This window comes from Mauremys mutica, unplaced genomic scaffold (assembly GCF_020497125.1).
Source record: "Mauremys mutica isolate MM-2020 ecotype Southern unplaced genomic scaffold, ASM2049712v1 Super-Scaffold_100100, whole genome shotgun sequence".
Taxonomy (NCBI): Eukaryota; Metazoa; Chordata; order Testudines; family Geoemydidae; genus Mauremys; species Mauremys mutica.
In genome coordinates this window covers 609,509-680,160 of record NW_025423267.1, presented here as the reverse complement: position 1 = coordinate 680,160, position 70,652 = coordinate 609,509, and the positions used below count along the sequence as shown (strand labels likewise).

Below are 70,652 nucleotides of genomic sequence, written 5' to 3'. Positions count from 1 at the left end.
CGGCTCAGTAACAGAGGAACAGAGAACATAAGAACAGCCAGACTGGGTCAGACCAAAGGCCCATCTAGCCCGGTATCCTGTCTTCTGACAGTGGCCAATGACAGGTGCCCCAGAGGGAATGTACAGAGCAGGGAATCATCAAGTGACCCATCCCCTGTCGCCCATTCCCAGCTTCTGGCAAACAGAGGCTAGAGACACCATCCCTGCCCATCCTGGCTAATAGCCCCTAAGGGACCTGTCCTCCATGCACTTCTCTAGTTCTTTTTAGAGCCCTGTTAGTGTCTTGGCCTTCACAACATCCCCTGGCAAGGGGTTCCACAGGTTGACTGTGTGTTGTGTGAAGAAATACTTCCTTTTGTTTGTTTTAAACCTGCTGCCTATTCATTTCACTGGATGACCCCTAGTTCTTGTGTTATGAGGAGGAAATAACACTTCCTTATTTACTTTCGCCACACAAGTCATCATTTTATAAACCTCTACCATATCCCCCCTTAGTCGTCTCTTCTCCAAGATGAACAGTCTCAGGTTTTGTCTACACTGGCACTTCTCTCCTGCCAACAAAGAGCAGCTACACTGCGCGCCTGGCAGCAGAACGGCTGTAGCAGCACAGTCGTGTCGCTAAAAGCTGAAGAGTGTAGCCATAGCTTCAGTCTTATTAATCTCGCCTCATACGGAAGCTGTTCCATATCCTTTCTCATTTTTGCTCACCTTCTCTGAACCTTTTCCAATTCTAATATATCTTTTTTGAGATTGGGCGACCAGATCTGCACACAGTATTCAAGCTGTGGACATACGATGGATTTATATAGAGGCAATAGCATAATTTCTGTTTTACTGTCTATCCCTTTCCTAATGATTCCCCACATTCTGTTTGCTTTTTTGACTGCTGCTGCAGATTCAGTGGATGTTTCCACAGAACTATCCACAGTGACTCCAAAATCTCTTTCTTGAGCGGTAACAGCTAATTTAGACCCCATCACTTTATGTGCATTTGATATTATCTTTTCCAATGTGCATTACTTTGCATTTATCAACATCGAAATTCATCTGCTCCATAACAGGGGAAAATCATAAATGCACCTGGGGATGGGTGGCAGAGTTATTTACCAGAACACAAGATCTCTTGTGGTGGGGGATGGGAAGTTCATTTATCACAGGAAGGGAGGAGGGATCAGGACCGGGGTGAGCTGTACATCACCTACAGGAGGGACACTTCTCCCCGAAACCTCATCAACTTGCACTGAGCCAAATCCTCCATCTCTGCAGCCCACGTTTCATCTCCTTCCTCCCCGTCCCCCCCAGGAGCTAGAAAGGATCCCTGGTCACTGTGACATCCAGACAGCCCGTGGGCAGGGGCTCTGGGCTAACACAGACTGACCCTCTCCTGCCCAGCAGCCTCCTGCGTCCTAAGGGCATCACGTTACCCCCGTGTCTGACCCTGCAGGCTCCCTGGGCTCCAGCGCGGATGGGTCCCTGGCTGAGGCGGGCAGGGTGGGCCCTGCACTCACCAGGTCATTCTTATGCCAGGCAAACCTAAGTGGCGGGGGGCTCTGGGCACCTACCAGCAGCTCCTCGCTCTGCTGCTCCTCCTCGGCTTTGGCTGCTTCTCTCTCTTTTCCCAGAGGGGCCAGATGCTTTTGTGGTGCCTCCTGGAAGAAGCAGGGGAGGGAGGGTTAGAAACTGCTGCAAACCTACTAGCTGCCAGATTTCAGGGCCCGTCCTGCCCGGCAGACGCCTGTGCAGGGTCCCTGGGACTCAGACTGAGAGGAGCTGGTGAAACAGGGAGCAGCTTTTCCAGAGGAAACGCAGGGCCCCAGGCTGCAGTGACAACTCCCAACTCCCAGCTCCCCGGGGCCTCACCCACATCCCAAGCAGCCAACTTCAGACAGTCCCCCACTTTCCCCAGCGCCAGCCCCCAAAGCTCCCGCAGGGCCAGATCTGAACATGGGATTTCTAGCTTGTGTATGGAAACTTGGTGGACTGCTTCCATCATCAGTCAGGGTGAGAAACTGCTAATTCAAATTCTATCCAGATAGTATGTTAGGCCTAGTTTGAGTTTTTGGTTATTTGCTAAGTCATCTGCTTTGATCTGTTTGCTATCACTTATCGCTGAGAAATTGGCTGTTGTCGTCTATCTGTCCTTGAGTGGCTTAGGTAAAGCACTCAGGTAGCTTAGTTGGCTGTATGGCGCCACCTGCTGTCGTGTTGGGTGATAACAGGGCCTGGAGAGGCTGGCTGTATCTCCAGCAAAGCAATGAGAGAAGGGCCAGCCCAGCTTGAGGGTTAGAGGGCACAGCGGTTCCCAGAAGCCCCCCAGACTGCACCCCGGGGTGACAACCCATCACACTCTAGAGTACACAAGTCTCAGCAGGTTTGTCACATCCTGTCCCCTCCCATTCCGCACCCTAGATAGTTCCTGCCTCCCACTACCTCTAGCAGATCCCACCTTCCTATACATTTACTGCTCCTCTCCCTCCAAGCAGAACCCATCCCTGAGAATCCCTTACCTGAGCCAGCTCCACTGCAGCCATTTCCTTCCTGCTGGGAGGAGGGGATGATTTGGGGCGAAACGTGGACGTTATTCTGTAGCCTGCCAGGGCGAGAAGGGAAATGTGAGAGAATTCAGACAGGGTTTCTGTCCTTTCCACATGTCGATTCCCCCCAGCATTTTCCCCTGCTAATGGACATTCTAGGTTCTGCCACACTGTGAAGCACAGAGTGACCTTATTCCAGTACAGGCCTAGCCCCCTCCCACCAGGCTGTAACCCTTTGACACATGGTGAAACCCTCCCAGTAGCTCTGTTACACTTATCAAGTTTGTGGACGATAACAAGCTGGGAGGGGTTGCAAGTGCTTTGGAGGATAGAATTAAAATTCAAAATTATCTGGACAAACTGGAGAAATGGTCTGAAGTAAACAGGATGAAATTCAATAAGGACAAATCCAAAGTACTCCACTTAGGAAGGAACAATCAGCTCCACACATACAAGACAGGAAATGACTGCCTAGGAAGGAGCACTGCAGAAACGGATCTGGGAGTCACAGTAGATCACAAGCTAAATATGAGTCAACAGTGTTACACTGTTGCAAAAAAAGCAAGTATAATTCTGAGCTGTATTAGCAGCAGTATTGTAAGCAAGACACGAGAAGTAATTCTTCTGCTCTACTCCGCACTGATTAGGTCTCAACTGGAGTATTGTGTCCAGTTCTGGGTGCCACATTTCAGGAAGGATGTGGACAAATTGGAGAAAGTCCAGAGAAGAGCAACAAAAATGATTAAAGGTCTAGAGAATATGACCTATGAGGGAAGACTGAAAAAACTGTGTTTGTTTAGTCTGGAGAAGATATGATCAGCTTTCAAGTACATAAAAGGTCATTTCAAGGAGGAGGGAGAAACATTGTTCTTCTTAACCTCTGGACAGGACAAAAAGCAATGGGCTTAAATTGCAGCAAGGCAGGTTTAGGTTGGACATTAGGAAAAACTCCCTAACTGTCGGGGTGGTTAAGCACTGGAATAAATTGCCTAGGGAAGTTGTGGAATCTCCATCGTTGGGGATTTTTAAGAGCAGGCTGGACAAACACCTCTCAGGGATGGTCTAGATCAGGGGTGGCCAACATGTGGCTCTTTAGAATTTAATATGCGGCTCCTTGTATAGGCACCAACTCCGGGGTTGGAGCTACAGGCACCAACCTTCCAACGTGCTGGGTGTGCTCACTACTCAGCTACAGGCCCTGCCTCCACTCCACCCCCTCCCACCCCCTTTCCTGAGCCCGCAGTGCCCTCGCTCCATTACCCCTCCCCCAGTGTCTTGCATAGTGTGAACAGCTGATCTGGAGGTGCGGGGAGGGAGCGGGAGGTTCTGATTATTGTGGCTTCCCATGGGTGGGAGCTGATGGGGGGCTGCTGACGTATTGCTGGGATTCTTTGGCAATGTACATTGGTAAACTCTGGCTCCTTCTCAGGCTCAGGTTGGCCACTCCTGGTCTAGATAATACTTCATCCTGCCTTGAGGGCAGGGGACTGGACTACCTACCTCTCGAGGTCCCTTCCAGTTCTGTGATTCCATGAACCAAAGGCCAGAGACGAGCAGAATCAAAGGAGTCACTCTGGGGATTCTCCCTGTCATTGTCCCCAAGGCAGCTCTCTCAGGTTAACTAAGTTGTTGGATGCTCCAGCCTTTATCCAGTCTCTCCTGGCAGTGCCCCTTTCCTGGGCTGGGCCTAGTTTTAGCCTTTGGGAAGCATGATCCCGGGGGCGCTGAGACTGGGCCTTCTTGCCTCAGCACATCTTGTTCCTTTCTGTAGCTCCCCAGTGAGTCCCAATGAATAGATACTCCTCAGACAGACTGTGAACATAAGAATGTGTTTAGTGTTCAGACTTCATTGAATGCTTGTGAGTTGCTGCCTGGGTTAACATCTGACTAGCTGCATTGTGAGCCTCTGTGACTATGTAAATCACCACACAGGAGAGAGACTTTACCTAGGTGAAGTGCTGATTGGCAACCGAATGCATTACACCCTGCCTGGCAGGAAAGGTCCATCCACACCAGAAAGACTATTATGGGATGTTAATGAAGACACAAAACTGTTGTTGTGCTCTTGACTTCCCATTAGCTGAGTTTCCAGCTTAGAGCACATGGTAGGAAGGGGATGAAAACCCCCATGCAGAAGGAACTGATTATCTGTACGCTGCTTGGACTCTGGGGGGCAAAGTTCCTAGGCATAAGCAAGAGATCCCCAGCTGCCTAGCCAGGGTTAGTCCTAAAGAATATGCAAAGCTTGCTTATTATAGAAGCTTCTATTACCTTTGAAATCTAAGACTGCAACTCGTCTGCATCTATAGGATTACCTGCTTTAACTTTGTAAACAACTCTCCTGTCCTTTTAAATAAATCTTAATACAGGTTATGACAGGACTGGCTACAAGTGTTGTCTTTGTTGGAAATCTAAGATTCAATTGACCTATGGAAGTGACTGGTCCTTTGGGACTGGCAGTAACCTGAACATTGCTGTGATTCGTGGGGTAAGACAGTGGATCTCAACCAGGGGTCTGGAGCCCCCTGGGGGGCCGTGAGCAGCTTTCATGGGGCTGCCAAGCAAGGCCGGCATTAGACTCGCTGAGGCCCAGGGCAGAAAGGTGAAGTCCCAGCGCATGGGGCTGAAGTCTGGGCCCCTGAGCCCCACCACCCAGGGCTGAAGCCAAAGCGTAAGCAATGTAGCTTTGTGGGGGCCCCTGTGGCATGGGGCCGCAGGCAGTTGCCCTGCTTGCTGCCCCTAATGCCAGCCCTGGATTTTATATGCAGAAAACCAGTTATTGTGGCCCACATGGGCAGTGGAGTTTTTATAGCATGTGTGTGTGTGGGGGGGGGAGCTCAGAAAGATATATGGGATCACCCAAGGGGACTGTCTGTGATTCTATGTTGATGCTGTTACAGAGCCTGAAGCGTTTACACTGGATTCTAGGTTGGTGAAATCTCCATACAGACCTCACACCCAATTTGTGGTTTGTTCCCTGCTTCTTACCCGTCTGCCCAAGGCTGGTGCTCGTGCTCTCAAGTCACTGGAGACAGCGTTACAGAGAGAGTGGCTGTGACTTCCCCATGGTCACTAAACAGGTCCGTGACAGAGCCAGGAACAGACCCTGTTAGCTCCAGAGCCCCGTCACCCGCAGCTTGGGAAGGTCCCCCGAGCACACTGGATTAGGCTGCAGGAAGAGGTGTGCAGGGACTGCAGCTGAGCTGCCCTGCCAAGACAGCCTGTGCATCCATGGACAAACCACCTCACTGGGGGGGTGTCCCTGGGTCAGGAGAAGTCAGTGTCCAGCCCTGTGGGGCTGTGCTCCTGGCTCATACCTCCAGCGCTCACTGCTGCCCCTCCCTTAGCAGCTGCACTGTTCAGCCAGCCCCAGGCCTCTGTGAGGTCACTTCCCCCCACCTCAAACCTTCAAACTGGGACATGGCGCACCAGTACCAATCAGAGTGCACTAGTGTAAATTCTGTCTGTACTAAGGGTTTGCACCAGTGCCTAAAACACCAGGGTGGCAGAGACCTTCAGAAACAGCAGTACGGTGGCACTAGAACCTATTTCTAGCTCGGTCACAGACAGCCTGGGTGACCTTGGACACGTCAATGTTTCTTCTCCCAACTTCAGTCTCTTTACCCAGCTGCCCACTCACTGGGGTCTCCTCTCTCTCCAGAGCTGCTCACCACTACAGTCTGTGTGGGTGTCCCCAGAGCTAAGGCAGGTCAGCTCGGGAATAGTCTTACAAGGGGGGCTGGGGAGTCTCTTTCCCTGGAAGTTTTTAAGGACAGGTAGGACAAAGCTCTGTCAGAGATAATCTACATATACTTGGTCCTGCCTCAGCAGAGAGAGCTGGACTTGATGACATCTTGAGGTCCTGTCCCGCACTACATTTCTAGGATGCCATGTGATATATACGTACAAAACACAACATCCAGAGTAAAACCCACCATAACATAATGTCAGGAAACTCAGGAAAAAAGAAAAGAAAAAAGAAACAAAAGCCACAGCATAAAATGACAATACAGAGGAAAAGAAAAACACGATGCAAACTAACACACCCTAGGACAATATTACACAACGAAAAAAATAAAGAGCTCATCTCAAACGAGCACAACACAGGCACCAAACATGCTGAGGCAAAACAATGCACCATAAAACTGCTACACAACATGGTGCGATCACAGTTCCAAATGGCACCATGCAAAACAGTTCAGTGTAGAACAGGACACAGCACAAAAGAGAATTATTTCATTGTAGGCCTGGAAGGGATCTTGAGAGGGCGTCTACTCCAGTCCCCTGTGATGAGGCAGGACCAAGTATCCCTAGACATTCCCAGACTGGTGTATCTCTAACCAGGTCTTAAAAACCTCCAGGGAAGGAAATTCCACAGTCTCCCTTGGAAGCCAATGCAAGGCAAACACAGACCAAAACAACGCTGTACGCACACACGCTGGGCTTAGGGTTAAGGGGAGAGGCAAGAATTCTAACAATCTGGGTTCAGTTCCCAGTTTTGCCCCAAATTCTCCATGCAAACTTGTTCGACACCGGCGGCTGGCCCATGCCCGCTGACTTGGGCGCACACGGCTCAGGCTGTGGGGCTGTTTAATTGTGGTGTCAATGTTCTGGCTGGGGCTGCAGCCCAAGGTCTGGCACCCTCCCACCTCGCAGGGTCCTACAGCCTGGCTCCAGCTCGAGCCCGGACAACTACACTGCAATTAAACAGCCCCTTCGCCTGAGCCCTGTGAGCCTGAGTCACCTGACATGGGCCAGCTGGGGGGTTTTATGGCAGGGTGGAGATACCCTTGGTGTCTGTTCAGCACCTGTCACAATGGGGACCCTGATCTTGGTCAATGTCTGTGCAGAGCCCTGTGCAACAGGGGGCCTGACCTCAGTCAGGGGCTCTGCAACTCCCAGCATTACAGGATCCCGGATTTTGTTTAGGGCCCCTGCAGTATCTGGCAAAATGTGGGGGCAGGATCTCTGTCAGGTTCTGTGCAGTGCCCAGTACAGTGGTGGGGTGTGATCTTCGTTAGGATCAGTGCAATGCCAGACTCAGCGGGATCTCTGAAGTGCCCAGCACAATGGAGGCAGCAGTTTGGGTCGCAGTCGTGCACTGCCTGGCATGGGGGGGGCAGTTCGTGATCTCAGTCCAGGTCCCAGTTTTACCTGGCACAACAGTGGGGTCTGATCTCATGTGGGGTCTCTTCAGCACCTGGCAGAACAGGGCCACGCTCAGTACGATACGAGCCCTGATCTCAGTCACAGACCTGGAGAGAAAAGTGGGAAGATTTTTGAGAATTTGATATCAGTATTTCAGAACTGAGGAGAAAATGGGGCACAAACTAAATATTTGCCAATATAAGGGACAAGCATTAACATGTGGGGAGATTTTATGTCACCATTCAAGAGAAAAGATGGGAAATTGGAGGGGCTTATACAGGGATATTGAATCAACCACAGAATGGGACGGATTCTTCTTGCCTCACACTCACAGGGGACAGGAGTGGGGCTGGAGTGAAGTCACTATCAGTGGGGAGGGGCTGGAAGTGGGGTTTGGGAATGTGACTAACAGGCAGGGGGGGGGGGGCTGCTGGTTTGGGCAGGGGAGGGGAGGGGGAAGTAGCTGGGAGGGGAAACCTGGGGCTGGGCCGTCTCCATGGGGGACACTTGCTCCTCCCCCCCCCCTTCCTGGCCCTTCCCAGGCCCCGTTGCCAGCAGAGAGAGGCCCCCCCAGCCCAGCCCAGAGGTGTCCCTGTCTCAGGGCCCCCCCAGCCTCTGCCCAGTCACCCTCTGCCCAGCTCAGGAATCACTCGGGGGAACCATTTCCCACCCGCACAAGGACAAATCCCTGCAGGGGAAATGGGGGGAAACCCCCAAACCCGGCTCTGAACTGGCCACTGGCGAAGGGGAGAGAAAATGGGGCACAATCGGGGGGGGGGACAGGGAACTTCTCAGGGGTTGGGGGAGGGGGGGTCACCCTGGGGGCTGCTCGTGGCTCTCTAGGGAGAAAGGGGGCAGGGCGGGGGGGGGGGCGGGGGATCCCCACGGGGGGGGCAGCGGTAAATCCGAGGGGATCTCAGCCCCCCCTTTCTCTCCCCGCTCCTCGGGGGTCACCGGCTCCTCCCCCCCCTCCGCCATGTCCGGGCTGCACCGACACTTCCCCCCGCCCCTTTCCCAGCCCCCTCCCGGCACCTGGAGGCTACAGCTCCGCAGCGGGGGCGGGGCCCAGGCCGGGCACGAGGGGGTTAATGAAGGTCTCTCCCGCCGCGATCTGCGCATGCCCAGAGCCCCAGCGGCACAAACCCTTCTCCGGCCGGGAGAGGCTCCAACGGCCCCGCACGAGCCAGGCAGAACCGCAGCAGCCCGCACCCGTTCGCGCTCCGGCTCCGCCTCCCTCGCTGACGTCACTTCCGCTCCAGGGAGAGTCCGGAACTACATCTCCCAGCCTGCCCCAGGGGCGCGTCCGCCCTCTCCAGCCCGGGTGGGGGGGGTCAGCAGCTGGAACTGCGCATGCTCCGTGCGAGCCCCGCTGGGGCCGGGAGAACAAAGCTGCTGCTGCCGCCTCCGTGTGACCTGGTGAGTGAGAGACCCCGGGGGGGGGGGCACGTGACTCTGCCCCGGGGAACCTGGGAGAAGCCTCGGAGCCGCCTCGGCCCCGGGAGCTGCAGCAGGATCCGCCCCGGTGGGACGCGGGGGGGTCAGAGGGGGGGAGTTAATTGGCTCCTGTCCCTGTTTGCGCCTCTCGCCCCCGGTACAGAGTCTCTCCGGTTCTGCCCCGTTTCTCTCTCGGGGTCTCGCTCGGGCTGTAACATCCGGGGAGATTCGCCCCCCCCCCCCCCGTGATCCGCTCTCTCGGCTCCCCTGTTCCCCCCCCCCGGTCTCTCCACGAGTCTCCAATGTCCATTTAAAATCTCTCCCATGGGGGGTCCCCCCCCCCCGTTTTACCTGCAGCGATTTGTCCTTGTCCGGGGGGGAAATTGTTGCCCTGGGTCAGTCCCCAGCACGTAGCTGCCCCTGGCGGGGGGGGGGGGGTGAGATGCCGGTTCTCTGCCAGGGCAGGGACGGGAGGGGCACGTGTCCCCCGTGGGGGCTGCCCGGACCCCGGTTTCCCAATCCCAGTTACTGCCCCTAACTACCAACACAGCCACCTGCCCATCCCCCGCTGCTGCCCCCTTCCCTCATCCAGGGACCTGCCTGCTCCCCACCCCCCTTTGCCCTCTTAAAGCAGCTCCTCAAAGGGCTCCCTGCTGCCCATGGGAATGGTGGGGGGAGGAACCATCACTTTCTGTTTATGTTTTGGATACTAATATAAAATCCAGTCCAACAGTCCCCCTTTTCCCTCTAGTTATTTAACAGTAATATAAAATCCCCTCAGATCTCGACGGTGTTCATAGACTATCAGGGTTGGAAGGGACCTCAGGCAGTATCTAGTCCAACCCTCTGCTCAAAGCAGGACCAATCCCCAACTAAATCCTCCAACAACTTTTTACCACAGATGCCTAAATGGCCCCCTCAAGGGCTGAACTCACAACCCTGGGTTTAGCAGGCCAATGCTCAAACCACCGAGCTATCCCTCTTCCCTTTCTCATGTTATCAACTGTGTAGTTTCTGACACGTATTCTCTGCAAATCTCAAAGATTGATAAAAATTATCCTAAGCCCCACTTTTTCTCCAATTGTCTATTTCTAAATGACTATGGCCTGAGATTTTTCCCTGTCTCTCTAATTATAAAAAAGTAAGAAAATCTCAAATTTACACCTTTTCTCAGATTCCTGAACATGGATATAAAATGTTGGCAAATGTTGCCCATTTTCTCTCTATTCAGTTATCAGATATTGATGTGAAACACTCAGATTTTACCTCGTATCAACAACTGAGATAAAATCCCTCTGATTTTCCACTTTCCTCTCTAAACGGATTTAATACCCATCAAATCCAGAGGCGTCCCCCTGTTTGGGGGATCAGTGGTTCCCAGCTGGTAACAGGAGAGTCGGTTGGACCCTTTTCTTTTCTCCAGCTGGCACTGGGTGAGGAGGTCACTCTGAGTGCAGCCTGGGTCCAGAAGTATCCCAAAGCCCATGACAAATGGTCTCTGGGAGGGGTTGCTTCCCGCAGTGCTACGATGTAGCTAGTGACAGGGCATGGACCTTTCTTGCCCTTCCATTCTCCTGTTAAAGCAGCACCGCCCAGGGATCCCTCTGCCCGGGTGACTGGCCAGCAGGGGGCAGTGATAACTTTCTATCCACTTAGCAGACACAGTGAGGTAACACTGTTGCTGGGGTAGGGGGTGGGGTGTCTGTGTGGGGAGATTGCAGCTGGAGCTGAAGGGGCATTGTGGGAGGGGGAGGCCTCTGGGTGGCTGGGCAGGGGGTTCTGGAGGTTTGGGGGGGGGGTCCTGAGGCTGTGGGTCCTGGAGGTGGGTATCCCTGGGGACTTGTTGGTGCAGAACAGTGAGGGTGGGCATCTCTTGGGGAGGCGGGGCAGGGGGTTAGAGGGAGCCTGGTGCTGTGCCAGGGGCTCAGTCATGCCCAATGCACAGACCTGGGTCGGGGAGTCCCAGGAGCTAGGTCGGGATGCCAGGCAAGCAGAGGGAGGGGTCCTGTTGTAAAGCATCAGGGGTCCCAGGCAAACGGCCTGGCAGGTCCTGCTGGAGGGCAGGTGGGGTCCTAGGCAGGCAGTGAGGGACTGAATTCCCAGTGAGGGGTCCCCTGGGGGGGTGGTCCCTGGCTGTTGGGGGCTCTTGGTGGGGGGAACCTTTAGGATTCCCAGCCTGCCAGTGATGGTCTGGTGGGAGTTCTCTGGCCAGTGGGGTGCTGAGGGGTATCTGGAGTCTCTGTTCAGGGATTTTGGGGGTTGGGTCCCAGGGAATATCTGGAGGGACTCTGGCTGCGGGGTCTGGGCTCTGGGTACTGGGGGTGTCTGAGGGCCCCTGGATGGAGGCTCTGGGGGCTGCTACTAACCATGCTCCTTCTCTCTGATCAGCTTGTGCCAGAATCCTGACTCCAAGCACATCCCAGCATTCCCCAGCCAGGCCCAGTCACCATGATAACTTTCTAGCCACTTATCAAACATCTTGAAAACTCCAGGACCTTCCAGTTCCATTGGGAAAATTTGTGCCCCGAGTCCTTATACTAGATCTTGGGGGTGCGGCAGGTGGGAAGAGATCAGCAGTTCTCCCTGTGAGGAGGGGCTCTCATTAGCGGCTCTCCCCAGAGAGCTAAAGGAGGGAAGCTGCTCAAAGGCTCTGTCCCTCTCTGCTCAGGATATTGGGGTTCAGCTTCCTGGGTCAGATGCTGCAGCCTCCATTGTGATCTGGGAGACCAGGCTTAGCAGCTGCTGTTCCCCCAGTGGGGCCTCTCTGCTGGGAAGTGACCTTAATTAAAGCTTCTTTTCTGCCCTGCCAAAGTGATGACTTTCTCCGCTGGTCCTAGCCCCCTAGGGCAGCCCTGGGCCCTATTAATACAAATTCTACCACAGACTCCAGGTAACAGACCTCAGGGAAAGTGCTGGGGACTGGCAAGAAAGTGACTCTGCACAAACAGCCCCCTCCCCCCCATTTCTTCTCCCATTAGCAATTGCCAGGAGCAAATCCAGCCATGGGAGAGCAAAGCCCCCAGGAATGGGACTGTCCCAGCCAGAGGGGCAGAGAGAGAGGACAGGGGAAGGAGAGACTGAAAGGGGCAGTGGGAGAAATGAGTGGGGGGGGAGAGATTTCCAGCTCTCTAGTCCACCCAGACACATGTATTGCAGCATCCCTGGGCAGAACCACTTTCCAGTGAACAAGAAAAGGCTCAGACAGAGGAAAAAACAGTTCTTGACTCCATATTCCCCCTGCTGGGGTGTGGCTGCCCTGAGGTCAGTGTCTGAGGGAATCCCCCACAGTGACCCCTTGGGTTCTGCTCTTTTCCAGCCTTGTGTTCAGAGACTTTGTTACGGGGTGAGGGGAGGGAGAAGGGAGGTTAAAAATGTCTCTGTGGGCTTAGCCTGGCAGGAGGGGCCAGGTCTACACTGTAATAAAGAGATCAAGCATGTTCCCAGCATGGCAGAGTCTACGATGTCTGTGTGCAGGGAAAGGACCTTGGGGACTCGTGATGTGAAATTAACTAAAGCCTGTTCTGAAACCTCCACAACTGCCCTTCTCGTCCTGCCAGGCTGCAGAATGACGTCCATGTTTTTCTCCAGCTCATCCCATCCTCCCATGACACAGGGAAGAGAAATGGCTGCAGTGGAGCCAGCGCAGGTAGGGATTATTTTTTTGAGGGGGGGGGGGTGGGTTCCTACAGAAGGGAGAGGGACAGCAAATACACCGGAGATGGGAAGGTTTGCACAGTCTGGTTTGGAGGTTGGAGCAGGACAGGAAATGCACAGGGTGGAGAATGGGAGGACAGGGTGTGACAAACCTGCTGGGAGTTGTTTAATAAGTGGCCTAGATTCTAGGAACAGACCCATGAGGTTTGGAGGTGGAAATGCTCTAGTTTGTGGAGCAGAAAATAACCCACGTGAATGGGGCTGGGAAAACTGACCAGACTCATAGTGCTGGAGCCTGACCCGACTAACCAGTGGCTGCTGTGAGATATGAAGGGGGCACCCACTAGTGAGGGTTAGGGAAGATTCCCCTCCCTTCATATCCAGCTCCTCACAATGAGGAGGGTGTTGGGCTTCCTACCAGGGAGCTCTCCCTGGTCCCTGCTAGGGGCTCCCTCTCCTCTATCAGTCTGTGGCTAGTAGGTATGTGATGGATCTGCTGGGAGAGATAAGGGGCTCTATTTGTCCCCTCACTCTGATGTTTCCTGGATGCTCTGACCAGGGTGGGGGTGGGACTTTGTTGACTGCAAGCCACCCAGGGCTTCCCTTTGATGGGCTCCTCTCCTCACAAGTAGTGGGGCTGTGAATGGGGCAGCAGGTATTGAGTGTTGGACTCTTGCTCTTTCAGGGGCTGGTGACCTTCGAGGAGGTGGCTTTGTATTTCACCAGTGAAGAGTGGGCTCTGCTGGACCCCACTCAGAGAGCCCTCTACTGGGATGTCATGCAGAAGAACTATTCTAGCACTAGAAAAGGTTCAGAAAAGGGCAACTAAAATGATTAGGAGTTTGGAGAGGGTCCCATACGAGGAAAGATTAAAGAGGCTAGGACTCTTTAGCTTGGAAAAGAGAAGACTAAGGGGGGATATGATAGAGGTATATAAAATCATGAGTGATGTTGAGAAAGTGGATAAGGAGAAGTTATTTACTTATTCCCATAATACAAGAACTAGGGGTCACCAAATGAAATTAATAGGTAGCAGGTTTAAAACAAATAAAAGGAAGTTCTTCACGCAGCGCACAGTCAACTTGTGGAACTCCTTGCCTGAGGAGGTTGTGAAGGCTAGGACTATAACAGCGTTTAAAAGAGAACTGGATAAATTCATGGTGGTTAAGTCCATCAATGGCTATTAGCCAGGATGGGTATGGAATGGTGTCCCTAGCCTCTGTTTGTCAGACGATGGAGATGGATGGCAGGAGAGAGATCACTTGATCATTGCCTGTTAGGTTCACTCCCTCTGGGGCACCTGGCATTGGCCACTGTCGGTAGACAGGATACTGGGCTAGATGGACCTTTGGATCTGACCCGGTACGGCCGTTCTTATGTCATGTATGTATGTGTGCATTTGGTGCAAGGCGCTCCTGGCCCTCAGAGACCGTGTGGAGGCTTTGGAGGCCAGGGTGTTGGAACTGGAGGAGCTAAGGGAGGCAGAGAAGTATGTTGATGAGGCTTTCTGGGACACTATAGAATTGTCCCAACTCCGGTCAGACAGCCCCCCCGCACCGTTGAGGAGGATGAAAGGCCCAGGGAATGAGAGCAGTCAACGGGAGCAGAGGGAAAGCTTCTCATAGTTGGGACCCTCACCCCAACACTATCTGGAAGAGCCTCTTGCACTGAGGTTACCTCACCGGGGGAGGGAACTCCAGTCATTAAGAAAAGGCAGCTGTTAGTAATCGGAGATCTGATCATTAGAAACAAGGATATCTGGGTTTGTGATGACCGGGAGAACCGTATGGTGACTTGCCTGCCTGGTGCGTAGGTTGCGGATTTCTCAAGGCATCTAGGTAGATTTATGTGTAGTGCTGGGGAGGAGCCAGTGGTCATGGTACATGTAGATACCAATGACATAGGGAAGGGTAGGTGAGACGTCCTGGAGGCCAAATTTAATCTGCTAGGAAAGAGACTGAAATCCAGGACCTCTATGGTCGCATTCTCAGATATGCTCCCAGTTCCATGTGCAGGGCCAGGTAAGCAGGCAGAGCTTCGGAGTCTCAATGCGTGGATGAGATGATGGTGTAGAGAGATGGGGTTTAGATTTATTAGGTACTGGAGAAACTTTGGGGATGGGGCAGCCTATACAGGAAGGATGGGCTCCACCTAAACCAAAGTGGATCCAGAGTGCTGGCACTTAACATTAAAAAGGTTGCAGAGCAGTTTTTAAGCTAAGAGATGGGGGGGAAGCCAATGGCTGCAGAGGAGCACGTGGATCGGACAGAGACTTCTCTTAGAGGAGAGTGTAGTGATAGAGATTTTTCTAGTTTTAGTCAGGAAGAGAGGCTGGAAGAGGATAAAGTAGGGGCCAGATCAGACGAGAAGCATTCACACAAAAAAGAATCTGACACATCAGAAAAGGGCAGACAAATAAACAGTGACAAGTTTTTAAAGTGCGTGTACACAAATGCTAGAAGTGTAAATAATAAGATGGGTGAATTAGAGTGCCTTGTGTTAAAAGAGGATATTGACATAATAGGTATCACAGAGACCTGGTGGAGTGAGGATAATCAATGGGACACAATCATTCCCGGGTACAAAATATATCTGAAGGTCAGAGCAGGTCATATTCAGGGGGTGGGGAGGGGAGTGGCACTGTATGTTAAAGAAAATGTAGACTCAAATGAAGTAAATATCTTAAATGAAACCGCATGTTCCATAGAATCTCTATGGATAGTAATTCCATTCTCTAATAAGAATATAACAATAGAGATCTATTATCGACCACCTGTCAAAGACAGTGATAGTGAGGATGAAATGCGAAGGGAGATTAGAGAGGCTATCAAAATAAAGAACTCCATAATAGTGGGAGATTTCAATTATCCCCATATTGACTGGGTACATGTCACTTCAGGACAAAATGCAGAGACAAAATTTCTCGATACTTTAAATGACTGTTTCTTAGAGCAGCTGGTACAAGAACCCGCAAGGGGAGAAGCAACTCTCCATTTAGTCCTGAGTGGAGCGTAGGATCTTGTCCAAGAGGTAACTATAACAGGACCGCTTGGAAATAGTGATCATAATATAGCAACATTTAACAATGGGCCATCAACATTTAACAATGGGCCATCAAACAGGCTAGACAGAACTGACACCAACTTGTCTGGGGTGTTTCCCGGAAGCAGAGCACAAGTTTGAAATACGGGCAGCATAGAGCCAATATTCATAACGTCAACTACAGAAATGATACACAACTAGAGATAGCATCATTCTAATCAGCCAATCAGAACCTCTCCATAGACCTTTCTGCAATATTGGCTGCAAATATAGAACAGTGGTCCCAACGGTGATCTATACAGTTTCAGATTATGTTAATAACGTCACAGGAGGTGACATGGCATCAGTGAGACTGATACTGGAATATTGCCTTCAGTTCTGGTGTCCTCATTTGAAAAAGATGTTGTGAAATTGGAGCTGGGGCAGCAAAGAGCCACCAAATGTTGTGAGGGCTGGAGAAAAATGCCTTCTAGTGAGCTATTGAACGAGCTCAACCTGTTTAGCTGATCAAAAGAAGATTGAAAGGTGACTTCATTGAAGTGTTGAAGGGCCTTAATGGAGAGAAAATATTGGGTATTAATGGGCTCTTTAATCTAGCAGAGAAAGGCATAACAAGAGCCAATGGCTGGAAGCTGAAAAGAGACAAATTCATATTACAACTAAGGCACAAATATTAACCAGCGAGGATGATTCACTACAGGAACAAACTACCAAGGAAAGTGGTGGATTCTCCATCTCCTGATGTCATTTAATGAAGGCTAGCTGCCTTTCTGGAATGTGTTTGCCCCAAAAGTAGCTCTTGTGTCATACAGGAGGCCTGTGATATGCAGGGGGTCAGATTAGATGCTCTAATGGTCCCTTCTGGCCATAAAGTCGACTAATTTCTGAAAAAACTGAGTGTAGCATTGGGAGCAGCATCTGATGTTTTCCTGTCTAGCCGGCTTGCTGCCTAGAACGAACACTCCTTGAGTGGGGTGATCCACAGGGAGTAGCTCAAACCTCCAAAGTGCCTGGCCAGGGGCAGGACATTAGCACAGCAAGGGAGGGGTGTGGCAGTGACATCACAAAGGCCTTTTGCAAGACCTCAGTTTATTGGTCAAAGGTGGTGGGGAGGTGGTGACCTCACAGAGAGATGCTGACATCAGCCAGGCAGGACAGGGGCGAGGGACCAGAGAAACCTCAGAGACCCCTGTGGCTTTGCTTCAGCAAGTCTCCTTCTCCAGGTCTCTCTTTGAGGACAGAGAGAGTATTCGGGTTCACGGACGTGAGCGCCAGGAGGAACCTCTTTCGAGTTTTCTCCTTCCCTTTTCCTGATTTTACTAGAAAACAGCCATCCCTGTTTAGAAGGTAAGAGCCTCCTCTAGGTTTGAAACCTGTTCAGTCTGATCCATCAGATGACAGTTGAATTCTAGGCATGGAAAACATGAGCTTAAGGAGGCAGAATTTTATTCTGCACCTGGGATTTTGTCCCTTAGAATCACTGGGGACATTAGGGTTTGTCCTTTTGGTTTCACCTTTTCCTCCATCCCTCCTTTCTCTTTGTCTCTTGCTTCTTTTGTCCTTTCTCCTGTTCCCCTCCCAAGACCAGGAGTTGTGTGTGTGTGTGTGTGTTGCGGGGGAGCAGTGTGGTTTTTCCCCGTGTAGCCAGCACCAGACCTGGCACCACCCCCAGCTCTGCCCCTTTCCTGCCACTGCAACCCCATCTCACCTCCTGACCCTGGCTGGGCACCCCCAGCCCCTCATAGCAGGGAGCTGTGCAGGGGGGTCTCCTTGCAACCATGAGTGGGTGTCTGGTGGGTGCCGTCACCTCTGCCAGAGACCCCCAAGAAACTCACTAGCTTCCTCCACATGAGGGGAGGGGCTCCTACTTTCTGTCTTGGGGGGGAGATTCCGTGATGTCAGAGCCTATGGTGAGAGGGGTTCGAATCACGAGTCTGGAGTGGCAGGGCAACCCCCTCCCCCAGTCAGATTCTGCTAGGGGGCTGGGCTGGGATCTGTAGGGAGGGAGACACAGGAAAAAGCAGCCACCACTATTGAACCCAGGAGTCCTGGCTCCTAGTCCCCCTGCTATGACCTCTAGACCCACCTCTGCTCCCAGAGCCAGGGATAGAACCCAGAGGTCCCTGGCGCCCAGCCCCCTCCCTGCTCTGACCACTAGACCCCACTCCCCTTTTAGGCTCGCTGCCTCTTCTATCCACCCAGCCCACCTGTACATCCCTTTGCTGCAGGTTTCTGGGGTGTCACCCCTGCTCTGCGCTCCCCCAGTGCAGCCCAAGGCCTTTCCTCCCCCCAACCACACATCCTCTCCCCCCTCGTGCTGGATCATCTGCTTGGCCCCCAACCGCCTCTCGAGGTGCGCTGTGTGGCGTGGCTGGGGATTGTGCAATGGCCCAGCACCAGGCAACGCAGAACGTAAACCACAGGCCCTGCCCTGCCCTGCCCCACTGCACTGGAGCTGCCTTCCGAGTACATTGGAGCCCAGCGCCCTGCACCTGTTCCCTCCTGCCCCACAAGGGGTGAGCTGCAGTCCCCACCATGCTCTGCAGAGGGGAGAAGGGTCAAGCCCACCAGCCCATTTAGGATGGGGGAATCAACACCCTTTTTTCTGCACAGCCACTGACCATCAGCAGGATTCCTCCTCCCTCCTGTGCCTCAGTGCAGCTAAATCTCTGTACCTAGACAGCCGGTCCGTCTGCTGCACCCTAATCCCCCTTACCTAAGCCTCCCTGCCAAAGCCCTGCACCTGGCTCCAGACAATTAAGTCTCGCGTGTTGCTGGGATCTCGACTTCTTGTGCCCAGAGAGTCTCAACCCCCCTCAGTAGATGACCTGAGTCTGAGAAACACAGTGTCCGTCTTCTTTAAAGAAGTACTTGGAGAGATTTTTCTTGTGTGACCACGTGGCCTAATGGATAAGGCGTCTGACTTCGGATCAGGCGATTGAGGGTGCGAGTCCCTTCATGGTTGTGCTTGTGCAGTTTTACCTTTGGGCTGAACGTCCTGCTCCCTTCAGGGCTGGAACCTCTTCTTGGCCGCTCAGGCCAATGCTCTGGCTTCAGCTAGAGCCCCGGGAAGGAGTTGGGGGTTGGGTGTCACAAAGGCTGGGGCATGAGCCCCAGGTGCTTCCAGTCTCGCCTTTGCCCTTCCTGACTTGCCAAAGAAAATGGGCGGCGGCCCGGGCTAGTGTGTGGAGCAGTTTCCCTCTTCCAAGTGTGCGCCTGTCCCTGTGCTGGAGGGTACTTGCTAAATAGCACCTTGGGAGCCTGGGTGTTTCTCTGCTTCTCGCCAGCTGGGGAAAAGCCTCTTGGGGAAAAATCTCCTGCCCCACTGCCAAAGTGAGCACCTGGAGTGGGAACGGTAAGAGGCCCCACCAAGGGGGCTGGCCCTGCTTTCCTACCGTCTTCTGATGTTGGCCACAGAGCATCAGCAGCCGCCCCCGCATGCTGGTCTGCGGGTGGCCTTCAGTGGGTGTTTGGCATGGCAGGGAGCAGGCTGGCTAGGGGTCTTTGTCCCTGTCTGCTGGCCACGCATAGGCATGGTTCTCCCCTCCTCTGAACAGCCAGAGTTAGTCTGTGCTTAGAAAGCAGAGACACAGGAGACTCAAGACAAGAGGGTGAGAAAGATTGAGAAAGGACCTATGCAGACAGCCCACACTACAGGGACACTGCCTGGTTAAGGGATGTGGAGGCACCAAATTGCCCCAAATTTCCTGGTGCCCCACGCAGCTGGGTACTGCTCCAGCGGCGACCTCGATCCCCCGACTGGCTGAGCCGGCCAGGAAAGCTGCCCCTGCCCCTGCTCCACCTCTTCCCACAGCCCCCCACGCCTGGTCTGCCCCCCCCCCCGCTCCACTCCATCCACCCCCCACTCCGCTCCTTCCCCTGAGTTACACCCCGGTGGACGGCAGGAGGGATCAGGCGCACCCGGCACTCACCGAGCGGTGGGAAATGGAACGACCTGGCCCCAGCCTGCTCTGCTCCACCAGCTCCCAGCCGCGCCACTGGTGAGTGCTGGGGGGTGTTTTCCCCCCACCCCCCATGTTCCAAGGCTGGGAGCAGAGTGCAGCAGGCTGGGGCCGGATCCCTCCACTTCCCACCGCCCCATGAGTGTGGGGTCGGGCCTGCCCTGCAATTACCGGGCGGCGGGAAGTGGAGTGACCTGGCCCCAGCCCGCTCCGCTCTGCCAGCTCGGGCTGGGGGACGGGGGTGCCGTGTAGGGCACCAAAATGTCTAGGGACAACCCTGAATAGATCATTTTCCCACAGGGACCGATGGCTGTTAGAATAGAGATATTCAGGCTGCCTGTACAGTCCTAGACTTTCAGAACTGCGGTGTCAGAGCTGGGAAGGGGGACACTGGGGAACAGACTCTGTCGGTGTATAGAGATAAGCCCGACTGGTGTGAAGGGTTTCGGAATCTGCTTGCTGGGAAACTAACCCCAGTAACCATCCCTTTGTCTGCGCTTCCGACTTCTGGTCTTTTGCTGCTTGCTGTCTGCGTGACAAGAGCCAGGGAAGTGGGCAGGGGAAGGGAAAGCCCTCCTACAATGGCTCCTTGCTCCTCTCCCTCCAGGCTCAGGGGTCAAGGATGGGCAGGACTCCAGGCTCTGCTTGAGGGATCCTGGCACAGGGGCTGGGGCCAGGGCAGGAGAAAGGATTGCAGGTTCTGACCTGTGCTCTGGAGAGGAGGTAATAGGTGAAGGGGGTGTTTTTGACTCTTCCCTTCCTCAGTGTCCCCTGGGCTGGAATTCTACCTTCCACAGGGCCAAATAAGGGTGTGAAGCCATTTGGCTAATGAAAACCAGTGCTCCAGGTGAGGCTTGAATTCACAACCTCAGCATAGCTCCTCTCAGCACTGCCCTATAAGTACTGTGCGCTAAGCAATTGCGCCACTGGAGCACTTGCTAGTTATCATTCTCTGAGACCCCTAGGTTGATACAGGCGAGGAGTGACCCCAAAACATTCTCAGTGGAGCTGAGAGCAGGTAGCGACAAGTGTTGGTACTCAATGGGGTGGATTCTTCTTAAGGGTTCCAGGCCCCATTTCACCCTTTTGTTCTTCCCTGTGTAATAACAGAGCTGGTTAAGACTCAATGGAGAGTCTTGCTGCAGACCAACAGATCTGAAATCACTGAGAACCAGCTCTAAGCATTAGTCCTGCTTTGGGACAGCGTCTCTCATGCAAGAAACTGCCCAGTCTGCGCTAGCAGTGAGGCTCCCTCCCTAACAGCTGAAATCAGGGAGAGCTGTGTGAAGTGCAGGGCCCCAGGGGTGCCTGAACAGGGGGGAACAACACCCCAGGACTTTTAAACATGGGAGGGCTCTGCCTTGCCACTTTGTAATGACCGTAAGGGCGAGTGAGGGTGGGGAGGGGACGGAGAGCAGTGAGCGGGAAGTGGGGTCTTGGGGGAAGAGGCAGCGTAGGAGCGGGGCCTTGGGGAGAAGGGGGGGCAGGGGCGTGGCCTCGAGTGGAAGGGGTGGGGCTACCTTTTGGGCTCTGGTGGCTGCTACTTTTAGGCAGGGCAAGTGCGGGGGGCAAGTGGGGCAATTTGCCCCACAAGCCCTGGCCAAGAATCCCTTCCCTGGCTAGAGGCGCCTTTTTAATTTTTACTCACCCGGCAGCGGTCCGGGTCTTCGGCAACACTTCAGCGGCGGGTCCTTCAGTTCTGCCGAAGACGCGGAGCGAGTGAAGGACCCGCTGCCACTGAAGACTCGGATGCCATCCAGTGAGTACAAGCGCCACAGCGGGTGGCACCTTTTTTATGTCTGCTCCCCCGCTTTGCTGCAGGCCCTCGAATCCTCTGGGCGGCCCTGCTTTTAGGGAGCCTGCCCCGCTCCTGGTGGGACCACAAGGTGTCAAATGGTGCCTGGAACCATTAAGAAGGATCCACCCCACCGAGTACAACACTTGTCGCTACCTGCTCTCAGCTCCACTGAGAATGTTTTGGGGTCACTCCTTGCCTGTATCAGCCTAGGGGGGTCTCAGAATTGTAATTAACAGGTGCTCTAGTGGTGCAATTGGTTAGTGTGCAGTACTTACAGGGCAGTACTGAGAAGAGCTATGCTGGGGTTGTGAGTTCAAACCTCACCTGGGGCACTGGTTTTCATTGACCACATGGCATCACCCCCTTATTTGGCCCTGTGGAATGTAGAATTCTAGCCCTGGGGACCCTGATGCAGGGGAATAGTCAAAAACACCCCCTTCAATTATTACCTCCTCTCCAGAGCACAGGTCAGAACCTGCAATCCTTTCTGCCCCCCTCCCTCCTGCAGCCCCTGTGCCAGGATCCCTCAAGCAGAGCCTGGAGTCCTGCCCCTGGCGTCTGTACTATTGACAAACTCTAAGTGACAGGGACAAAACACTCAAATCCCGCCTGGTGCGGGGAGCCAGGTTTCCTCTTCAAATTCTGTCGTAGGTACATTTCCAGGTCTGGGAATGTCCCACAACAGTATTTAATGGGAAGCTGCCTGAAGAACAGTTACACTGCACAGAGCTCCTGTGGAGGAGGGGTGGGAATTAGTAACATTTTGAGGATCGTTTGGGAAATGAGCCTTTGCTGACAAGGTTTGTCTCTGTCCATATTTCACCTTCAGGTTTTATGTTGAGGGATCTTTAGTGTATTTTTGGGAGGTTAATAACTATCTCCTCAACTTTATTTACTCAACTTAAAAATTGGTGTCACTTGATTTTTGCATCTCCCTGTGAAAATACAACTGACACGTGTGGCTTTCTACAGGGGGCCATGATGTTAAAGTTGGGGAATTCAGTCTCTGTACTTCTGGGGGGGGGTTTGCTTTTTTACAGCTGCCTCAGGGCCAGGCACACCGGGCTGTTAGCTGCACCCACTGTCCTTGCCAGGGCCCCTGCTGAACCCTGGGCGGCTGCACTGCCGTGCTGGGGTGACTCTGCAGGTGGAGAAGCTGCTGTGGAGCCATGTAGAGCAGGTGCAGGAAGGAGACGAGGTCACTATTCACATTCTGAACTGCATAGTTTTCACTCCCAGCCCTACCGGTGCCCCTCAGTCCCAACCCGCAGCCCCCTGGGCTCCCCGCTGAGCTCTCCAGTCACTGAGTGGCTGGTGCTCCTCACTCCCGACCTGCGGCCCCTGCTATCCCAGCCCTGACTTCCAGACTCACAGGTCTGCTGGTGCCCCTCACTCCCGACCCGCAGCCCCCTGGGTTCCCCCCAGCTATAGCGGTGCCCCTCACTCCTGACCCGCAGCCCCCTTGGCTCCCCACTTTGCTCCCCAGTCACTGCGTGGCTGGTGCCTCTCACTCCCAACCTGCAGCCCCCTGGGCTTCCCTCAGATCTACCGGTGCCCCTCACTCCCGACCCGCAGCCCCTGCTATCCAAGTCCTGACCTCCAGACTCACAGCTCTGCTGGTGCCCCTCACTCCCTACTTGCAGCCCCCTGGGCTCCCGCTGAGCTCCCCAGTCACTGCACTGCTGGTGACCCTCACGCCCGACCCGCTACACCTGCTATCCCAGTCCTGACCTCCAGATTCACAGCTCTGCTGGTGCCCCTCACTCCCGACCTGCAGCCCCTGCTATCACAGTCCTGACCTCCAGACTCATAGCTCTGCTGGTGCCCCTCACTCCCGACCCGCAGCCCCTCGGCTTCCCCCAGCCCTACCGGTGCCCCTCACTCCCGACTCGCAGGCCCCTGGGCTCCCTCCAGCTCTGACGGTGCCCCTCACTCCTGACCCGCAGCCCTTGCTATCCCAGTCCTGACCTCCAGACTCACAGCTGATTGCTTTGAGAGACTGGTAGTGAGTTGGGTGTGGTGGCTAGAGAACAGACAAAGTGGTTACTGGTTTATGATTTTCTGTTTGCTCCTTTCGGGTAAGGGAAATAGGGAAAGAAAAATAAGCAAACTAATGAAGAGTGAAGAGCAGAAGAAGCTGGAACTGCACAGGTTGCAAGTTGCTGCCCAGAAAGGCTGAACACTGGGCGCTGGGAAAGTCTCTGTTAACTAAGAAGCCCCCTGAGCTGAGTGCATCCCAGTTTCAGTGAACTGCAGAGGGGGTGTCTCAGCACAAGAAAGGAGGAAAATGACTACCAGAGAGGCAGCTACTTAACTAGAGCTGGCCAGACTGGAAGCAGAAGAGAAGGCAAAGGACCGGGAGTTTCAATTGAAGCTCAAAGAAGCAGAGGCACCTGTGCACAGAAGGGCTATGGAAGCAGAGGCAGCCAGGGAGGGAGCTGCTCACACAAGAGCCCTGGAGTTAAGAGACAGAGAAATAGAGGCCCAAACTGAGGCCCAGAAGCATGGACTGGCTGTTATGGAGTGGAAGAGACAAAACCTTCCAGCAGCTGGCTCCACTTCCCCAAAAATCCACAAATGGGAGTGACTATGTCCACAGTATGATGAATCCAGTGATATTGCTGAATATTTCATCACCTTTGAGAGACTCTGCACCTCTGTGAAATCTCTGGTGATCAAAAAATGGTCATATTGGTAGCCAAATTGACTGGAAGAGCTATGGACATATTGAATGAGATGCCTATTGATGATGCTACAAACTATGGTAAATGTAAGGAACTAGTTTTAAAACAGTTTCAGATTACACCTGAAACCTACAGGGTTAAATTCAGGAGTCTTAAGAGGGGATCTGGATTCAGTAATGTGGCTTATGTAAATGAAATGAGAGATTTGTTAGATACGTGGGTGAGGGGAAAAGACATGACAAGCTTTGAAGGAATGTGTGATTTGGGCCAAGGGCAGGCATGGTTGCAGTGCACCCTTCCTTGCCAACACCTCAAACACATGCCTGAATTTAAAACCTTCTCCAAAGAGGCAGAACAATCTGCATCAGAGCACTTACGAGGGTACACAAAGGAATTGGGAAATGTAATAGACACTAAACAAGCTAAATTGTGTGAACAAAACCTGTCCGCCGTAGATTTGCTGTTAATCTGGGGGTCTTTTGCTACGTCATCAAGCCCAAGGAGTTAATACTAGTGGTAAACGCTTTAAAGATGTGGGACATACCTGTTTTGTGGGGAAAAAAAAACTTTTATACATGCTAGGGATGGTGACAAGACAGTCCCACAAGAATTGTTTCTTTTCATCTCATACCTGTAAACAGGCTGGAAGCTTGGCACAGCAGCAAAAGCATAACAGGCCTACGATGCTGTGTGGGAGGGGAAACTGAGGCACACTGCCTTATGCCATTGGTGGCTAAATGCCAAGACACCTACACGTTAACAGATATTGCTGTCTGCACTCTGTTAGCAATACCACACCCCAACATGTTTTCAGGCAGCCGGGGACCAGGAACCCTATACCTTGCTAGACCACCCATGTAGGACATCATACATTTAAAGGTACTGAAAGGGGGTTTGACCAGAGACAAGCAGGGATTTTAGGTGTACCGCCTCTACCATGGACAGTGTCCAAGCCTCTGGCAGTAAGTTCAGGAGGAGGGTGTGACATTGCGCACACACCCCCACCCAGGCCCGCCCTTCAGCATTCCTGGGGAAAGACCAACATGGCCAACATGACTTTGGGCCAGTAGGTCAACCAAGGGGGCTGTCTTCTGGGTTTACTCGGCGTTCTGCAGCTGGGCTGCAGCCAGGCACAGGAGGCCGCCCTCTTGGTTGACCTACTGGCCCAAAGTCACTTTGGCGGGGTTGGTCTTTCCTTAGGAATGCTGAGGCACAGGCCTGAGGGAGGGAGACTCAATCCTCCTCCCTATTGGTCAGGGTGGAAGAGGCGGCTGTAAGAGCGGCCAGGTTCCTGAGCTGGGCCTGCCAGCGTTTGGGGAGGGAGGAGCTGACTGGGGCATGGTGCTGGCAAAATGCCTCAGGGCGCTGGCGGGAGGAGCAGGCCAGGGCCAGGGCTGGGAAGAGAGAGAGAGAGACCAGCAGGTTTCCTCTATTGTTTCCTGCTCTTTTTCTTCCATAGTTTCTCCTCTGCATGAACTGACTTACTCTCTCTGTGAGCCTGGCTAGCTCAGTTGGCAGCCCATCAGACTTTTAATCTGAGGGTCCAGGGTTCAAGTCCCTGGTCAGACACTCAACTATTCCCCAAGGTCTTAAAATGCTCTGTCTCTGGAGTCCTTCTTGATGTCACTTTTTCTCTTCAGGATTTTGCCTTTCCTCAGAAGGGGTTTTGTGAGTGGGATTGAAGGGGCAACTTCCTGACACCCCCTCTGTCCTTGCAGGCTGGAGGAATAAAGGCCTCTGGGCAGGAGCAGCCCTAGACTAGCTGCCAGCACCTGGCGCCCTAGGCGAACCCTGCTATCAGTGCCCCCACCCCCAAACCCCAAGGGCAGAGCTAGGCTGAGGTATTTTGGTAAACGGGGAAACATTTTGCCCCTTTTTTCCTTTTAATGTTTTTAAGCGTTTTTGTGGATTTTTTTAAACAGAGGCTTAATTATTCGGTTTGTCCATCCGTCCGTCTGTCCAACCAATGTTTCTTTCTTCATCCTTCTGGTTCTGGCTGCCCCTTACTACAGCCATAACTTTGGTCTTGAACTTTATAGAGTAGTGAGGTACCTTAAGGGTTAAATGCTAAATACCAAACCCAAACAACACTAGTTACCTGTGTCTGGCAAAAGGTGTCTGGCAGTTTTGCCACTTGGAATGATTCAAATGGATTTTCAGAGGCATTATATAAAAATCCCAAAAAAGCAGAACCAAACCAATTCATCTTAAACCTTCAAAACAAGAGTTTTACAAACCATGAGTGTCAGTTTAGGCCCTTAAAACCTTACATCATCACACACAAAGTTCTCTTTTGTCTAACATCCCTTGCACTGTGATTACTCTTTTTTACACAACTGAAGCCCGATTACACGTCCATCTTGTACAACCAGAGCCAGCCAGGGGCAGCCGAGTTAAGTGCCAATAGAAACCCTGGACATTCCTTTAGTGATTTTGCTTACATTACCCAGGAGTCAAATCATTTTGATGAGATTATCTCTCCACCTGCTGCCTGGAGCAGTCCCCTATAGACCATTTCTGTGGGCAAAGGGCCCATTTCCCCTCAGAATGGCTGTAAAGGCTTCACAGGACAAAACATAGTGGTGGTTGTAGCCACTTTACCTGACCCTCTTGTATAATTTAATTACCAAACTTCTATCAAATGTGACTGCACAGAGCTGCACATACAGTTACATTCAGTGAAAGTGAGCAACTGTCCCCAGAACTCACTGCCGGGAGCCTTAAAGTATCTGCCAGTGGCACAGGTACCTTTTAAGTACCGAGACGTGAAGTGACATCTTTCATGGGAACTGGCCGGCGTGTGCACGGCCGGCGTGTGCAGAGCAAAGGTTGCCCATGGGTGCTGTGTCAGGCTCTGGCACCGCGTGAGACAATGGACCACTTTCTGGTGGCTGGTTTGTTTCCCCGGCAGGTGTGCGGACTTCTGGCTACATGATGGTGGCTGCCAGACGTGGTTGGACAGGATTCTTTGCAGCTCACCTGAGGCTTGTTCCTGGCTGAACGAGGGCAACCACAAGGCTCCAGCAGAACCAGCTGCAGCAATGGCGCCCTCTGCAGGGGCCGGCGTATAGCGGGCGGGTGTCACGGGACACACTGCACCTGTTCAATGTCAGAAAATCCCCTTCAGACTAAACCAGTATGTTTCTCGAAATCAAAACAAGTGGGATGAAAGTTCTTTGCACAAATATTTTGTTGCAAAACAAAAGCATCTCCTGTTTGTCACAGTGTGTTAAATTGTCTCGTCACACACAGAGGGGAGACACTTAGACCACAAACATTAGATAAGATGCTTCAGTCAGAGCTAAGTAGTTGCTGCTCTTAACAATTTCAAAACAAAAATCAAATAGACTATTTCAGCTATTCTAATATGTCATAATCTGCTCTGAGTAAATGTGATAGGACACCTCATATTATGCACTATTCCTAGTGACACTCTCCAATGGATCCTCATCCTCCACCCACTGTGAGGTAGCTAGGAGCAGATCATTATTATCCCTACTTGAAAGAGGGAGAAGCTAAGGCTGAGAAAGGAGAATTGACTTGTCTTAGGTCACACAGCCAGCCAGGGGCAGAGTTGGAAATAGGACCCAAGAGCCTTGATTTTCAAACTAACCATCAGATCTTGAATTTCAAACATTGAATGACTTGAGTAAAGTGCTCTCGGATGAGCTCCAGACCAACAACAGTGCCCAGTAATTATTCAGCATGTATTTTAGGAGAACTGCAATGTTAGAGAGAATCATGAACTGCTCAGAGACCATTAATACAGCGAAGCAGCAAAATTTGTCAAACATATGACTGGTTCTGACTTATTTACTTGGTCTTAAAAGAGAACAACAAGGACCTGAGTCTCCTCCCTGTCAATAACCCCCTGCTCAGCCAATCAGGGTAGAGACTGAGGATGGGAGGCTGAGGGTTCTCACCAGAGAGCCCAAAGGATGGCCCAGGTCACCGGTGGGATCACTGCCCGAGCACTATTTCAGCCCCACATTTTTGGGTGGACCTCCCACAGTGGGAGCTGCCACTCCACACACACCAAACAACACACACACACACACACACACACACACACACACCCCTCCTGGTGTTGGGAGGGGAACAGGAGAAAGGACAAAAGAAGCAAGAGAAGAAGAGAAAGGAGGGGGGGAGGGATGCAGGAAAAGGTGAAACAAAAAGGACAAACAATAATCCCCAGTGGTTCTAAGGGACAAAATCCCAGGTGCGGAATAAAATTCTGCCTCCTTAAGCTCGTGTTTTCCATGCCTAGAATTCAACTGTCACCGGATGGATCAGACCGAACAGGTTTCAAACCTCGAGGAGGCTCTTACCTTCTAAACAGGGACGGCTGTTTTCTAGTAAAATCACTAAAAGGGAAGGAGAAAACTCGAAAGAGGTTCCTCCTGGCGCTCATGTCCGTGAACCCGAATACTCTCTCAGTCCTCAAAGAGAGACCTGGAGAAGGAGACTTGCTGAAGCAAAGCCACAGGGGTCTCTGAGGTTTCCCTGGCCCCTCGCCCCTGTCCTGCCTGGCTGATGTCAGCATCTTTCTGTGAGGTCACCACCTCCCCACCACCTTTGACCAATAGTCTGAGGTCCTGCAAAAGGCCTTTGTGATGTCACTGCCACACCCCTCCCTTGCTGGGCTAATGTCCTGCCCCTGGCCAGGCACTTTGGAGGTTTGAGCTACTCCCTGTGGATCACCCCACTCAAGAAGCGTTCATTCTAGGAAGCAAGCCGGCTTGACAGTAAAACATCAGACGCTGCTCCCAATGCTACACTCAGTTTTTCAGAAATTAGTCGACTTTATGGCCAGAAGAGACCATTAGAGCATCTAATCTGACCCCCTGCATATCACAGGCCCTCTGGATGACACAAGAGCTGTCGTGAAAGGGGTCTATGGAGAGGTTTTGATTGGCTGATTAGAATTATGCTATCTCTAGATGTGTATCAATTTTTGTAGTTGACGTTATAAATATTGGCTCAATGCTGCCCATATTTCAAACTTGTGCTATGCTTCCGGGGAACACCCCAGCCAGACAAGTTGGTGTCAGTTCTGCCTAGCCTGCTTGATGGCCCATTAAGGACCATGAGCTATACAATCGACCCATTGAGAGAAGGCAGATACACCTTGTGCCTCAGCAAGGTATGCAGGGACCTGCCTATGGACAGAACTTTAAGGTTTTTCTATGTCACATGCTGGATAAAGTGTCCTTGGGACAAAGAAAGCGAAGACCACATGGCAAGAGACTATAAAATGCTCATGCCTCATCTCCATCTTGTCTTCAATCCTGCTTCATACCTCTGCAGGGACTTTGCTACAAACTGAAGCTCTCTAAAAAGGACTGATGACCCATCCCAACTGTGGATGTACTCCAGAGTCTTGATTTCAACCTGCAGTTTCTTCCATCATTGCTACAAGCCTGAACCAAGAACTTTGCCATTACTGTATGTGAAGGGTTCAATTCCATGTGCAGTTTATATAACAACCTGGTCTATGGATTATGCCAGCTCTTTTCCAGACCCAAAGTTCAGAGTATGGTCAAGAGACCAGATGCCTAACACATCGTGATTAGCTAAGAGAAAGCTGGATAAACAGAAAGCCTTGCTTGCTAAGATAGGCCTAGTCAGCAAATTGCCAGGTGTTGGAGCTAAGAACTAAATAATTGTGTCTTATTCAAAGTTGCAGATTGAACAAAGAATCCCTTTTCCTATTGCATCCGAAGAAGTGAGCTGTAGCTCACGAAAGCTCATGCTAAAATAAATTTGTTAGTCTTTAAGGTGCCACAAGTACTCCTGTTCTTTTTGCAGATACAGAATAACACGGCTGCTACTCTGAAACTTTTCCTATTGTGTTAGTCTCTTCTGTAGGGAGATGTTCTTCCCACAGATCCAACCTTGAGTTTATGAGAAGTTGGCACATGTCAGTATAAGATATGGCATCCTTCCACCTCCCTTCCCAGGAATCAATGCCTTGCCTTTAGACACACAAAAAACAATCTTTATTGCCATATACTTTCACCGTTTCTTTGCTTTAACCCCTAGTAATGTACCTGTTGGACAATCAAAGGAGTTGCTCCATTCCTGTGGACCCCAAATCAGAATTCAACATACATATTTTATATTAATAACATTTTATCAAAGTATTCATTAAATGTTAACTTGCTAACTTGAGACCATGAGCGGAGACATTATGTAACCTCTTAACCATTGGCTACTGTGCTATCTTGTCTTGCTGCAAAACCTAAGCTGGGGTGCGGAGCTGCCTATCCCGTCACTTTCCCCCGCCCATGGAAAATCTATATATTCTGTTGTAATCAATTGACTGACAGTGCCTCTGAGCCTAATAAGCCAGGTGACACTCCGCCAGCGCTGTGTGTAATAAACTCCTCTGCTTGACCTCTACACAGTGTGATTTACGTCCTTCAGAGAACAAAGAAAGAGCTGGAGGCCAGATGAGCAGGTTGCCAGGGAAACAGAACAAAGGACAGAAGAGGGGCAAAGGGCCTGGCTGTGTTGGGCTGTTGGGAGCAAGGAGTCTGCTGGTTTGGGGACTCCAGGGGAGAGCCCAGGCTCTGAGTCCGGGGTCTCCCCAAGATGGACTTTGCTGAATTTTCCTGCTTCCTGTGCTAACACAGAACTTTCCCAGGCTGGATTCCAGACCACTAATAAACCTTCTGTTGTACAGCGCTGGCTGAGAGTCACTGGTGATTGTGGAAGTTGGGGGTGCAGGACTCCTTTGCGGGGTGGGGGGGTGTAAGGCTTTCCCAGGTGTCCTGCTAAGGTGACTCACTACAGGAAGCTCCTGGCATGGAACAGGGGGGCTGAAAGCTCCAAGGTCAGTCCCAGGAGGTGCTGAAGGCCAGGAGGTTTCCCGCAGTGACAGCGTCCCCTGGGCGGTGTCACACTGATGAGGACTCTGCCTGGGTTTGGTTCAGAGCTGTTCCAGAGCACTGAGCCTGGGTCAGCCCCCCAGCATGTGACCTGCAGGCTCCACTCTGGCAAAGCTCCCTGTCCCTGGGCTTTGGCATCACTAGCCCCTGCTTAGTGACTAGGGGTCAGTTTAGGGGAGTGATTCCCAAAATGTGGGGCATGCCTCCTAGGGGGGCACAGGGGAATGTTCATGGGGGCACCTCAGGGCCCGAGTCAGCCCCCATGGAGGGCAGGGAGGGAGCACCACTCAGCCCCACTCTGTCCCAGCTCTTCGCCCACCCCACCCTCAGCCTGAGCCTGAGCCCCCGGCCCAGCCGCGACCCCCTTACCTGTGTCTGCACCCCTCTCCCCAGCAAGCCACAGCCCCACTCCCAGCCCTGGTTCTCGACCGCGGCTTCCGGGGGGCCTTAGCCATGGCTAAGAGGGCACAGTGTGAAATGTTTGGGAAATCACTGGTTTAGGGAGACGTTCTCAATCACTTCTATGCAGTCCAATAAAAGCTATTCCTCACCCACCCACCCTTCCATCAGGAGGGACTAGGTATGTTCTGCTGCCCTTCACTCGTACAGAAAGGATAATAACATTTCATTCCACTCAATCCTAAAGTGATTTGTAATCCGCCACCAGCCAAAACTGGTCATTTTGGGAAAGTGGCTCCATCATGCTGCATAGCTAGGCAGAGTAGGTGTGTCTGTGCAAACACGGTCTGTTCCTGAAGTCTTTCCCCCAGCTCCTCACTAGATGTGAGGGGGGAGCTCATTCAGCCCCTGCTTCCACTAAGTATTTAAAAACACCTTATTGGCCCTATCTCTGCTGGCCTTAGATTTCTCCTCCTGTCCATTTCCTACCAGTTCAAATGCACTGGCTGAGTGGTTAAGGTAATGCACTACTAATCTGTTGTACTCTGTCTGTATGGGTTCAACTCCCCTTCTCATTGGGTGCTTTTAGTCTTTACTCCTCCTTTATAGACAACCATCTCCCCCTTTGGTACAATAACAGACCCAGCAATGCTGCTTCTTGCAAACAAAAACCTTCTCAGAAACTTGCTTTAAATTAAATGTCTAAATCCCAGATTTCTTTTAAAAAAAATTCTCTAGTCCTGTATTTCTTAGTTTTTAATCTCAAAAGGGAACATCCTCATAATCTACCCCAAACACCCTGGGACCTTCCCAAATAATTAAAATAAATAAAGGCCAGAACAGTGAACCAGAGCTAGTGTCTAGGCCAAGCTGTTCTGAAGGAGGCAACTCAAACATTTTCTCCCTGCTTCCCTTGGCAAGGTCTGACTGAGAAAACAAAATCCCCCAGACTGAAAATTTTCCGCTGAAACACCCATACTAATCTCTTTGGGGACTTTGATTTGAATTTATTATTATTATTATTCTCTTCTGATTTATCTCAGTTCAGTGTTTGTCCTCCAGATGTGTTTACAGGTATTGAGTTGTGGGGGAGAGAGGCCAAGTCACGATGTCTCTTCCCTTCTTTCATAGTTTCTTCCAACTTGCTAGGAAGCTCCTTTGCTACCATGTGAGTCCAGCAGTGTCCATTGTCTCTGTGGTATCTCGGAGAAGCCTGCGTTGTACACGATTCCTGGGATAGTCCTTGGGAGTGTGGATACCTTCAATGGGCCAGCAGTGAGTCTGGCTCCTCCATTGGCGCACCTGAAAGGCTGGTGGGGGGCATTTCCCAACCTCATAACATATCTCAGTAACGCACACAGAGCAAAACTTCATAACTTCCCAACCAATGCGAGCACACACAATCCAACCCGATATTAATGTTCAACAGATCAAGACTTTTGAAATGACACCTCACCAGGCAGACTTTGTACAAACCATGGCATCATTATATGAGAATGGTGAATATGGGGCTTGCAGGTGCTGCTTTGAGCACAGCGTGCCACACCTGGGCTTCCATTGCAATGGAGACGTACCCTTAGAGTCCATCTCTCCTGGGATAAAGATGGCAGCAGGACTGGCCTGGGTCATCTGACCTGGGCTCATGGAGCTAAAGCTGTGGGGCTAAAAACTGTGGTGCAGATATTTGTGTTCACACTGAAGCCTGGGTTCAGAAACCCTCACCCCTCGTGGGGTCTCAGAGGTTGGGCTCAAGCCCATTTGTCTGCACTGTAATTTTATAGTCTTGCAGCCCAACCCCCATAAGCCTGAGTCAGCTGACCTGGGATTTGAGACAGGTGCCCTGGGTGTTTTAATCACAGTGTAGACATAACATTAGGCTACGTCTCCAGTACAATGTAACACCCAGGGCTGGCCCATGTCATATTAATCAGGATCTTGCAGCTTGGTCTGGATAAAGTTGCAGTGTATGTGTCTCAGCTCAGGCTCAGTCCCCTGCTCTAGGAGCCCAGAAGGTTGGCAGGGAGTTTATCAAGTGGAAATGGTAAAACCGCAGTGAAGTATTACCCTGGACTCATGGCATTTCTCCCTTAGTCTGCCTGCTCTTAACTCCCAAACTTTCTGTAACTCTGTTATCAGTGCCTGTCAGTGTAATTTAAACCATAGAAATAGCCACACTGGGATAGACCATTGGTCCACCTAGCTCTGCATCTTGTTTTCTGACAGTAGCCAATGCCAGGTGCCCCAAAAGCTGCTCCCCAAGGCACCACTGGGAGTTGAACCCAGGATCTCCTGTTTACAAAATAGGTGCTTTAACCAGATAAGCCATGGTGCCTGCTGTTATTTAAAGCCGCCTGTCTGCCCACACCTGACTCTCTGCCCACCCCGACAGGGGCCTGACAAGCTTTGCTCGTGTTTGGATTCTGTAAAGCAGAGGAGCAGGTGAAGTTTTGCTCCCAAGGTGTGTGTGTGATTCTTTGGACAGGTCTGTGCTGCAAAATTAGGTCAGTGTAACTACATTACTTAGGGGTGCAAAAAATTTACACTTCCCCAAGCAATGCAGTTCTATCAACCCAGCCCCGGTGCAGATAGCGCTGTGTCAACAGGAGGGCTTCTCCCATCAACAGAGCTTGGGGAGGGGCTTGGTTAGCGAAGCCCCTCCCCAAGTCATAGGTGGCCCATGACTCCATGTGGGGAGGCTGGGCATGAGCACTGGAAGCTCACTAGGAGCTAGTCCACCTCTTGCTCCTTCCTCTCCTCCCCTGCGACCTCCTTGCCTGCTGCTCGTGCCTCTACACCCTCTGCCCCAAGGTCTGCCCACCACCCACACCTCTCTGCCCCTCCCGTGACACCCATCCTGCCTGCCACTCACGCCTCTCTGTCCCCTCCCCTGCCCAGCCCAGCCCAGCCCACCCCACCGCTTGCACCTCTCTGCTCCCCCCCAAGACCCGCTGTGCCCACCTCTTTCTTCATGCTGCTGTTGTTATTCCATGAAACATCAGGGATGGAATAAAAAGCTGAGTTTACTCCAGGGTGAGGAAAGAAAGGAGCCACCAATCCCCTGGCAAATTTCAGTACCCCAGAGAAAACCTGCCCCCTGCTATCGCAATCACTGATGTGCTGGGGATATGGCGGGAAAGGGACTGTCTGAATTAAGGCAGGATTAATCAAGGCAGGAAAGGGACAACAATCCTCAGCAACGTCATTAACCACAAACATATTCTCATCATACTCCAGCCAGAAGGGAAATGGGCAGGAATTCTTGCTGTTCAGCCATGGACACACGCACAGCAGTGAGTGTGGTGTGGAAGCTGGTCTGGTTAAACAATTGGAAATGATCACTCAGTGAGATCAGAACTAGAATGTAGTGAGAAAACTGCATAAAGCAAGTAATTGTGGCTGAGTGATTAAGGTGATAGATTAGAAATCCATTGGTGGCTCCCTGCTCGGGGTTGAGTCCTGTCAACTATGGAGGAACTTGCGGTTCTTTAAATTTAACAATATAGTTTCAGTGGCTGAGCATCCTTGGTGTCAACAGGAGCTAGGTCTTGTCTCACTCTCAGGCTGTGTCTACACAACAGAGTTATGCAGCTTTACTTAAAGCATTTTAATTAAACTGCTGTTGCATAACCACACTATGCAGCTTGTGTCACCAGAGCACATCCACGCTAGCAACTCTTGGATCGCCACAGAGAGCAGTGCACTGTGGGTAGCTATCCCACTGTGCAACTGGCTGCAGGGTGATTTGGGAAGGGTTTGCAATGTCTCATAGGCTGGTACAGCATCACATCCTACTACATTGACAGCCGCTTTTCACCTGAAGTGTGTGTGATGGGGCAGAGACTGTGTGTGTGGGGGGAGAGGGAGTGTGTGTGTTAGAGAAGAGTGAGTGTGTCGGCGCGCTGTCTCTAAGTTCTGACAGCTGCTAGAAGCAACCAGTCCTGAGGCAGGGGGAGGGGGACAGCACCGATATCAGCCCCCGCTTCCCTCACTGGCTCAGCACAGCACAGCAGTCTCTGTCAAACACACACATGCTGCTACCTGCCTGGCTCGGTGTCAGGGGTGCTGGGTCACGGGGGTTTAGAGGACCATGGCCCCCACCACTTTTTACAAGCCGTAAGGATGAACGACCGAAGGGTGGACAGAGTGGAGTCTTGGGGGGAAGAGGGGTTCTGTGGGGGTGGCCTTGGGGCAGGGGTAGGACGAGGCAACAGGTAGAAGGGGTGGTGTGGGGTTGGGGGCCTCAGGGAGAAGGGGTGGAGTGAGTGTGGGACCTTAGGGAAGGGGTGCCATGGTGGCACCACAGTTCTGATGCCAGTGCCCCCCCCCCACTGTAAGGAAGTTCCCGCCACCCTGCTCTGTGTTCGCAGGGCAGGAGAGAGCAGCATCTACGGCAGTGATTTGCTCCTGGCTGCCGGAGCAGAGCAGCAGGCTCAGCTGTCAGAACTTCGCTGAGCGATGAAAGGGGAGGGGCCCATGGCTCTGTAGCAGGAATGCAGGGCAGGTGAGTTCACAGCAGGCATGGTGGGATACTGGTGGAGGCCAGTTATGGTGATATAATGACCAGCAGCATTTACACTGACAATTTGTCGCTTTAAGTTTGCTGCACAAAGCTCTAGGCCTCTTGTCGAGGTGGTTTTATTTTGTCAGCAAAACAGGGCAGTTTTGTCGCCAGATGACAAGACACCATGAGGGGTGAGGGTCTCCGAGCCTGGGCTCCAGTCTGAGCCCCAAGAGCCCAAATCAGATCATCCAGGCCAGCCGGGCTACAGGGATTTTATCACAGTATAGATGCCCTCTCAGGGTATGTCTACACTGCAGTGTAAGCCCAGGGTTAGCAGAAGTCATGTCAGCAGCCCCAACACATAAACATAAACCACGAGGGAAAGACCCACCCCCCAGATAAGCTGGGCAGTGTCCTTCTCCCTACAGTTCGTAAGTCCAGCAACCAAAAGTCCTTTAACATGAGCCCCCCCACCCCTGCACCCCACTCACAGCTGTTGTCCTTAGTCAGTGCAAGCCCAGAGATGCCTCTGTACAGTTCACCTGCCATCCTGGGTGGAGAAGGGGGAAACTAAGAAGGCCCCGTACTCACTATGTTGTCTAGGGACTCACTCATCCCTCTACAGCCACCCTGTCCTAACGTTGGTCTGACACCTACATTTTAGTATTGGGACCCAGGCCCCAGCCCACTTGGCTTTGGAACCCATGTCCCCTGCCTAGCAAGTGCTATTGAATTGAGGGAGAGTCCCTCCATCGGGGTCTGCCAAGCACAGTTGTGCTGCCCTCGATTCACACAACAAGGATAACAACCCTTTATTTCTCCTGCCCCTATAACATGGAGGTTGGGAATCCAACACCAGCCACAAGTGATCATTTCGGCAAGCAACCCAACATATTTCCAACATACTGTAAAATCCACATGCAGCCTCGTACACGAAACCTTGCAAGAAAATCTTCCTGAGGGGGTCTGAAGCACCTGCTGCTGGAGGGAAGGAGGGAGCCGTGGGTTGGGATTGAGGGGCACTGGGAATGGGGGGGCCTGTGGGTTGGGATTGAGGGGCACTGGGAATAGGAGGGGGCTGTGGGTTGGGACAGAGGAGAAGGGTGAAGAGGAGCAGGCTCTGGTTGGGAGTGAGGAGCAGTGAGCATAGGAGGGACTGAGGGTTGGGACTGAGGGGCACTGGGAAAAGAGGGGACATGGGTTTGGGCTGAAGAGCATCTTCATTTGGGGATCCAGCAGGACAGGGGAAGGCAGCAGGTGATTCTAATTCCTTAGGGATATTCTGTGTGTTTGTCTGTGTGTGTGTGTGTGTGCAGGGAAGGAACATGCTCTATGCCCAGAGGCCTTTATTCCTCCAGGCTGCAAGGACAGAGGGGCTGTCAGGAAGTTGCCCCTTCAAACCCACACACAAAAAGGCCCTTCTGAGGAAAGGGAAAATCCTGAAGAGAAACAGTAACATCAAAGAGGACTCCAGCAAGAGAGTGTAAGATCTTGGGGAGTAGTTTATCACCTGACCAGGGACTTGAACCCTGGACCCTCAGATTAAAAGTCTGATGCTCTGCCAACTGAGCTAGCCAGGCTCACAAAGAACAAGACCAAGTTGGTGCAGAGGAGAAACTAGTCAAGAAAACAAGAGCGGTAAACAACAGGGGAAACCTGCTGCTCTCTCTGGTCCAGTCAACACTACGAGTTTATATCAAATTTAGCAGCGTTAAATCACATTAACCCTGCACCAATCCACACAACGAAGCTCTTTATATCGATATAAAGGGCTCTTAATACCGGTATCTGTACTCCTCCCCGACGATGGGAGTAGTGCTGAAATCGGTATTGCCATGTCGGATTAGGGTTAGTGTGGCCACAATTCAATGGTATTGGCCTCCAGGCGCCATCCCACAGTGCACCATTGTGACCGCTCTGGACAGCAATCTGAACTCAGATGCATTGGCCAGGTTTACTGGAAAAGCCCCGCGAACTTTTGAATTTCATTTCCTGTTTGCCCAGCATGGAGCGCCGATCAGCACAGGTGACCATGCAGTCCCAGAATCAAAAAAGAGCTCCAGCATGGACCGTACGGGAGATACTGAAGCTGATCTCTGTATGGGGAGATGAATCTGTTCTATCAGAACTCCGTTCCAAAAGACAAAATGCCAAAGCATTTGAAAAAATCTCCAAGGCCATGATAGACAGAGGCCACAACAGGGACTCAACACAGTGCTGAAACTTAAGGAGCTGAGATAAGCGTACCAGAAAGCCAAAGAATGAAATGGACGCTCACGGAGGGAGGGGCGACTGACGTCTGTAGCTGTCCCACAGTTCCCGCACTCTCCGAAAACCATTTGAATTCTTGGCTGAGTTCCCAAAGCCTGAAGGGTCAAAAATATTGTCGCGGGTGGTTCAGGGTATATGTGCTCCCCCCCCCACCCGAAAGCAAATGGAAAAAAAATGTTTCTCGCCTTTTTTCAATGTCAACGTATGTCTACTGGATGCTGCTGGCAGACGCGGTGCAGCAGCATCCCCTTCCCTTCTGGACGGCAGAGGTACAGTAGGACTGGTATCTGTCATCGTTGTCCCGTGAGTGCTCCTGGCTGGCCTCGGTGAGGTCGGCCGGGGATGCCAGGGCAAAAACGGGAATGACTCCCAGGTCATTCTCTTCTTTAAGCTTTGTCTCCTGGAGATTCAGTCCTGCCTGGAATATCATAGTAGCTGGAGACTGCCCTCCCTTCCCCACTTTGAGCTCTACTTGCAGAGGCAATAAAGTCTGTTGTTTCAAATTCATGCATTCTTTATTACTTCATCACACAAATGGGGGATAACGGTAGTCCAGGAGAGGTGGGAGAGAAGGGAAGCAATGGGTGGGGTTGTTGCAGGGGCACCGCCTAGAATGGCATGCAGCTCATCATTTCTGCTGGAAGTCTGGGGCTCTGACCTGGAGCCACCATTTGCCTGTCTGGGTCTTTAATTGGCTTGCCTGATAGTCTAGACAGGACTGACTCTCCATTAGACAAAACTTAAAGAAGGGAATGACCTGGGGAGTCATTCCCATTTTTGTCCATGCGCCCCCAGCTGACCTCACTGAGGCTGGCCAAGAGCACCCATGACAGCAACTGACAAACTTTATTAGAGAATATTTAAAAATAAACCATACAAAGTGTTTGAAGCATCAGTTATTGTGTCATTGGGGGTAACATACAGGTTGTAGGGGGATGTTAGCATTTTGGTATTGGACGGCATATACATACAGTATAACTTGTAACTATCATTATCAATTTACAAAGCAGCAGACAGTACAGTGCGCCTAGCAACTATCTTTGCTAATTTGCAAAAGGCAAGAGGATACTACTGTGTAGCACTGCAGTACCATGTCTGTCAGCACCATCCAGTAGACATACAGTGATGGTGAAAAAAAGGCTGAACGGGCTCCATGATTGCCGTGCTATGGCATCTGCCCGGGCAATCCAGGGAAAAGGGCACAAAATGATTGTCTGCCGTTGCTTTCACGGAGGGAGGATTGACTGACGACATTTACTCAGAATCACCCATGACACTGTTTTTGCCTCATCATGCACTGGTATCTCAACCCAGAATTCCAATGGGTGGGTGAGACTGCAGGAATTATGGGATAGCTACCCACAGTGCAATGCTCCGGAAATTGATACTAGCCTCAGTACATGGACGCACACTGCCAAATTAATGTGCTTAGTGTGGCCACGTTCACTTGACTTTATATAATCTGTTTCCAAAAACCGGTTTCTGTAAAATCGGAATAATCCCATAGTGTAGACATACCTTGAGACAGCTTTAGAACTCTCTACCCACTATACGGCCAAGAGACAGCAGCTGTCAGATCCTGTGTGGATTGTCTGATGTGCTTGGGGCCAAGAGCAAACTGCGTACCCCCTGCCAGAGCAGAAGTAAAAATAGGGGCTTCCCAAAAAATGGGAAGGGAAGAAGAGAGAAGCAGAGAGGCAAGTGGAAAAGGAAGAGAACATGCAGACACAGGACCCTACCTAAATTCTGAAATAGATTACAAAAAAAAAGAAAGAGCAGCATAAAGAAATTTAAAAAAATCTTTCAGTAAGTATTGAATTAGAAATGTTTAAAATACCATTTTCACACTACCTTTACTTTTCTTCTAAATTCTATCAAAACAAACTAAGACTTGCCACTAAACAGAACTGCACAAAAGCTTTAAATAAATTCAGATAACAGAAAAAAAACCCAAAACATTTATTTTTAAACTTGTTTTATAAGGACTAACCACTCAGTCTGTGTTCTCTTCCTCTCAGCTTCCCAAAAGGAAAGCAAGAACACTCATCAATAGCAGATAGCAGATGCATTAAAGCACCACTATCCACTCACTTCATGCTCAAAAGAGAACACTTTAACTCCTCATCGTGGTTAGCAAGGTCAGACACTTTCAACCACACTTCTCTAGTTACAAACTATAGAAATGATCCCTGAAAGTATAGTCTTAACAAAGCTGTGCTCAGCTACACACCCAGGCTAATGTGCGCAAGCTTTCTTCCCACGGTGAATGTTTTCATACAACGGGTTTCACCCCCAGAGAATTAAAGACCAAAAATCTAAAACCAGGTTCCCATTTCATTAAGCACAATTGAGACAGCTTTAGAACACTGTCCATTAGAAGATGTTTATGTCGCTATTTACAGAAACACACCTCCTGATTAGCATGTGGAGCTCCTAGCAACTAATCAAACCCTCTTGCTTTGCCATACCTCTCACAGGCTCTTCCGTACCACATGACAGCCTGTCAGGCACAGACAATCTGGACAGGTCAGCCCTTTCTAGCATGCTCCACAGCTGTTTCTCTCTGGCTTGCTCTCAAATTCATCTGCACTAGAAGTTTTTGCAGGGTTCTATGTTACCGGTGGTACCTGCACTAAATCAGTGGCTCTCAACCTTTAGAGACACCTGTACCCCTTTCAGGAGTCTGATTTCTCTTGCATACCCCCAAGTTTTACCTCACTTAAAAACTACTGGCTTACATAATCAGATGCAATATTTATAAAAATAAATCACTTGAATATAAGTATTGTACTTACATTTCAGTGTATAGTATAGAGAACAGTATAAACAAATCAATGTATGAATTTTAATTTGTTACGAATTTGCTAGTGCTTTCTATGTAGCCTGTTGTAAAACTAGGCAAATATCTAGATGAGTTGATGTACCCCCTGGAAGACCATTGGATACCCCTGTTTGAGAACCACAGCACTAAATCACCCGTACTTTTAGAACTGGTGCCACTTGAACCAAGGCATTCGGAACCATTTCAGTGCTAGTAGACAGTAGCAACACAGCTGCACAATTCCCACTTGGAAAGAAGATATCTTCTGGTCTGACCCTACCATTGTGAGCTGCATAGGCAACTTTCTCTGTGTTATCTGAGCAGAATCCACACACTATATACTACCTGTATGGCCCTGAGGATGCCACATCGGCCGCAGCTGCTGATTAGGCCACAGGTTGAGAATCACTAGTCTATAATTTTGCAAAGTCCATTGCCACAGGCTTTTTCCCCCATGTCTGCTGTGAGACAAGAGCACATGAAATTCATAGCAATATAAATATGAATGAAACCACCCAAATATATTTACATAAAAACTAGACAGTCTCATTTTAAAACAAAGAAAAACACAGGCCACACAGGGAGTGGGGCAAGAGTCTCCAATGATTTATACCCTCTCCTACCCGCCATTCAGCATAAGAATTAACCTAAATGGATCATGACTATTTACATAGAGCATCTTTCTGCTACAAAGCAGAATAAGACAAAAGGTTGAGGCTGTTCCCCTTCGCATTTGGGGAGGGAGGGGGGAGGAGTAGAAGGATTTAGATGCTCAATCCACTTCAGATTATGAAAGAAACCAAGCAGACTCATGATTTACTCAAAACCCACCCCAGCTAAAAGAAAACCAGACTATCTGCACCTAAGCGCTATACAAGTTTCTAAATAAAGCTATTATATCTAACCTTCCTCATAACTAGATTTCTGGTACACTACAAAAACTCCTTCTTTTATTCAGTATACAAAATCTAAGCACTCAGTCTGTGCTCTCCTCTCTCGCTTTTCCAACTAGCAGTCTATACAGTAACTCCTCACTTAACCTTGTAGTTATGTTCCTGAAAAATGCCACTTTAAGCAAAACGATGTTAAGCGAATCCAATTTCCCCATAAGAATTAATGTAAACGAGGGGGTTAGGTTCCAGGGAAATTTTTTTCACCAGACAAAAGACTGTGTGTGTGTATATATACACACACACAGTATAAGTTTTTAAACAAACAATTTAATACTGATACACAGTGATGATGATTAGCTCAGCTTGCTGAGACCCCAGCTGCTGCAAGCTCTCTCCCTCCTGAGCCCTGCTCTATGGAAGATGGGGTAAGCGGGGTGCAGGAGCAGGAGATAGGGGGACACCCTGACATTAGCCCCTCCCCCAGCAAGCAGGAGTCTTGGGGAGCAGCTCCAAGGCAGAGGGCAGGAGCAGCACATGGCAGGGAGACACAGCTGAACTGCAGGCAGCTGCTGCACAGGGAACTTAGGGGAGTGGGGTAGCTGATAGGGGGCTGCTGGTCCATCCTGGTTCCAAGCCCCCACCAGCTAGCTGCAACGGGCTGCTCTTTGTGAAAGCAGGAGACAAAGCAGGCGGCTGCCAAACAACATTAGAAGGGAGCATTGCACAACTTTAAATAAGCATTTTCCCTAATTGATCAGCAACATAACGAAACGTTAACCAGGACGACTTTAAGTGAGGAGTTACTGTAGGAGGGTTTAGGTCAGCTCAGCTACGTCTCTCAGGGGTGTGGATTTTTAATTTACCTCGGACAGAAAAAAGAGAGTAACAGAAAAGAGAAGAAATAAGATGGGAAGGAAAACACCCAGTGGGGCATGGGAGATGTTGACAGATGCAAATCCCTCATGTAAACCCCTCCCCCCCATGCCCTTCATTGTCTCCTCCACCCATTGCAGGGTTCCCCAGTCTTTCTCCATGGCAGGGGTTGTGTGTGTTTGATTCCACCCATAGCAAGGTCCTCCATTCTCCCCAATGGCAGGGGCTCTGTGTGAGCCGCTTTTCTCCCCATTCCACCCTCTACCCACTATAGGGCCAGGAGACAGCAACTCTCAGATCCGGGGTGGATTGTCTGATGGGCTTGGGGCCAAGAGCAAACTGCCTACCCCCTGCCAGAGCAGTAGGAGTAAAAATAGGGGTTCCCAAAAAATGGGAAGGGAAGAAAAGAAAAGCAGAGAAGAAAGTGGAAAAGGAAGAGCACGTGCAGACACCGGACCCTACCTAAATTCTGACACAGATTACAAGAGAAAAAGATATAGCAGCATAAAGGAATATTAAAAATGTTTTTAGTAAGTACTGAACTAGAAATCTTTAAAACACCAATTGCACACTAGGTTTACTTCTCTTCCAAATCCTATCAAAACAAATTTAAGTTTTGCCATTAAACAGACTATCAGCAAAAATTGTAAACAGATTCATGCAACAGAAAAACCCAAAAACATATTTTTCAATTTGCTTTGCAAAGTTTAACCACTCAGTCCGTGTTCTCCCTCTGCTGGCTTCCCCAAAAGAAAACAGGAAAAGTCATCAATAGCAAAGAACAGCTCCATTAAAACAATACTGGGTGCTTGCTTCACACTTAAAAGAAACAGTATAACTTCCCTGCTGGTTAACTAAAACAGACACTTTCAACTTAGATAATTTTTATCTCCAGGTTCCCAAGGCACAGACCAGGTTTGCATCTTGAGGCCAAAAGACCAAAAACATCAAGACACTTGATCATGACCTTGGATAGGCCAAGAGACTACTCACCCCATCTGCGCTCAAAGAGCCTACACTTCTTAATCACAAATTTTAGAAACAAACCCTGAAAATACAGTTTTATTCGGCTACAAACCCACAGTAATGCGCACACGCTTTTACCCCACAGTGAGTGTTTTCATACAGCGGGTTTCACCCCCAGCGAAGTAAAGGACACAAATCTAAAGCCAGGTCCCCATGTCATGAAGCACACTCGAGACAGCTTTAGCCCCCTGGCCATTAGAAGATGGTTATGTCGCTATTTACAGAAACACGCCTCCTGATTAGCATGCGGAGCTCCTACCGACCAATCAAACCCTCTTGCTGTTACTGCCCGAACCGGCCCCGCCTCTCACAGGCTCTGCTCTGCCACGTGCCGGTGCCGCGCCCGTTTCCCCGCAGGCGGAGCCCGGCCCGGCGCAGCTCTGCCCGCCCGGGGCTGCAGCTGCTTCCCTCCGGTTCCTCGGCACTAGAGACTTCGCGTGTCACGTGACCGGGGGCAGGCGCCGCCTCTGGCTGCTTCGAGACTGGAGCATCCCCGGGGGAAAACCAGATGGGTCATTAGTGCCCAGCAGCAGCCCCCACCCCCTCCACGCCCTCCCCCAGCGCCTCCTGCCCGCTGACAGGGGGGGAGGGAGAGGAGTTGAACGCGGGAGTGGGGCCTTGGGGAAAGGGGGGGTGGGGTGAGGTGGGGGCGGGGCCTGGGAGGAGCCTGAGGGTGGGCAGCCCCCCAGCATAGTGGAAACTCGGTGCCCCTACATCCTACTAGTGCAACCGCAACCAGGGCCGCGCAGAGCGGGGGGGGCAAGTGGGGCAATTTGCCCCAGGCTCCGGGTCCCGCAGGGGCCCCCACAAGAGTTTTTCGGGGCCCCTGGAGCAGGGTCCTTCACTCGCTCCGGGGGCCCCAGAAAACTCTCGCGGGGCCCGGGCCCCCGGAGCTTCTTCGCTCCCGGTCTTCGCTGATGGGGGGTCCTTCCTCTCCGGGATAGAAGGACCCCCCGCCACTGAATTACCGCTGAAGCGGGACCCGCCGCCGGAGTGCAGCCAGATCTTCGGCGGTAATTCGGCGGCGGGGGGGGTCCTTCTGTTCCGGGACCCACCGCCGAAGTGCCCCGAAGACCCGCGGTGGGGGCTGCACTTCGGCGGCGGGTCCCGCTTCGGCAGTAATTCGGCAGAGGGGGGTCCCCGCCGTGGGTCTTTGGGGCACTTTGGCAGCGGGTCCCGGAACGGAAGGCCCCCCGCTGCCGACTTACCGCCAAAGTGGGGCCCCCCGCCGCCGAAGACCCCAGGCCCCCGGAATCCTCTGGGCGGCCCTGACCTCAACCATTTAAATGCTGCAAAGCAGAGGCCGAGCAGCAGGATTTGGTTCAATTGCTGCTCTCAGCACAATTCCTCAACGCCGGGCACGGTGTATCCAGGAGACAGCAAGTCTCTAGTTTTGCAAGTATATTGCCACGATTTTCCCCCTTGAAACAACAGCACCCATAATTCATAGCAATCTAAATATCAATAACTGTTAGTGAGCCTAGCCAAATAGTCTTGAATGAAAGCTAGAGAGAGCTGCCATCGGAGTCACGTACTGTACACGTTTGCTTCCCTGGAGAGTGTTCGGTAACCATCTGTAGAGGTGTAACAGGTATTTAAGTACAGTCTCTTTCTCCTGAAAAGTGGGAAAAGGCAAAGGCTTAAAGCTGCCTGTAGGAGAATTTTCAAAGCCATACAAGTGATCTGGACACTCAATTCCCACTGATTTCTAAACTGGTTTTCAAAATCCCTCACCACAAACAAATAAAAAGAAAGGCTGAGTGAGCAAACCCCTCACAACAACGCATAGAAAAACTAAGTATTCTATAGATTTAGAAACAAAACCAGCTGTTATAAACTTCCCAAAGCATAATTTAAAAAGTCATATTTTAAAGCTTTTGCATTCATTGGTTTAATACAAACCCACCCCCCGCAAGTCTATGCTGTCTCCCCCCTGCTTCTCCAGCGGGAAGAAGCAGCGAGCATCAGCACCAGACAGCAGCTGCATTAGCAATCCCGCCTATTCGGTGCCTGATTGGAAGAAAACCTTGTAAAAATCGTCCTCCAACAATCTCTTTCGAAAGCACGTCTCTAGCTAAGCGCCGGCCATTTCTCCTGCACAGACACCTTCCCTACTGCCAGTCCCCGGCTACCCTGATTAACGTCGTAATGACTCGTTTTTTAAAACAAGTGGTCACGAAAGAAAATGGATCGTACCTTTTGCAAACAGCCTTTTTGTCAACAGATGGCCACGTTCTTCACTGAAGTGGGGGGAGCACACTTTGTAGTTTGTACAGGTTGAGTTTATTGCCCGCCCCAGAGGCTCCTAGCACCCCTCAGTTCCCTCCCACAAGCTCCCTATGTGCCCTCTCCCATCCCATTCTTTTTAGGGACTCCCTGAAATTCCCCCAGTCTCAGACCTTACCAGAGAATCTCTGCACCCTTATTCTCCCCATACCAAGTTCCCCACATTTCTTCCCACACCAAAGGCTCTGTTCACACCCACTTCCCCATGGCAGGGACTCTGTGTTTCCTCTATTCCCCCATGCCGGGGTCTTTGTGTGCCCTCCCTTCCCCCCATGCCAGGTTCTTCCAATCTCCATAGGACTAGGGGTCCTGTGTACCTCCACTTATCCCCTCGCTTCATTTCAGGGCCCCCATTCTCTCCACCACTGTAGAGACTGTGTGCACCCCTATTTGCCTCTTCTCCCCCATTCCTCCCTCCTTCCCAAGACAAGCTCTCCCAGTCCCCTTACCTGCCAGGGGTTCTGTGGGTCCCGTTTTCTCCTCCCCGACTTCCACCTTAGGCCTGTACTAAGGGCTCAGAGAGGCTCCGAGAAAGTTGCATACCAACGAACTGGCAGAGCATTAGGGGTAGAAATAGGGGCTACTCGAAACGGGGGAGAGGGTGGAGAAAAGAAGAAAAAGTGGAAAGTGGAGAGAACTTGCAGAATTAATATCCATGAGCCTATTACTTTAAACTAGAACGAGGGAGGACAAAAGAGAGGGACACTGCATTAAAAGGTGGACTTAGAAGTTCAAGCAATTAGAGGTTCAATTAAGCAACTGTTTACATAAAAACGGTTGTATTTTACACTGCCTTTTCTTCTTCATGCTATTGGAAAACTCGCTGAAAAACACCCACATCCTCCCACAATACAGAAGCAATAATATTAGTTACAATCACTACATCCCTTCTCTAAATATACACATCAGAAACAAAAGTTAAACACCAACTTCAAAAAATGTTTTTTAAAATAATTTATACAGTCTGTGTTCTTTCCCTTCTACCCCCCAGAGGGAAGAAAGAAAAATCATCAATAACAGACAACAACTGCATCAAAGCAATACTGCTTACTTGCTTTACACTCAGGAAAAAGCACTTTAACTCATCCTCGTAGTTAGGGAGACCAAGCACTTTGTGTTAAAACAACCTCCCACGGCTATAGTCTAACGTCTAGAGTGCCTATATTTAGTGGTTACAGTGTGTAATTTAATATATCAAATCTTCCTATGATCACAGAGACAGCGAGACTGACAAACAGCACACTGTATGCATGTCTCATTGTGGCACCTAACGTATGAAGAAACTTTTTTAAATGCCCTCTTTAGCTTCTGTTACAAATAAACGTCTTCCCGAATTTCACCAATCACTTTTTCTAACTAACAGAGGAACACCCCTTCAGCCAGTCAGATATTTCTTCCATAGCTCGTTCTCATAGAGGCAGGACTAACAAACTGGAACTGGCTCCGTAGGAATGATGCATCGGAACAGTTACGCACAAGCAGCAGGCATTGCAAGAGCCGAAGGTGCTGACGTGCTTCAGAAGAGATGTACACAGTAAGCAATCCGCTCTTAAAGCAATGACGTCTGTTCCCCAGAGATCCCTGTTAGGCCTGCTCTACACCACACGTTTATACCAAATTTAGCAGTGTTAAACCGAATTAACCCTGCACCCTTCCACACACCGAAGCCCTTTACCCCCAATCGGGGCTATTGCAGTTTGTGTATTCCTTACGCCACCCGACCTTAAACCGGCTGCCCAGCTCCCAATGGGGTCCAAACCCCAAATAGATCCCTTTTACCCTGTAGAAACTGTACAATCCTGTGACCAGGGCAGCGGCCTAGCAGCCTGCACTTCTGCCTGCCAGCGCGAGAGCGCGTAAGGCACTAATCTGGATAGTGGCGGTTGGGTGGCAGAGAGGTGAAAAAACCAGCAGAGTGGCGCAGCAGGAGTGTACTGGGCCCATAACCCAGCGGTCAAGGGATCAAAACCATCCTCTGCTACGTGTGCACTTGTTTCTTTTCCCTCTGGGCCTTCAAGCGAGCCGGTGACCAGCAGAGCACCAAGAGCCTAGGCCATGAGGCAAGAGGTGGCTGAGGCGAAGCGGCGGCCTGCCAGGGAGCTCCCCGGCACCTCTGGCTGCCTGGGCTGAAGGCAAGAGGCAGGCCTGGGTTTGGCGAGGGCCTCCTGTCCTGGAATGAGGCTGCAGTGCTTCCTGGTCCCCTTTTCCCACCCACACCAGCAGGCGGCTGCTGCGGGAGAACACGAGGGAGGCTCTGGGGGCGCTAGGCAGCGCTGTGTGTGTGGCTGTCAGGGGAAAGAGCCGAGGCTCCCGACTCGACCTGCCATTGACTCGCGTGTGTCTCTGCGCGCCGTCAGCCGGGGCGGGCCAGGCTGCGGACGTGACTCAGACTTGGCAGCATGGCCGCGCTTTCCTGACGAGGCATGAGGCAGGCCAAGAGCTCTGCACAGCGTGCAGGGAAGTGGGAGGGAGGCGTCTTTGAGCCGGCGTGTCTCGTCCGCTTCTCCCATGTCGCTTGGGCGGAGGCGGGAAGGGAGCGAAATGTTCCCATCTGAAAGTTTTTGTGCTCGGCCTTGAGGATTAAGCCTGAGCCTCCAGCACGGCTGCTGGCAGATGGGTTTCTGAATGGCATCCAGCCCGCTTTTTGGGCCATCAGCTGAAAGCACTGAGGCCAAGAGGGAAGGTTTTGAGGCAGCAAAAGGGGACCTTTGATGTTCCGAGCAGCTCTTGAGGAGCATGGAAGTAGCATAGACTCAACACCATTCCTGGGTGGGCGTGAACCACCATCCTTTTAGTAAACAGCGAAATGGGCTGACCCATTGGACCACAGAGTCACATACAAACAAGGATGTATTGAGCACAAAAGTCAGGAATCAGCTCAGGGTAGGGTTATACCATATGTGTGCAGTGGTGAGACAAGAAACAGCAAGGAATTGGACTGGCATGGAGTGAAACTGTATCTTATGTGTGCCTGATGACTGTACGTTTGAGGTAGTTCTGTGGGAAGGAACCGAAAAGAGCACTGGGGCTGCGGTATAGCGCTTGCATACACTTTCTTTGCCCTGTTTTGCTGTAAGAGTTAACAGTGAGAGATTGTTAGTCACAGGTCAGTGGGTGGGTTTATTCAAATTCAGAGTGTACAGGGAAACCAGTGAGAGGAAGGAGGCTGAAAGACTTCTCTGTCTTTGAACAGAATTGTGTGTTAATGGTTCTTGCTTTGAATTCCTCCATTGGAGTAATTTCGGGGAGGAGAGTGAGGCAGTGTAGCCCTCGGGAATAGTGCCAGAGGGGGTGATGGGCAGGGACTGGGGACGAAAGCTCCTCTGTGCAGCTGAGTGAGGGCAGTACCAGGGAAGGGGCATCTGTAAAAGTGGCCATGTGGAAGGTGGCAGGGATTTGGGGGCCCAGGAGGAGGTGCTTGATGTTCAGTGCCTTGGAGCAGCTGGACTTGGCCATGGTGGGTGTTCAGGAAATGCACATTAGCTAAAACAAATCCATATTAAAGGCTGCAGGATGGCAGCAGCAGAGGTGGGGAGCCTCCTTCTGCGTGATAGAGCTGGTTCCCCCTTCCGTTGCTGAGGGGAAGGTTGGTGCTTTGAGCCCACCCGGTGCTGGAACGTCCCATGGGTGAGATTAATAGGACTCTTGAGAAGAGAAGAGAAGAGAAGAGAAGTCTTTTCTATCCCTGCCTAGCTCCATTGGTCTCCTGTGGCCCTTTTGGCTCTCTGCTCCCCTGTTGGGGAGATGCAGAGACAAGCCCCCATCTGGGTGAGGCATGAGGCAGGCCAAGGGCTTTGCACAGCGTGCAGGGAAGTGGGAGGGAGGCATCTTCAAGCCAGTGTGTCTCATCCGCTTCTCCCTTGCCACTTGGGTGGAGGCAGGAAGAGGGCGAAATGTTCCCAACTGAAAGTTTTTGGGCTCGGCCTTGAGGATTAAGCCTGAGCCTCTGGCACGGCTGCTGGGAGATGGGTTTCTGAATGGCATCTAGCCTGCTCTTCGGGCCACCCGTTAAAAGCACTGAGGCCAAGAGGAAGCAAAATGGAGCCTTTGAGGCTCCCAGCAGGCCTCAGGGAGCAAGGAAGTAGCACAGACTTACTGCTGTCCTTGATGGGGCTTGAACCACCATCATTTCAGTTAACAGCCAAACATGCTGACCCATTGCACCACAGATCAGCTAGGCTGTAGTAAGTATAAAAGTCAGGAATCAGCTCAGGGTACGGTACAGCACATGTGTGCAGTGGTCAGGGATAAAAGTGACTTAAAGGACTTGCTAGTACTCCAGAGTCCAGTGGAGGGGATGGTTCCTCAACCGGAGGAGGTGTGGCCTCTATAGGAAGAGGTGGGGCTTTTAAATTCTGGGGCTTTTAAATTAGGATTTAAAGGGTTTGGGGATTTGGCTGAAGCTTGGAGCCGGGCCCTTTAAATCATCCCTGGAGCTACCAGCTGCAGAGGTGGCTGGGAGTCCTGGGGTTTGGGCAGGGGTGAAAATAATTTACATTTCTTACCCATATGGTCCAATCGCAAGCAATCCACCTCTCCTACGTACTTCATGGATCCCTCCCATTGCATGACATAGATAGAGAAAATAAAACTACTATTACTACTATCAGTACTGTCTGTAATAAAACTTTACTATTGGAATAAGCCTGAAAAAGTGAAAACTCACTGTCACATTTTTCTCTGTGTCTTCCCTCCTCCTCCAGCCAGGCTGCAGACACTAGGCTCCATGCTTTCTTCCTGTCTGGCACTGAGCAGAACCCCTGCTGTGGAGAGGAGGAATGCAGAGCCTTGTCTGCAGCAGAGAGAGAAGCCTGGTCTACACTATGCCTTTAAACCGGTTTTAGGAGCATTAAACCGATTTAAACGCCACACCCGTCCACACTAAGAGGCCCTTTATATCGGTATAAAGGGCTCTTTAAACCGGTTTCTGTACTCCTTCCTAACGAGAGGAGTAGCGCTAATATCGGTATTACCATATCGGATTAGGGTTAGTGTGGCCGCAGATCGATGGTATTGGTCTCCGGGCGGTATCCCACAGTGCACCACTGATTGCTCTGGACAGCAATCTGAACTCGGATGCAGTGGCCAGGTAGACAGGAAAAGCCCCGCGAACTTTTCAATATTTCCTGTTTGCCCAGCGTGGAGCTCCGATCAGCATGTGTGGTGATGCAGTTAAAAATCAAAATAAAGAAAGAGCTCCCGCATGGACCATGCGGACGTGATCGCTGTAAGCAGGGCCGGCTCCAGACCCCAGCGCGCCAAGCAGGCGCGTGGGGCGGCCCTTTCCTGGGGGGGCGGCATTTGGCTCCGGCGGACCTTCCACAGGCATGCCTGCGGGAGGTCCACCGGAGCCCGGGACGAGCGGACCTGCCACAGGCATGACTGCGGCGGGTCCCCTCTTCCCGCGGCTCCGGTTGAGCTCCCGCAGGCATGCCTGCGGCAGCTCAAGCAGAGCCGCAGGAAGAGGGGATCCGCCGCGGGACCGGGGAAGGGCGGCGCAGCACGCCGCGCTGCTTGGGGCGGCCTAATTTATAGAGCCGCCCCTAGCTGTAAGGGCAGGCAAATCTGTTCTATCAGCGCTCCGTTACAGAAGACGAATTAAAAAACATTTTTAAAAAATCTCCAGACAGACGCCATAGCAGGGACTCAGCGCACTGCTGCATGACAAGCGTAACGGAAAGCCAAGGAATCAAATGGATGCTCATGGACTGGAGGACTCAAGCTATCCCACAGTTCCTGCAGTGTCTGAAAAGTATTTGCATTCTTGGCTGAGCTCCAAATGTTTCTAGGGTCAAACACAGTGTCCGCGATGGGTCAGGGCATAACTTGGCAATTTACGCAACCCCCCCCACCCCCAGAAGTGAAAGGGAAAACAATCCTCTGCTGACTCTTTTTCATGTCACCCTATCTTTACTGAATGCTGCAGATACATGCGATGCTGCAGCACTCAACACCAATATCCTTGCTTCCCGCCCCACCATGGGTAGCTGATGGTGCAATAAGACTGATATCCATTGTCATCATCAGTCTATTGGCACATGGGGCAGTGCAAAAGGATTGGTAACTATGATGACTAGCATCAGCGAGGTCAATCAAGGGTGCCTGGCCCTAATTTTTCCTGATAGATGGTGCAGTATGGCTGGTAACCATCCTCATTGTAGCAACAGGGGGCTGAGCTCCATCAGCCCCCACCCTTCATGTGTAAAAAAAAGATTCAATTGCCCCTGGACTAGGAGAGGGATGCTGGGCTCCTCTTCTACACACTCCTTATTGTCCTGTCTGGACTATCATAGCAGCTGGAGGCTGCCTTCCACTCATTCTAACAAAATGTGTCTTATTCCTGTATTCTTTATTACTTCATCACACAAGTGGGGGGGGGGCAATGCTATGGTAGCCCAGGAAGGCTGGGGGAAGAACGGAATCAACAGGTGGGGTTGTTGCAGGAGCACCCCCTGTGAATAGCATACAGCTCATAATTTCTACAGGGTCTGACACAGAGCAGCTGTGCTCTCTGGTTTTATGATACAGTGGTTCTCTAGTACACTTGCCCATATTCTAAACAGGACTGATTTTATTTTTAGATACCAAAAAGGAGGAATTGACTCAGGGAGTCATTCCCAATTTTGGCTTTTGTGCCCCTGGCTGATTGGTCAGGGGCACTTATGACAGCAGCAAATGGCACAGTGCAAAAGGACTGGTAACCATGACCATCTTATTACCAATTTATGGTATGGTAGATAGTACAATATGGCTAGTAACCATCTCTGCTGTCATGCAAAAGCAAAAGCATGCTTCTATGTAGCGCTGCTGAATCGCCTCTGTGAGCGGCATCTAGTACACATACGGTGATAGTCACAAAAGGCAAAACAGGCTCCATGATTGCCATGCTATGGCATCTGCCAGGGCAATCCAGGGGGAAAAGGCGCGAAATGCTTGTCTGCCGTTGCTTTCCCAGAGGAAGGAGTGACTGACGACATTTACCCAGAACCACCCGCGACAATGATTTTTGCCCCATCAGGCACTGGGATCTCAGCCCGGAAATGCCAAGAGGCTGCGGGAACTATGGGATAGCTACGGAATAGCTACCCACAGTGCAACGCTCCAGAAATCGACGCTAGCCTCGGACCGTGGATGCACACCACCGATTTAATGTGTTTAGTGTGGCCGCGCGCACTCGATTTTATACAATCTGTTTTGCTAAACCGGTTTATGTAAATTCAGAATAATCCCGTAGTGTAGATGTACCCAGAGAGAGAGAGAGTGAGTGAGTGTGAGTACAGTACAGTAGAGTGAATTTTCCCCTTCCACCTGCTTTTATTAGCTCTGGATTTAAGATGTGCAGCCAAATGCTTGTATTTGTTGTGTATATTAGTATTGGAGAGATTCCCCTCATCCTGGGGGCAGAAGAGGACTGCCCCTGCCATGGTCAAACACACTCTCCTCCCTCCCCCAAGCTACTGTGAGTGAAATTAACAAGAATGCCAGAAACCGCTCCTAACCCCGGGGGCTGAATGGCTCAGGGAACAGCTGAGTTTAAACTATTCTTATGCAGGGGGCAGGCTTCTCCCTCCCTCAGCCAGTCTCCTTTCCTTACCGGTCCTCCATACCGGCCCGTACCTGCTTACTTTCATCTCTGGCAGTGGTTAGACAAGAAACAGCAAGGAACTGGACTGGTATGGAGTGAAAGTTCTGTGGGAAGGAACTGAAAAGAGCACTGGGGCTGTGGTATAGCGCTTGCATACACTTTCTTTGGCCTGTTTTCCTGTAAGAGTTAACAGTGAGAGATTGTTAGTCACAGGTCAGTGGATGGGTTTGTGCAAACTAGGAGTGTACAGGGAACTGTCTTTGAACAGAAGGAAGGAGAGAAACCGGCAAGAGGAAGGAGGCTGAAAGACTTCTCTGGCTTTGAACAGAATTGTGCATTAATACTTCTTGCTTTTAGCTGATCTCACTGAGGTCAGTTGGGGCGCCTGGACAGACATGGGAATGACTCAGCCAGGTCATTCCCATCTTCTGCCAAGCAATCAGAAGATGACAATGGCTAGTAGTTGTACTGTACTGTTTGCTACCAGCCTAAGATATAAAAGCTAGATGGATCAAAACAAGAAATTGACCTCTTTTGTTTTGTGAAATCAACGGCCTGCTAAACACAGGGTTTTGAGTTCAATCCTTGAGAGGGCCATTCTGTGTGACAGTTGTTTGTGTTTCTCCTTGCTGCAAAGCCACCCCTTTTGTTGATTTTAATTCCCTGTAAGCCATGCCATCAGTCGCCCCTTTAAGAGCCCTTTAAGTTGAAAAAAAGGGCTTCGTCGTGTGCATGGGTCTAGGGTTAAATGGCGGTAACACTGCTAAATTCGACCTAAAGTCATAGTGTAGACAAGGCCTCAGAGGAATTTTATAGCTTCTGGCTGGCAGGGTGTCCAAAAAAAGGGAGCTACCCACCCACCCTTTCATTGATCACACTTGGTAACTACTAAGCAGAAGCACAGAATCATAGATGGATTTGCTGAGTCTCCTGCAGGCCTTCCTAATGGCACAGCAGGGCTGCTCTTGGTTCTGCACAATGTTGTTTCGTTTAGCAGTGACTGTGAAGCGACTTCCAGCTATTTGGCCGTGGGAACTCTGGTATTAAGTGGACACCCTGTCTTAGCTGTGTATGGCTGTATTGCTTGTAGATTTATATATTTTGTATTGATGTTATCAAATGGAGTATTTTGTAGCTGTCTGCTATAATTTGTTTAACTTATACAAAATATGAATATGCTCCCTCAGACTTAACCACCCGCCTTTCACACACTCCCTGCTCCTCACTCTCTGGGGTTGGAACAAGCCACCGGCATGTGTGTCCATTGGATTATTTTTATTTAATTACTTCTCATTGTTAAATTAATTATGAGTGTTTTTAAAATTTCATTGCAGTGCGATTTCTTCCTGCCACTGTCACCTGGCAGCTCAGGGATGTGAGATTCTCCTCCATTGCGTTTCTGCCCACGGAACAAGAAGAGAGACCACATGTCAGTACTTTTGGAAATAAAAGCAACCTGGAAGCAAACCAGCTGTCTCCTCCATGTGCAGTTTGCGTCTCTTTTGCAGCAGTTGATGTGTGTGCAGGGGCACTGTGTGCTCACATGGGAATTCACCACCCTTGGTGCAGGATTTGACTTGTTCCTGGAGTGAATGTAGCACTGTGGAGTGTCAGGCACAGGCTGCATGACCCCCTCCATTTATCCTTGGGGCAGATACAGCCCAGGCAGCGCTAGTGCAACCTCCCCTCCACCATCATCTTCACAGCCCACCTGTCAGGGCAGGAGGGGAATGTTGCTCCATGGATCCTGGCTCTCAGATGGGGCTGCCCTGGGATGGGGGTGGGGTTGCATCCATTAGGTCACCAGACTGAGCCTTCTAATATCCTTGGTGATTGTTCCCAAGATCCAGGACTTTGTGCTCAAACAAACAAACAAACATCTCCCTGGTTGAAAATAAAGCCCTTTCCTTGCAATATACAGGGAAGAAGCAGATTCTCACCCCAGATGGGACTTGAACCCACAATCCCTGGCTTCGGAAGCCAATGCCTTATCCATTAGGCCACTGGGGCCCTGATATATAGCTGCTGAAGAGATGGAAATTCCCTCTCATACATGCACATTCCTCGCATTTGCTTCAACACCAAATAGCCCCTTTATGTGCCTTACAGAAACATCTGCATCCCCTGGCAGCGAGGCACCTGGGCAGGTCGCTGACAGAGCTGAGCACCACCTTTCTGCCAGCCATCTTTAGAGAAGAACCCCGCCCTAGAGTCACCCCTCCCTCCTTCAGCGCCTCCACGGCTGTGGCTCTGAGTGGCAGTAGGCTGATTAGGGGGCGAATGTGGGGCTGGAAGGGGGGTGAGGTCAGCCTGTAAGGAGTAACCAGGTGGGGCAGACCCAGGGGGAGGCTGTGGGCTGCTGGTCGGTTGTTGGGATCCGAGCTCTAGATCAAAGTTGCACAGTGACCTGACACCCAGGGTTATAAGGCCGACACAGTGACCCCCTTACTGGCCTCGGTGACCCCCAAACCCTTGTTACTAAGGGCATTGAGGAGTCTCTGTCCCTTAATAACTTCTGGGAGCTCCCCAGCAGGCTGCGGGCGTCAGCCACCTCCTGCCACACAGGTTAGACTCTTGGCGCTGTGCCGGCCACCCCCTCGCTTGCAGGCCCAGTGTAAGAAGAAGGAGGCCCGGTGCTGGCAGAAGAGGGTTTTGCTAAATCGACCTCTGTGTTAGGGCACAGGACGCTTCCACTGTGTCCCTCTGCTGGCTTTTCTTCAGCAGCGCCTAGCGGCCCTGGCTCCAGGCTAGTGCCTGGTGAGCTCTGGCACTGGCAGGAAGCGCTGCAGGGTGCTGGGCAGCGGCCCTGGCAAACCAGCTGCTGGTAGGTGTCTCTGTGGTATCATGGGTCAGTGAGTTCAGCTGTTAATGGAAAGGAGGGGGGGTTATGCTCCCCCAGGGATGCCACTGAAGGCTCCTTGTGGGCTCCTCAAGGTCTGCTGGGAGCTGTGATGTTCCCCTTTTGCCACGTTGAAGGCTCCCTCCTGGACACAGTGGATTCACCTGATGCCTACAAGAGTGTGGGGGCTGCGCTGCAAAAGCCCATCTCCCAGCAGCCACGCCAGAGCCTCAGGTTTAATCCTCAAGGCGGAGCGCAAAACCTTCAGCCGGGAACATTTCGCTCCCTTCCTGCCTCCGCCCAAGGAGCAAGGGAGAAGCGGAGGAGACAGGCCAGCTCAAAGTCGCCTCCCTCCCACTTCCCTGTACCTGTGCAAAGCTCTTGGCCTGCCTCATGCCTCGTCAGGAAAGCGCGGCCATGCGGCCCAAGCCTGAGTCACGTCCGCGGCCTGGCCCGCCCCGGCTGACAGCGCGCAGAGCCAGGCGAGTCAATGGCAGGTCGAGTCGGGAGCCTCGGCTCTTTCCCCTGACAGCCACACAGTGCTGCCTAGCGCCCCCAGAGCCTCCCTCGTGTTCTCCCGCAGCAGCCGCCTGCCGGTGTGGGTGGGAAAAGGGAACCAGGAAGCACTGCAGCCTCATTCCAGGACAGGAGGCCCTCGCCACGCCTAGGCCTGCCTCTTGCCTTCAGCCCAGGCAGCCAGAGGTGCCGGGGAGCTCCCTGGCAGGCCGCCGCCTCAGCCAGGAAATAAGGAAAAGGCGATGAATGAAGAAGTCAGGAAATAACAAGGAAATGAAGAGGTTTGTCGAATGGGTTTCTGCCCGATTTACCATCTTCTCAGCTACCAATCAAAGTTAAAGACCTAAAGTCGACCTATCGGCATAAGTATAGATGGTTAGATGGGAATTAAAAGGAGCTGCTGTCACAAGTGTTAGGTGCCTGCAAGCAGCATGCAGAGCGTTTAAAACCACCGCAATTAGAGGCTCAGATGAAACGTTTGCCCTAAATCAGAAACGACAATAGGAGGACCAGCAGAAAGCCACTCTAGGTAAACGTCAGAGTAATGGAGGCCATTAGAGGCAAAAAGTCATTCCTCAAAATTTGGAAATCAGATCCTAGTGAGGATAATAGGAAGGTGCACAAACTCTGGCCTGTTAATTGTCAAAGTCTAACAAGTCAGGCCAAGAAAGAATCTGAGAAGCAACATGCTAAAGACACAAAAGCTAAGCATAAATCCGGTCAGTGCGAGTCCTGGTCTGTCCCCGCAGAAAGGTGAACCACTTCTGTGGCTGGAGTGAGCTCCTCTAAGCCGACCTCACTACAGACCTGTGCCAGGTAGTGCTCATTGTAAAAATGTTTCCTCTGAAGGTTGGGAAAACAGGACCAGCAGTGCTCAGGCTGGCTGACAATTAAAATCCCCCCAACAACAAACATCATGCAGTCCAGAGGAAGGGAGCCTTTGATCTTCCCTCTCATGCCTTAACTGGGGACCATACACACTAATATAGCCTTAACCAGTGCCACAGAGCACAAAGCCCACCAGTAATGCCCTCCCTGGTCTAAGTTCCACCACCTTCTGTACTCGCACCGTGAATGTGAAGAACAAGACTCCAGCCCCATCATTCTTCCCTGGCCAGGAGGCCCTTCCTCCAATCACCCTCTGCCTATTGAGCTACCCTAAAGTCATGAATGTTCATTTCCTGACCACCCACCATGGCCAAGTCCAGCTGCTCCAAGGCACTGAACAGCAAGCACCTCCTCCTGGGCCCCCAAATCCCTGCCACTTTCACAGATGCCCCTTCCCTGGTACTGCCCTTGCTCAACTGTGCAGAGGAGTTTTCATCCCCAATGCCTGCCTGTCACTGCCCAGCAGCCCTCTGGCACCATTCCTGAGGGCCACCATGTTCGGAAAGACAGCTCTCATCTCTCAGGGGCCCCATGAGAATACAGTATTGCAACTTTTTTAATGGAAAGGGCCCCCAAAATTGCTTTGCTCTAAGCCAGCCCTGCTCACCTTGGATGCAGGCACTACTGTGCTTCCAGAGAACAAGCTGCTAAAGGACTTGCTAAAGCCTGGGGTTGAACCAAGGACCTTTAAATCTTCAGTTTAACACTCTCCCAACTGAGCTACTTTGGTAGCTGCTTAAAAGTATTTTGGCCTGCTGCTTCTCTGCTCGGGATGTTTTAGCAGCCGTTGAAAAGCAGGTAGGAAAGCAGGGCCAGCCCCCGAGTGGGGCCTCTGACCATTCCCACTCAAGGGGCTCCTTTTGGCAGTGGGGCAGGAGATATTTCCCACAAGAGGCTCCTACGCTGCCTCATCCCCCAAGACCCCTCCTCCCGCTCACTGGTCTCCGTCCCCTCCCCCCCTCACTCGCCCTTACGGTCATTACAAAGTGGCAAGGCAGAGCCCTCCCATTTTTAAAAGCCCTGGAGTGTTGTTCCCCCCTGTTCAGGCACCCCTGGGGCCCTGCACTTCACACAGCTCTCCCTGATTTCAGCTGTTAGTGAGGGAGCCTCACTGCTAGCGCAGACTGGGCAGTTTCTTGCATGAGAGACACTGTCCCAAAGCAGGACTAATGCTTAGAGCTGGTTATCAGTGATTTCAGATCTGTTGGTCTGCAGCAAGACTCTCCATAGAGTCTTAACCAGCTCTGTTATTACACAGGGAAGAACAAAAGGGTGAAATGGTGCCTGGAACCCTTAAGAAGAATCCACCCCACCAAATACAACACTTGCAGGTGCAGGAAGGAGATGGGGTCACTATTCACATTCTGACCTCCACTGAGAATGTTTTGGAGTCACTCCTCACCTTTAGCAACCTAGGGAACTGGAAGAAGAGCAGTGAACAGGTGCTCCAGTGGCACAATTGGTTAGCACACAGTACTTAGAGGGCAGGGCTGAGGAGCTATGCTGAGGTTGTGAGTTCAAGCCTCACCTGGAGCACTGGTTTTCATTAACCAAGTGGCTTCACCCCCTCATTCGGCCTTGTGGAATGTAAAATTCCAGCCCTGAGGAGGGAAGGAGTCAAAAATGCCCCCTTCACTTATTACCTCCTCTCCAGAGCACAGGTCAGAATCTACAATCCTTTCTCCCCCACCAGCCCCTGTGCCAGGATCCCTCAAGCAGAGCCTGGAGTCCTGCCCCTGGCGTCTGTACTATTGACAAACACTAAGTGACAGGGACAAAACACTCAAATCCCGCCTGCTGCGGGGAGCCAGGTTTGCTCTTCAAATTCTGTCGTTGGTACATTTCCAGGCCTGGGAATGTCCCACAACAGCATTGAATGGGAAGCTGCCTGCAGAACAGTTACACTGCACAGAGCTCCTGTGGAGGAGGGGTGGGAATTAGTAACATTTTGAGGATCGTTTGGGAAATGAGCCTTTGCTGACAAGGTTTGTCTCTGTTCATATTTCATCTTCAGGTGTTATGTTGAGGGATCTTTAGTACATTTTTGTGAGGTTAATAACTATCTCCTCAACTTTATTTACTCAACTTAAAAATTGGTGTCACTTGATTTTTGCATCTCCCTGTGAAAATACAACTGACACTTGTGGCTTTCTACAGGGGGTCATGATGTTGATGTTGGGGAATTCAGTCTCTGTACTTCTGGGGGGAGTGTTGCTTTTTTACAGCTGGCACACCCGGCTGTTAGCTGCACCCACTGTCCTTGCCAGGGGCCCCTGCTGAACCCTGGGTGGCTGCACTGCAATGCTGGGGTGACTCTGCAGGTGGAGAAGCTGCTGTGGAGCAATGTAGAGCAGGTGCAGGAAGGAGATGGGGTCACTATTCACATTCTGACCTGCACAATTTTCCAAATTTGGGAATAGATTCATAGACTTAAGGTCAGATGGGACCATTATGATCATCTAGTCTCACCTCCTGCACAATGCAGGCCACAGAATCTCACCCACCCACTCCTGTAACAAACCCCTAACCTATGTCTGAGTTATTGAAGGCCTCAAATCGTGGCTTAAAGGCCTCAAGGTGCAGGGAATCCTCCAGCAAGTGACCCCGTGCCCCATGCTGCAGAGGAAGTCAAATGTCCAAGAACAATTCTAGGGGAAGGTGAATGCAGAGCAATGACACTGGAGATGCCCAGACCTCCAATGGGGGCAGCGTGGAAATTAATAATGGGAAGGTCATTTGCAAAATTAGTCGTCACTGACAAGATTTGTCTCTGTTCCTATTTCACACTGTGGTGTTAGTTAGAGGAATCAGGACAGATTTTTACTATATTAATTAAACACTTAATTTTGTTTAACCAAGCCAAAAACTTAGTGTCACTTATTTTTTTCTCTGTCCTAGCAAGAATGAATTGAATGTTGTGACTTTCTGGAAAGTGCAGCGAGATTAAATGTGGGGAATTCAGTCTCTGTGTTTGTGAGCTGATGTTTTCCTCTCACAGGTCAGTGCCTGCATTGAAATACCAAGAGGGATCTAAGGGCTGGTGTACGCTGGGCACTTAACTGGCAGAGCGATGTCTCTCAGGGTGTGAACCCCCCACCAAACCCATACAGTTAAGGTGACCTAAGCCCTGGTTAGATATTACAGGGATGGGAAAACCCCTCCAGTGACTGTTTACTCCAAAGTGCTATAGCAGCACCACAGCAGCATTTTAAGTGTAGACAGTGAAACTAGATCTGGCTCCAGTTTGCACTGTGGATGCTCAGGTACTAAGACTACAATAATAACAACGCAGCGCTTGCGTAGTCAGCAGGATTCTAACCTGCACAGGGAGACCCCAATGGATTTCTAGCCCAGCACCTTAACCACTCAGCCACAACTACTTGATGTTTCTGTTGTCACTGAATTGTCACTTCAAATTGTTTGCTCAGACCAGCTTCCCCAGCACACTCATGGCTGCATTAGTGTAAGAGTGTCCTTGGCTGAACAGCGAGAATTCCTGCCCATTTCCCTTCCGGCTGGAGCAGCATGAGAGTGTGTTTGTGTGAACGACATTGCTGTAGACTGGTGTTCATTCCCCACTCTGACAATTCAGACAGTCCCTTTCCTATTCAAATCTCCAGCACATCATTCCAATATCAGGTGGCAGGATTTCTCTGGGGCACTGAAATTTTTTCAGGGGGCTGGTGCATGAACTCAGCCTTGCGTTCCACCCTTGAAGTTTCATGGACTAACAACAGCAGCAGAAAGAAAGAGCCGAGCCAATATCTCCCTGCCAGGGATGCAGGTGCCACGTCCCCTCTGTCTGACCATCGCATTGCAGGAGAGAAGGGTTCACTGGAATCGAATGCCCTGGCTCAGACCAGAGACACAGGGAGGTTTTGCTGTTCACGGATCTGTGCAAAGGAAATAGTGTCTCTATGTGAAATTGAGGCAGGACATGAAACACCCAATGCCCTAAGGAATGTGGGTGAAGGACTCGGGCTCAGCAATGATTTAACATGGGTTTGTTTCAATTTATTGGCCTGATTAAAACTATGGCTAAAAGCCCCCTATAACAGGGGCTGCGGGACAGGACAGGCAGTTCTGTGCGGAGTTTTCAGAGCTGCCCCATATCTGCCCTTTCTCTGCACCGCCCCTGCTCCCAGAATGCACCAGGCCCTGGACTGAACTCTTCTCCTGCTGGCCGAGCTGGTTTCGTTTGCTGTGATCCTGTTGGCTTGGCAGGGGGGGAAGTGACAGTCCCATCCCAGAGCCAACGCCTCCCTGTCACCCAGCCCCCTGACCCCCAGCAGTGCAGGTCAGCCAGGAGCTGGGCCCTGCCAGGCACTCAGGGGCGTCTCCCCTGCAGCTGGGGGCTCTCCCCAGCGTGGTCTGTGGGAGCTCGCGCACTAACGGGGCAGCGGCAGCAGCCGCGTGGTGGGTTGGGCTGGTGACCCGGGTCCATCTCCTGGGGTCGGCTGGGTTCATGCTCAGGCGACTGGCCCCAGCCACTGGCCGAGCCCCACGGCCATGCTGCTGCTGTTACCGCACTAGCCCCTCACGCCCCCATTCCCTCACTGAAGCCAGGAGAAGGTTTGCGAGGAGGAGGTGTGGGGGGGTTGACCCCAATATCCCAGAGCTGATTCTCCCCACAAAGGGGTGTGTTCATGTGGTGGGTGATGTGTGCAGCGCCCTGTGCCCATGAGGAGGGGACTGGGGCTCTGCCAGCAGGAAGATTTATCCTGCAGGAGCCCTGCCTCCTCCCCCAGGGGTTCCCCTGGAGCAGAGAAGCTTTGAATCCTCGCTGGAGACTAGAGAAGCCCGAGCAGCACAAGCTGCCTGGCAGAGGTTCTGGATCAGGGCCTCACGGGCACATTGGGGTCATTCCCTCAGGGCTGCCCTGCCCAGAGCCAGGGCTGCTCTCACTCCCCAGCACAGAGGGGGCTGCAGGCTCCAATGGGGGGCGGTGTGGAAATTAATAATGGGAAGATCATTTGTGAAATTAGTCGTCACTGACAAGCTTTGTCTCTGTTCCTATTTCACGCTGTGGTGTTAGTTAGAGGAATCAGTACAGATTTTTACTATATTAATTAAACACTTAATTTTATTTAACCAAGACAAAAACTTAGTGTCACTTATTTTTTCTCTCTCCTAGCAAGAATGAATTGAATGTTGTGACTTTCTGGAAAGTGCAGCGAGATTAAATGTGGGGAATTCAGTCTCTGTGTTTGTGAACTGATGTTTTCCTGTCACAGGTCAGTGCCTGCATTGAAATACCAAGAGGGATCTAAGGGCTGGTGTACGCTGGGCACTTCACTGGCAGAGCGACGTCTCTCAGGGTGTGAACCCCCCACCCCCAAACCCATAGAGTTAAGGTGACCTAAGCCCTGGTTAGATAGTGCTAAAGAAAAGGAAGAATTGTTCTGTCCATGTAGCTATTACAGGGATGGGAAAACCCCTCCAGTCACTGTCTACTCCAAAGTGCTATAGCAGTGCCACAGCAGCGTTTTAAGAGTAGACAGAGTGAAAGTAGATCTGGCTCCAGTTTGCACTGTGGATGCTCAGGCACTAAGACTAGAAAAATAATAACAACAGCACAGTGCTTGTGTAGTTGGCAGGATTTGAACCTGTGCAGGGTGACCCCAATGCATTTCTAGTCCGTTGCCTTAACCACTTGGCCACAACTACTCAATACCCAGTTGTTTCACTACATGATGATTCTGTTCTCACTGAATTGTCACTTCAAATTGCTCAGACCAGCTTCCCCAGCACACTCATGACTGCGCATCAGTGTAAGTGTGTCCTGGGCTGAACAGCGAGAATTCCTGCCCATTTCCCTTCCAGCTGGAGCAGGATGAGAGTGTGTCTGTGTGAATGACATTGCTGTAGATTGTTGTTCATTCCCCACTCTGACAATTCAGACAGTCCCTTTCCTAGTCAAATCTCCAGCACATCATTCCAATAGCAGGCGGCAGGATTTCTCTGGGGCACTGAAATTTTTTCAGGGGGCTGGTGCATGAACTCAGCCTTGCATTACACCCTTGATGTTTCATGGACTAACAACAGCAGCAGAAAGAAAGAGCCGAGCCAATACCTCCCTGGCAGGGATGGAGGTGCCACGTCCCCTCTGTCTGACCGTCGCCATTGCAGGAGAGAAGGGTTCACTGGAATCGAATGCCCTGGCTCAGACCAGAGACACAGGAAGATTTTGCTTTTCATGGATCTGTGCAAAGCAAATTTTGTCTTTGTGTGAAACTGAGGTCGGAAATTAAACGTCCACATGGTGGCCCAATGCTCTAGGGAATGTGGGTGAAGGACTCGGGCTGAGAAATGATTTAACAGGGGGTTGTTTCAATTTATTGCCCTGATTAAAATCTAAGGCTAAAAGGCAGCCACTGTTGTTAGTACTTGTACCTGTGTAGGGACACCCCAGTGGGTGTCAAGTCCATTGTCTTCACCAGGGGCAGTCGATTATTTTAGCAAAGTACAAATTTCTTGGTCAAGGTCTAGACTCCAGAGAAAACAATACACTGCTGATAGGAAGAAGTACAAAAAAAGATTTTGCAGCCACCGTGGGCATAACTATGATGTGTCGTGTTTCACTCTTTATATCTGGCGCCACCTCCTTTCCCTTTAGCCTTGTAGTTGACCAAGGGCAAAGCTGAACATCTCCTCAGATACCAGGGAGTGTTTATGTCCATTCCTGCGAGCTACACAGGGGTTTGATGTTGCTGTTTCAGTCCTCTGGCTCTGCCGGGATAAGGAACAATTCAGGCTGTCACTGAACTGAAGGAGGAAGATCAGTTTTTGACAGGGAGAGGGACGCCTCCTCTTAAAGGTGTTTGTCTGGCTGGCAGTCCTGGTTCCCAGGTCTCACCCGTGGGGCTCCAGCAGTTTTGGGACCAGGTCACTCCCTTGGCCCCACCTGCCACCCCCAGGCGTTCCCCCCCAGGGACCCCAGCAGTGCAGTGGAGCTGAGCAGCATCTGCCTGCTTGCTCCAGTGGCTGCCGGCCCCTCCCCATGGCAGGGCAGGGTGGGTCTGTGCCTCCGCGCGCTGCCTCTGCCTGATCACCCCTGTGGCCAATGGGACGCTGTGGGGGTGATGTCTGGGGGCAGCAGCACACGGAGGCCCCCCAGCCTGCCCCGCCTTGGAGCCCCAGGTAAGTGCCACACTCCTGACTCCCTCCCAGAGCCTGCACCCCGGTCCACACACGCCTGCCCCCAACTCCCTCCCACAGCCTGTGCCCTCTCCCTCCACACACCCCCTCCCACCTGCCCCAATCTCCCGCCCAGAGCCTGCACCCCCACCCATCCTCCTGTTCCCCCACCCCCTGCCCCAGCCCAGAGCCTGCACCCAGCACCCAAACTCCCAGAGCCATAACAAGGAATTTTTGTGCCCGAGGCAAGGGCCGGCTCCAGGCTCTTTGGCGGCAGATCCCTCAGTCCCTGTTGGAGGGAAGGACCTGCCGCCCAATTGCCGCCGCTGCTTCATTCATCCTTCGGCGGCAATTGGGCAGCGGGTCCCTGAGTCCCTCTCGGAGAGAAGGACCCACTGCCGAATTGCTGCCGAAGAAACGGCAGCAATAGAGCTGCTGATGAAGTGCCGCTGATCGGGGTAGAGCTGCGCCCCTCCACTTTGCGCACCCGAGGCAAGTGCCTCACTCGCCTCGCCCATGTTACGGTGCTGCAAACTCCATCCCAGAGCCTGCCCCCCAGAACCCCTCCCCCACCCAAACTCCCTCCCAGAGACCAGCCTCTCACCCCTTCTGCACCGAAACTCCCCCCAGAGCCTGCACCCCTCCTGCACCCCAATCCCCAGCCCAGGGCCTGCACCCCAGACCTCCTCCCCCGACCCAAACTCCCTTCCAGACCAGCCTCTCACCCCTTCTGCACCCAAACTCCCCCCAGAGCCTGCACTCCAGAACCCCTCCCCCACCCAAACTCCCTCCCAGAGACCAGCCTCTCACCCCTTCTGCACCCAAACTCCCCCCAGAGCCTGCACCCCAATCCCCAGCCCAGGGCCTGCACCCTAGACCTCCTCCCCCCACCCAAACTCCCTCCCAGAGCCTTAGGCAGGTGAGGGGCGGAGTTTTGGGGGCCAGGGTCTGGGCAGTATGAGTGACATTATTGGCCCACTGGGAGGACTGGAGGACTGGCACTGGCCCTAAGGTAAATTGTGGTTGAGACCCTGCTTTAAGGGATTGGAGCAATGCTGGAGAGACTGACGGGCAGGGAGCTGGGGAGCTGTGTGTGCTCCAAGGAGAGTTGTTGTTGTGCTCTGGTGACACAGAGCGGGGGTGGGGAGTTTGTAAGCTGTGGTGTTTGTATAGAAGAGAGAAAGTTTACTAACCCCCAGGTTAAAAACTGTTCCTGCTCTGGGCTATCCAGGGCACTCTCTGTTGTGAGTGTAGGTCAGTGGGTGAATGTTTCCTTCTAGGATAATAGGTTTGTAGTTCCAATCCAAGTGATTCCCTTTAAAAACTTTTTCAAATGAAAATCAATTTCCAGACCCATCTCCAGTATGTTCAGGAGTTCGCTGAATGGGGGCAGGGGGCTTGAAATGAATTTAAACACTCAGCATTTTCCTGTGCAAATGAATAAAGACCTAGCAGAGCTGTCCAGCAGCTGAAATCAGTTCCAGTCCTCGGCGTCTCTAAGAGGGACACTCGGTAGCTGAGGCATGTGGGACACCTCTGTGGTGAGGACAGGTGAAAAAATGCTGGATTCAATGAAAGCTGAGACCATAGGAGGGGAAGGTGAATGGCAGCACCACACAGGGTCATAACACTCAGACACGGGGCTTCGCTGTCACTGCCCCTGTGTTTTCCATCATTTCTATCCTAAGGAACACACCCTCCCCCCCTTGTCACACACAACCTTCTCCCCTTGAGCCCCATCCCATCCCATCCCTCCCCCTCTCCCCCACACACGCCATGGGACACAGCCTCTCGGTGACTCACCCAGATGGGGGCTTGTCTCTGCATCTCCCCAACAGGGGAGCAGAGAGCCGAAAGGGCCACAGGAGGCCAATGGAGCTAGGCAGGGATAGAAAATACTTCCCCTCCCTTCAGTCCCGTTAATCTCACCCATGAGACATTCCAGCACCGGGTGGGCTCAAAGCACCAACCTTCCCCTCAGCAACGGAAGGGGGAACCAGCTCTATCACATGGAAGGAGGCTCCCCACCTCTGCTGCTGCCATCCTGCAGCCTTTAATATGGATTTGTTTTAGCTAATGCAACCCCCCCCCTCCGCTAATCCATCCATGAAACATGGAGACAAGCTCCTGAAAGCAGGATCCAGGGGTGCAATGAGTTAGTGTCCAGTACTTACAGAGCAGTGCTGAGAGGAGTCATGCTGAGGTTGTGAGTTCAAACTTCATCTACAGCACTAGTTTCCTTTAAGCAAATGGCTTCTGCCAATCATTTTGCCCTGCAGAAAATACAGTTGCAGCTCAGAAGACACCGAGGTCCCCTTGCTTTACAGAGAGCAGGGCAGATTCCACAGATCTCCCAGGCTCTGCTCTCCACCAGCCGCCTGTGTCAGGAGGGGTCGAGCAGAGCCCAGAGCACTGCCCCCGACTCCCCCTCAGTCTTTGCTCCCCAAACCACCTGTGGGCTCACCCTCTTCGCTGTGAGACTCAAACCCTGCCTGGCTTTCTGTATGTTGGGGGTTTTTTGTTGTCTGTCATGTTGATGTGCATGTGGGTCCTGTGTGATTTTTGTGGATGCCATATAGTTTTGTGTGTGGGTGTATGTCTTTTGCATGCAGATTGTTTTTTGCTATGTATTCTGGTATGTGGTTTTTGTGCTTTCCTGTTGTGGGCTTTTGCTGTATTTTTTGGTGTGGATTTGTTCTATGTTTTGTGTGGCTTTCCCTTATGTGTCTATGGCTCTGTGTGCTGTGTGGGTTTGGTTTTTGTTTATGTCTGTGTGGGCCTGTGCAGTCTGTGATGTTCTCTTTCTCTCTGTTTGTCTCTCTGTTTGTATCTTCATGTGTAAATTCACTGGAATGTTTCAAACTCTCCACAGCTTTGCCAATTTTCACCAGGAATTTTACTCATTAACAAATTCTCACTTGTTCCCTACCAGTTGGTGACCATCGTCCCAGGGGCCTGTCAGTCTCAGGGGCCTGATTTCCCATTGGCCCTTCCCCCTTCTATTGGGACTGGGAACTAGCCAACCAAAAAACCCCACTCAGTTTTAGTAAAGGGCCAACAGTCCCCTTACACAAGCTGGGCCTGTGAGGGAGGGAGAGCTCAGTGGTTTGAGTATTGGCCTGCTAAACCCAGGTGTGTGAGCTCAGTCCTTGAGAGGGCCATGTAGGGATCTGGTATAAAAATCTGTCTGTGGATTGGCCCTGCTTTGAGCAGGGGGTTGGACTAGATACCTCCTGAGGTTTCTTTCAACCCTGGTATTCTATGATAGGGTCACCAATGTTCAGAGAAACTAGCACAGGCTGGGCCCATGGTGTAATGGTTGGCATGCTGAAATCTGAGTTCAAATCTCAGTGGGACCTTGTGGTAAATCCCTGGAGATCCAAGTGCTTTCCTATCTCCAGCTGTATGAAAATGAGTTGTTTACCTTGTGCTGAGTGACTCATACCCCCTGGAGCCAGGTCTTTGGTTGGAATGGGGTCTAGAAGTGGCTATGGTTTGACTGGGTGTTTGGGATTTCTGATGCCCACAAGTTTGGCCCTTGTGCTTTCTACCACAATCTTCCTCTTGCCCACATGGTGCTTGAAGAAAGGGGTGTCAGGGTCAGGTTTCATAGTCAGGGAAAGGCAGGAGGGAGAAAGAGTCCCAGGCTGGAGCCCAGCACCTCTCCTCCTCTGGGCACCTAGGACAGAGGCAGCTGGTGCTGACAGCTCCAAGGGATGGCTTAAAAGCCACAGAACAACCAAGGGTAGGGCAAGAGGAGGGGAGAACCATGCCTATGCGTGGCCAGCAGACAGCCACAGAGACGCCCAGCCAGGCTGCTCCCTGCTCCCTGGCATGCCGAACACCCACTGAAAACCACCCACAGCCAGCTGCTGCTGCTTTGTGGCCAACATCAGAAGATGGTAGGAAAGCAGGGCCAGCCCCCCTGGTGGGGCCTCTGACCGTTCCCACTCACGGTGCTCACTTTGGCAGTGGGGCAGGAGATTTTACCCCAAGAGGCTTTTCCCCAGCTGGCGAGAAGCAGAGAAACACCCAGGCTCCCAAGGTACTATTTAGCAAGTACTGTCCAGCACAGGGACAGGCGCACACTTGGAAGAGGGAAACTGCTCCACACTCTAGCCCGGGCAGCCGCCCATTTTCTTTGGCAAGTCAGGAAGGGCAAAGGTGAGACTGGAAGCACCTGAGCCCCAGCCTTTGTGACACCCAACCCCCAGCTCCTTCCCGGGGCTCTAGCTGAAGCCAGAGCATTGGCCTGAGCAGCCAAGAAGAGGTTCCAGCCCTGAAGGGAGCAGGACTTTCAGCACAAAGGTAAAACTACACCAACACAACCATGAAAAGACTTGAACCCTCAATCACCTGATCCAAAGTCAGACAACTTATCCATTAGGCCATGTGGTCACAGGAACAAAACCTTTCCAAGTACTTATTTGGAAAAGGCAGACACTGTGTTTCTCAGGTCCTCTACTGAATGGGGCCGAGACTCTCTGGGCACAAGAAGTCGAGTTCCCAGCGAGATGTGAGACAATTCTCTGGAGCCAGGTACAGGACTTTGGCAGGGAGGCTCAGGCATGAGGGATTGGGGTGCAGCGGACAGACCAGCTGTCTAGGCGCTTAGATTTGGTCTCACTGAGGAGAAGGAGGAATCCTGCTGATAGGCAGTGGCTGTGGAGAAAAAGTGGGATGTCCAGGCTGCTCCGGTCTCCTTCTTCCAGCTCCTCATCTGGCTGAGCTGCTCCACCGGCCTGGACAAGTCCTCTGCATGCACAGCAAATAGCCCAAGAGCCATTTCTGCCCAAACCTGTGCTGGGGGGTGAGCTTCTGTCTTCCCTGCCCCATGTGCCCTAGAACAGACCTCTAGATTGAGAGAGACAGTCAACAACTATTAAGGCTAAGATTATAGAAATGGCGTCACAGAAACTGTGACTTTCAGAGATCTCAGTGACATTTTCCACCTCAGCCCTGGGGCAGCAAGACTGGAGCTGTCGGCCGGTGGGGGCCTCACAGCTATCAACCACCAGTGTCGGAAGGGGCTCCCACAGGCCCATGCCACCACGGATGGACCCCACAGCTCCCAGCTGCTGTGAGTGGATCCCAGAGCTCCCAGCCACCACATGGGACAGGGGGACCCTGGAGCTCCCAGTGGGGTGACTGGGTTATAAAGTCTGGTCAGCGGTGCTGCGGGGCTCAGGCAGGCTGGTCCCTACGTGTCCTAGGGCACCGCACTGTGCCCTGGAAGTGGCCAGTAGGTCCCCCCTGCTGTGCCGCTGACCAGGAGCCACCTGAGGTAAGTCTGCACCCCAACCCCTTGCCCCAGCCCTGAACCCCCCGAAACCCAGAGCCCCCTCTTGCACCCCAGAGCCCTCACCCCTCTGCACTTCAACCTCCTGCCCCAGCCCAGAGCTTCCTCCCACACCTGGAACCCCTCATCCCTGTCCTCACCCCAGAGCCATCACCACATCCTGGACCCCAAC

The 70,652-nt window shown here is 51.6% G+C and overlaps 4 non-coding genes and 2 pseudogenes across 4 annotated transcripts; 1 reads left to right on the top strand and 5 right to left on the bottom strand.

Annotated features, from left to right (window-relative positions):
* Positions 1–37,553: 37,553 nt before the first annotated feature.
* Positions 37,554–37,626, bottom strand: TRNAK-UUU. Its single transcript has one exon. It is a non-coding gene; the product is annotated as a tRNA-Lys (tRNA).
* Positions 37,627–40,305: 2,679 nt separating this feature from the next.
* On the bottom strand, positions 40,306–40,522 carry LOC123359046. Its single transcript, XR_006575814.1, has one exon. It is a non-coding gene; the product is annotated as a small nucleolar RNA U3 (small nucleolar RNA).
* A 3,092-nt stretch (positions 40,523–43,614) lies between these two features.
* Positions 43,615–43,793, bottom strand: LOC123359052 (annotated as a pseudogene).
* Positions 43,794–47,172: 3,379 nt separating this feature from the next.
* On the bottom strand, positions 47,173–47,362 carry LOC123359051 (annotated as a pseudogene).
* An 8,376-nt stretch (positions 47,363–55,738) lies between these two features.
* On the bottom strand, positions 55,739–55,811 carry TRNAR-CCG. The gene has a single exon. It is a non-coding gene; the product is annotated as a tRNA-Arg (tRNA).
* A 3,677-nt stretch (positions 55,812–59,488) lies between these two features.
* Positions 59,489–59,580, top strand: TRNAL-UAG. The gene is given in 2 exon segments: positions 59,489–59,526; positions 59,545–59,580. It is a non-coding gene; the product is annotated as a tRNA-Leu (tRNA).
* Positions 59,581–70,652: the final 11,072 nt, after the last annotated feature.